The sequence below is a fragment of the Dermochelys coriacea genome, chromosome 8 (assembly GCF_009764565.3).
Source record: "Dermochelys coriacea isolate rDerCor1 chromosome 8, rDerCor1.pri.v4, whole genome shotgun sequence".
Taxonomy (NCBI): domain Eukaryota; kingdom Metazoa; phylum Chordata; order Testudines; family Dermochelyidae; genus Dermochelys; species Dermochelys coriacea.
Window position 1 is genome coordinate 53,954,836 of NC_050075.1, and position 70,771 is coordinate 54,025,606.

General features: G+C 47.4%; 3 protein-coding genes across 11 annotated transcripts in view; 2 read left to right on the forward strand and 1 right to left on the reverse strand.

Moving 5' to 3' along the window:
* Positions 1 to 28,150: 28,150 nt before the first annotated feature.
* Positions 28,151 to 40,736, reverse strand: LOC119860659. 2 transcript variants are annotated; one of them, XM_043491505.1, is made up of 2 exons: positions 40,220 to 40,736; positions 28,151 to 31,345 (listed from the first exon to the last, which is right to left on the reverse strand). In XM_043491505.1, the coding sequence occupies exon 2, from the start codon at positions 31,162 to 31,164 to the stop codon at positions 28,579 to 28,581; it is 2,586 nt and encodes an 861-aa protein (XP_043347440.1). In that variant the 5' UTR covers positions 31,165 to 31,345; positions 40,220 to 40,736; the 3' UTR covers positions 28,151 to 28,578. The 2 variants fall into 2 exon arrangements, with proteins under 2 accessions (XP_043347440.1, XP_038270590.1); XM_038414662.2 differs by having other exon boundaries at positions 28,151 to 31,360.
* Positions 40,737 to 47,207: 6,471 nt separating this feature from the next.
* LOC119860704 (zinc finger and SCAN domain-containing protein 22-like) lies at positions 47,208 to 66,799 on the forward strand. 6 transcript variants are annotated; one of them, XM_043491510.1, is made up of 6 exons: positions 47,243 to 47,444; positions 54,315 to 59,888; positions 60,264 to 60,339; positions 63,533 to 63,771; positions 64,881 to 65,044; positions 65,157 to 66,799. In XM_043491510.1, the coding sequence occupies exon 2, from the start codon at positions 54,419 to 54,421 to the stop codon at positions 55,583 to 55,585; it is 1,167 nt and encodes a 388-aa protein (XP_043347445.1). In that variant the 5' UTR covers positions 47,243 to 47,444; positions 54,315 to 54,418; the 3' UTR covers positions 55,586 to 59,888; positions 60,264 to 60,339; positions 63,533 to 63,771; positions 64,881 to 65,044; positions 65,157 to 66,799. The 6 variants fall into 6 exon arrangements, with proteins under 6 accessions (XP_043347444.1, XP_043347445.1, XP_043347441.1 ...); XM_043491508.1 differs by adding an exon at positions 48,823 to 48,914 and having other exon boundaries at positions 47,248 to 47,444; positions 64,881 to 66,799; XM_043491509.1 differs by having other exon boundaries at positions 47,208 to 47,444; positions 64,881 to 66,799.
* A 2,251-nt stretch (positions 66,800 to 69,050) lies between these two features.
* The window catches only part of LOC119860035 (zinc finger and SCAN domain-containing protein 22-like), a 6,832-nt gene continuing 5,111 nt past the window's right edge, over positions 69,051 to 70,771 (forward strand). Inside the window, exons 1-3 of one of the 3 annotated variants that reach the window (XM_043491512.1) lie at positions 69,051 to 69,188; positions 69,532 to 69,607; positions 70,228 to 70,551. The gene's annotated coding sequence lies outside the window, so the exon portion shown is untranslated. Of the gene's footprint in view, positions 69,189 to 69,531; positions 69,608 to 70,227; positions 70,552 to 70,771 lie in introns of those variants that run through there. The other 2 variants (XM_038413133.2, XM_038413135.2) reach the window with 2 other exon arrangements.

A 70,771-nucleotide genomic window follows, 5' to 3' on the forward strand; every position in this document is an offset into this window, starting at 1 on the left:
GGTTTGCCTGGGAAGCAGGGAGTGAGACCACTGGTAACATTTCCTCCTTTAACTCATGCCAAACATTAGAATTTATTTACTCTGACCTTGTACTTCTGCACTTTCCCTAGATCCCTGTGTTTGGGAACTGTAGGCAGAGTTCCCAAATACAGGTAGATGGACCAAATTTTTAACCAGTCTTTATTTATACACAGCTGTTTTGGGCATACAACTGACTCTGTGCCTACCAAAATGGGCATACTTAACTGATGTTTGCACATACAAATGCCAGTTTGCCCACACAAAATAAGCATACATCTGCTTTGGCAGATGGGTGCACAGGCAAAAATGGGCATGAAAACACAAATGCCTGGGCTAAAAATTTGCTCTATTTCTTGCTTTTTTTTTTTTTTATGGAGGTGACACTAGCAGCTCTGCAGTTAAGATTTCTTTAAGTGCACATTTAAATGCAGAGTTAAAATCCCTTTTATTTTGCACATTAATGATTAAATTTAGTTGCCACATTTTACCCAGTAATTCTTCCAAGGAAAATGGAACTTTCCATAATACTTGCTTGGTTACATTTTTACTAACATTTTATAATGATCCTCTTTTGAACTTTGTGCCTGAGAATCTCATGAGTTTTTGGCTCCCTGGTGTTTAAATCCCCCAGTCATTCCAGACTTTACTCATGTTCACACACACCCATACATTCTTGTAACCTCTCAAACCGATATAGATCACATTTCAGATCTTCTGTGTTAATGCAAAAATAATTTTCTTTTATTCATAATTTAGCTCCTCAAAGAGAAGCCAAAGAAACTGGCCAGATCTGTCAGCTCCTCCTGTCCTCTGAAGCTGTTTCCCTGCTTCATTAGCTCTCCAGCCTTCACTATGGCCTTTTCTACACATGAAAGATTGTACCACTCTGTAGTTAAGCTGTACAGCCCCCTAGTATGGGTGCAGTTATACTGGTATTCAGCAAAAAGAAAAGGAGTACTTGTGGCACCTTAGAGACTAACAAATTTATTAGAGCATAAGCTTTTGTGAGCTACAGCTCACTTCATCGGACGCATTTGGTGGAAAAAACAGAGGAGAGATTTATATACACACACACAGAGAACATGAAACAATGGGTTTATCATACACACTGTAAGGAGGTGTCTTACACCTGAATAGCTTATTCCCATATGGGAAGAGGAGCAAGCTACATTGGTATAAGACACCTTTATACTGATCTGAAGCTGTGTCCAAACTAGGCCTTGTACCTAGATAACCATTTTGATTTTTTTTAAAAGAACATGCCCCTAACAGACACAGCTATAAAAACTGCATCAGGGGCTAACTCGGTGGTTCCAGGCATCAGTCCTTAACAACCCCTTTCCCTACCTGAAAAACAGGAGGCTTTGTATAGATTTTAATGTCAGTGCTGGAGTGACAGCCCTGAAGAACTCTAACCAGAGAACAGGTACAGCACACACAACTGAAATGCAAGGTCCCATTCACCCTTCTTCCTTGGAGAAGGCTACCTCTTAGACTTAGGGTAGCGTAGTCGCCATGTCCTTTCAGGCCATGGTGCATCTGAGACTATCTAGAACTGGTACAAATAAGTGCCAACAGTGAGGTTGCTAGGAACTGAAGGGAGGCCACAAAACTCATATGTAGTCTATCCATCGTGGTATGTTTACTATCAGACCTAGGTTGGGCTGGAGCTGGCCACCTAGAGGTGAAAGGTTCTCTATGTTGCTCTTAACCAGATTTTCCTGAGCCAGTCAGTCCCCCATCTTCCCCCTTCCAATCTGTGGCTGAGGTCTGTTGGGGGCACAGCACACAAATGATCAGCTGCAGCCCTCCCATAAGAAGCTTCACACATTCTCTTCCAAATTCCATGTGATCCATGGTGTGGCTCTAGAGATTATTTTTCCCAGCGGGGCTGATGGCTTTACCCCACTGTTGCTATGAAAATCCCTGTATTAACAAATCCCCAAACTGCTTAGCGACAAAGTGGGTGGAAGAGGAAGAAGCATTGCCTCATTTGGGAGCGTGTGGGAATACCTTTGAAATGTTAATGTCTCATGTTTTTCAAAAAGCTGCCCCGCGGCAGCGGCCCAGCCAGTACATATGGGAGCACACTGCCGGTGGCTTTGTATCTGCCATAGATTTTAGTGAGGAAGGGGGAAAAAAAACTTCAGGGAAAAAAACCTATTTCCCTCCACTTCAAAGTTAAAATGGGACATGTATATTCATTCCCCTGGTCTCTCCTTTTCTACCCTGATGTATTTACTGCTGGGGGAAAATGTTGGAGGGAGAGCCCTGAGGACTGACATCCTCTGTTTACTGGATTCACGAGACAGGTACAACCCAGGCAACAGACATAGTAGCTTCCCATAACACACCCCTAAGCTGCAGGGCTCACCTCTGAGGTGTGGTTTTGGAACTGTAGGCCTCTATTCACCTTTGCGCTTTCTGCTGAAAATGCCCAGCTTGTGATGGTGACACTTGTGGACTGTGGAAACCTAAGGAGTGAGCTGAGTTCCTGAATCCATTTACATAGGGCATCAGAGAGCCAGCAGATGGTCCCAACTGCTAGTTGGTCCTGATGTGAGCTGGATTTGGACAAGCAACCTGGAGATGTGAAAGGCTCTGTATCCTCATTCTTGGTGTCCTGAGCAATCCAGTCCCTGATATGAAACCTCTCCATCATCTCTCTGTAAAATTCTGCATGGATTTAAAGGACCTATGGCTTACATAACTCTTATAGTCTGGCTACCCTGACAGTCTCTTGATGCTTTGCTGCCAGTAACCTGCATCCTAGGTGCCTCACTCATAGTTTCTACAAAGATATCACATACGACTTTGATCCTGAATTGAACCTAAGACACCTTTTTTGGTCTGTTCTGTGCAACCATAGCTAGTTCTGAAGAAGAAATACATGTTTGCTGCCACAGTTGATCAATTTTAAGACTGAAAGCATCCTGAAGCTCTTGGGAAGTCTCCTCTGCAAATTTTGTTGCTGTCAAAAAAGGCTTAACATAGCTGCTTTTTAACCTTTTAAAAAATGTATTGTGTATCACTCTGGCCCTAAAAAGAAAAGGAGTACTTGTGGCACCTTAGAGACTAACAAATGTATTTGAGCATAAGCTTTCGTGAGCTACAGCCCACTTCATCGGATGCATGCAGTGCAAAATACTGTGGGGATACTTTATGAACATGAAACAAAAGTTGCAATTCTTCAACAAAAAACCTTCAAAAACAGACTCCAACAAGAGTCTGTTTTTATTCAAGCCTAGTGTAGTGGTGTCCAGTTTGCAAATTAATTCCAATTCAGCAGTCTCTTGTTGGAATCTGTTTTTGAAGGTTTTTGTTGAAGAATTGCAACTTTTTTTCTTGTTCATAAAATCAATCCACTGTATTTTCCATTGCATGCATCCGATGAAGTGAGCTGTAGCTCACGAAAGCTTATGCTCAAATAAATTTGTTAGTCTCTAAGGTGCCACAAGTACTCCTTTTCTTTTTGCGGATACAGACTAACATGGCTGCTACTCTGAACTCTGACATTGTGTGCCAGATTTGATCTAAGGATTTCTGCTCCCAAGAGCCTTGAAAATAAGAATGTATAACAGAAGTGCCTTTGCTAAATTTGATTAAATTGGATGAAATTCCTCAATGAGAAATTGGCACAGCAGAAAACTGGAAGCTTCAGCAAAGGTGTAATCATAGCCTTAAAATAGCACTAAGAAGGCTAATGGTGCCAGGCTAGCAACTAACGTATATTACTAAATTATGTTCTTTTAACCTGTTGTACTTACGGATATTTCCCTTTTTCCCCGCAGGGATCTTATGAAGCCAAGGTGAGCAGTCTGCCAAAACAATGCCTGTATGTAGCTTAACAATAAGTTATATTCCTTACAGTAGAAATCAAAGTTTGTTAGAATGCTGATGAAGGCCAAATGCTAGAATTTGCAATAATTGGATTCCAGTCTGTAGTCTGGAATAAAACTTAAGGTGGGCAGAAGACTCCAGCTATCTGCAATCATGAGCCAGTCATACCATTCCCACCTCCAGAACCTGTCCACCATATCCAGAGCTGATGACAATAGTATGTGATCTGCCAGGCTAAGGCGGTTTGAGCACTGTCAGCAGAAAAAAACTGCTCCTCCAACTAACTGCCATCCACAAATCATCATACTACCTTGCTGTATGTCAGTTTGTTCCATACCCATTGTTTTCCCATTGTTGTCTTCATATTTACTGCCAACCCCAACATCCTGCTTATCTCCAACATCCTTAGTGCTGCTCCCATGGGGTTTGTTCTCATAGCTTACTGCTTTTTGCACTTCACTGCTCTGAAAGTTTTTGCTTACTCATCTTTCACCCTCCTCCTCTTTTCACCACTACTCTGGCTATGGTCCAGTGTACCACATAATCAGTTTAATATCTGATGCTTCCTCTCTTGGATGACTGCAGTGTGTCCTGCTATGACAGGAGGATGGACTCAATCCAACAGGTCATTTTCTATTACTGAATCTTAATCCCTTTTCTCTCAACATTATTTTCAGGACTCCTAGTAAATCTCTCTGTCGTCATTTACAAAAAATTGTTGTTTTTTTTCTGGCATCATATCTTCTTCATTTGTAACAGCATCATCATCATCATTGCCAGAACATCACTTAATGACAGGTTTCAGAGTAGCAGCCGTGTTAGTCTGTATTCGCAAAAAGAAAAGGAGTACTTGTGGCACCTTAGAGACTAACTTCCGATGAAGTGAGCTATAGCTGTAGCTCACGAAAGCTTATGCTCAAATAAATTTGTTAGTCTCTAAGGTGCCACAAGTACTCCTTTTCTTTTTGAGAACATCACCTATCACTGTCCCTGCTGAAGCATCTTCTTAATGCATATAAAAACAGATGCGCTTCTCCAGTTACTCAGCCACCATGTTCTTCATCTTCATCATAATTGTCATCACAAACTACAGAATTTTTCACCCTTCTTGATCCTTCCTCTAGTGATTCTAGGTACAGAAAGTGAACAATGTTTAGGATATCTTGATATCAAGTGGAATAGGATTAAATCCTTCTGGCACCATTACACAGGGAGGATCTATGTTTACCTCTTGATGTTTGCTTCCATCAGTGAGCATGTCTGAGATTCTTTCAGCTCCACCATCCAGACCCTGATGGAATGAAACAAATGCAATACAGACTGGGGAAAATCAGGATGCTCAAGTGAGTGTACAGGCAAGTCCAACATTTCCAAATGTTACTGTCCTTCCCTTCCTTTGATAAGATGACTTTTACTCACAGGAACTTATAACAACCAAGAGACTTGGCCAAGATTCCTGAAAGTGACTAGTGACTTCAGGAGACTCAATTTTGAAGTGCCTAGCTTTTGAGAGACCTTAAAGGGGCCTGATTTTCAGAAAGTGCTGAGCACCCACCCTCTGAGCTTAAGGTTTCTTTAAGACATCACAAGTTGGGAACCCAGATATACAGGCATCATTACTTTTGAAAATCTTCACCATTATTTATAACTGTCTACAAGTGTCTTAGGATTGTGATAGCCTCACTTGTGCTAAGAAGCACTTTACATCATAAGTAGCCCCATCAAAATTAACAGAACTGCTCGTGGAGTTAAGGGTATCCCAACCTGTCCTTTAGCGATAGCACCGAACACAAGAAGTGGGAGACTAGAAAAGGCTTTATACAATACATACCCATGCCTACCTTAACAATAAGGATCAGAAATAAAATACTAAAGAAAAATATCAACAGAAAATAATCAGTCCTAGAGTATCTCAGTACAGGTTTGTAGTTGCGGGTCATTCAGGGCTCAGCTGACTGAAGGAATGGGCAGATACTGCAGTGATGGTGCTACTGAAATGTAAATATCTATTAGAAGAAAAATCTTTTTTCTTCCATTCCTCTCACATTCCCTTGCCAGCCCCCACAAAACTGCACATGCAATTTCATTTCCAAGCACAAATCATGTACTTGAGTGCCCCGCAACCCAATCTGTGCATAAATACCACATGTGCAATTTTGCAGCTTCAAAAATCAGACTCTGCCTGAAAGTTTGGTCCTCTCTGGTCATGTTTGGATGTGACCTAAAGGCCCATACATTCCTGAATATATCAGCAGGGATTCAAAGTAGTTTCCTCAAATTTCAGAAGGCCTGAGTCTTGGTTCCACCATGACATTCCCATTAACTGACCTTCTGAAATGTGTAAGTGTCTGTCATTTGAAGTGCAATTCTATAACAGTTGAGTCTCTACATTTATTGGGTCGACATCTGCATCCCCAGCCATTAAATGGATTGTTTTTTGATGGAACAAAGTTATATCTACCTCCGTTAGATAATTTAATGGTCCTCATCATGTAGTATCTGAATATCTCTCAATCTTCTAATGCATTTGGCATCACAACACCCATCTGAGGTAGGGAAGTAATCCCATTTTACAGATGGAGACCTGAGGCAGAGAAAGGCTGTGTGACCTTGGGCAAGGTCATAGAGGAAGTCTGTGATGAAGCAGGAAATGGAAACCAAATCCTAGGCTATCACCCTAACCACTGGACCATTCTTCCTCTCCAAATCAGGCAGTGGCATCAGATTGCTGACCTAGATTCTGAAGACAAAGTTTGGGTCTTATATGGCCAGACACCCACCCCCATCCCTCTAAGTGAAGATTCTGGCTATGTCCATCCACACCGTTCACTGTTCTAACATGCAGCCTTCTTTTCTCGGATATACAAGCTACACAACACCGAGATCTGAACCCCTGAAAGAGCCTTTCTTGCAGGGTCCACCAGGACAATCTGAAAGACAGCAGCCATCCAGCAGGCATCAGGTACATTATCAGCATTACCAGCATACTGCTTGGGTAATCGCTGCTGCAGCTGCTTATTGTAGAGAAATTGGGGAGTATCTCAACAGGAGCATCTAAAGTTTTTACCAGTTACCTTCAGAAATGTGAGCACAGAGCCCTAATGAAAGAAGGTTCTTATCAGACATAAACGTGTTTTTTGAAGCTTCCTCTATTTGTCAAAGAGGCTTCCTCTGTACCTGCCATATCTGTAAGCTATTTTAAGGTTTATCTTATTTTAAATTAGGGGTGGGCAAACCTATAAAGTTTCAGAGCCAGGGCTGGGTTTAGATAGACAACATGTTGAATGATTTCCTTGAAGTCTCTTCAGTCCTAGGTCTGCAGACTTGAACTAGAAGCCTCGCTGAGATGAGATGTCTTGAACTTCAATAGTATAATGCCTTTCCCCTTCCATCTAATAGTTAAAGATTCAAGAACAAGGGCATTTTTTCTGCATTGGTGACACATGGTGAGAGCACACAGAATATCTGGGCTCAAAAGTGACCTTGGAAGCTTGCTCGTCTGGAGTATTGCAGAGGTGTTGGTCTCACTCTCAGTGGAGGACCGTTAGTTTTTAATACAAGATACAAACACATGACAGGTTGGATAAGTTCTTAACTGCTTTTCTGTGAATAGCTAATACACCCTGAATCCCCATGCGTGGATGATGAATTTGAATCTGTAAAATCAGTGCTGATTGTATGCCAGTGGAGAGTATAGCTCCGTTGCAGTCAATGGAGTTGTGTCAATTAACACCAGATGAGGATCCTGGCTTTAGGGTGAAGCATAAAAAGCACTAGCTGTGTTGTCTAACTACTACTTCTGGGGAAATTTTGTGCCACTGTGCATGCACAGAATTCATGTCCTCTGCAGATTTCTTTGCTTTCCCGCAGAAAAATTACCTTCTGACAGGGAAGCAAAGAGAAGCTGCAAGAGTGGTCATGCATCCCTCCCTAACAGTGCAGGTATATCATTTCAGGCACCCAGAGCAGTCAGTGGAGAGGTAAATCATCGCAGGGCTGGGGACGCCTCACCCGGTGGCTCCTACCCCACACCAGGATCAGCTGCTAGTTCTGGCTGAGTTGGAGGTGGGAAAGGATGGAACATTCTCTTCCTCTGCAAGGAGTGGCTTGGGCTGTGTCAGACTTACCTCCCCCGGATGCAGGAGGCTCAGCATCCTCCTTTGCTTCCTGTCCCTATCGCTCCTCAGCCGTGGGAGGAGGAGTCACTGTACAGGGAGCTGCTTCCCTATCCACCAAACCTCACTCTGTATATTCAGACACCCTCCCCCCACAGCCCTCCATACCCATACCCAAACCCCACCCCATTGAACCTCAACCCCTGCATCTGGAGCCCCCCTGCAACCAGACCCCCACCTCTGCACCCAGACCACCCTTGCATTGAGCTCCTTGCACTTGACCCCCACCCCACTGACTGCCAACTAGCTGCACCCAGACCATCCCACCCCACTGAGGGCCCCAACCATCTTCACCTGGAAGCCCCTGTAGAGTCCCATGGCCCCTGCACCTGGAACCCCCTCAATGAGCCTCTGTGCATCCAGATCTCTTTCCCCCCCACTGAGCTTCCTGCTCCCATATTGTCCCACACAGAATCCTCTCACCCCACACCTGGCTCACCCCACACCTGGCTCTCCCCACACTGAGCCCCTTCACACTTGGATGCTCCCTGGTTGAGCCTGCCTGCCCCACACCTGGTGCACCTTGTACAGAGGGGTAGGGGCCCACGGTATTTCTGGGGCAGGCCCAGGCCTTGTGCTGTGTCAGGGTCGTGTATAGCCTCACCACCGAGTCCATGTCCTGGGGGAAGGGAGGGGCTGCAGGGTGATCTCCCACCTTCATGCAGCCAGTGGTCTGAGCTTCCCACTGCCATGCTGGAGCCTCCACATTTATTTGACAAATAAAACTTGAAGAATTTTGCAGAAATTTAAAATATTGTGCACAGAATTTTTAATTTTTTGGTGCAGAATTCCCTCAGGCATAAACTATGCTCCCTACTTCCTTACACTCTTCTTGCCATCCCTTCATTCCTCTCACTCTCATTAAAATACCACTCATCTCTTTGGTCCTCTTTCCGCCCATCTACCCACCTTCCTATCCTTTGTACATCCCCCATTCAGCTCCTGCATCTCAGCACCCCATCCTTGTATCCATTCACCCTTACCTATACATTGACATGTGTCTGGCTTCTTGTCCCTAGTGGTGACTCTTAATGTGACCATTGTGGACTCAGCTCTGTCCGACTGCATTTTCTCTGCCTGCAGAGTCCTGTCACCTTCCAGTGCCTCAGTTTACCATGCTGTGTATAACCCGGTCTGTACAATAGAAGTGTGCGTTCCTTCACCAGGACTACCTGATTGAGGGGAGACAACAGTGAAGAAATACGCTAGGTGCACCCCAGCTGTCAGGCTGCAAAGAAGGAATTGCAGGTAATCTCTAACAGCAGCCATATCTTGCAATAACATCCCTAAATTTCTCCCAGCTCAGCTCCTTTGTAAATTTCACAATGCATTCAGGGTCTGGCCCCAAATCTGAGTTTTGGATTAGAAACTCAGACCCCCAAAAGGATAGCAGGGATTGAGAGCACAAACAAGAGGAGGGAGGAATTTACAGTGGTATTGCTTACACGCCAAGCGGTAATTTTACGTACTGTTTTTACTACCGCTGTAGTATAAGGTAAAGCAGAGTAAAGTCTATCTCCTCTACAAATACCAGAAGAAAATGCATAATCCTGCCTAACAAAAATTACTTGCTTTCTTAGATAAGGTGTCTGGAAGTGGAATAACAACAATTTGGCTGCTATAGGAACATGACTTGTGATATTGTACATTAGCAGGCTGTAGCAGTTGGGAGAGGATGGGAAGGGTATGATATTGAATCTGTAGAAGAAAAGAAGATGCAGATTTGGAACCAACACAGCAGAGAGCACAAATGTAGCCCAGTAATTCTTGGGCAGGTCTCTGGGGCAATTAAAAACCAGGGATAAGGAAGTGATTTTAAAGACGACCCATTTGGGATTTTGGTTCTTTATTCAGATGGATGAACAGCCAAGACAACCACATGCTATTCTGGACCTTATCTGAAGATATAAGCTAAGCATGGTAAATAAAGAAGTAGCCGGAAGGGAGCCATCCAAAATGTTCTGGTCAATAATCCATAGATGTGTGAGGTATTTTTAATAGTGATTAAAGGAGAAAGAAGCAGCACAGAGGGTTTGGGGCATGATCCAAAGCCCTGTGAAGTCAGGGAGAGTCTTTCCATTGACTTCAATGGATCAGGCACTTTGTCCTTGAATACGGAGTGTGATGTTGTCAGGGTTCCTTCCCCACTCTGAACTCTAGGGTACAGATGTGGGGATCCGCATGAAAGACCCCCTAAGCTTATTCTTACTAGCTTAGGTTAAAAATTTCCCCAAGGTACAAACTTTGCCTTGTCCTTGAACGGTATGCTGCTACCGCCAAGCGTTTTAAACAAAGAACAGGGAAAGAGCCCACTTGGAGACATCATCCCCCAAAATATCCCCCCAAGCCCTACACCCCCTTTCCTGGGGAAGGCTTGATAAGAATCCTCACCAATTTGTACAGGTGAACACAGACCCAAACCCTTGGATCTTGAGAACAATGAAAAATCAATCAGGTTCTTAAAAGAAGAATTTTAATTAAAGAAAAGGTAAAAGAATCACCTCTGTAAAATCAGGATGGAAAATACTTTACAGGGTCATCAGATTCAAAACACAGAGGATCCCCCTCTGGGCAAAACTTTAATATTGCAGAAAACAGGAATAAACCTCCCCCTTAACACAGGGAAAATTCACATAAAACAAAAGATAAACTAATCCGCCTTGCCTGGCTTACCTATACTGGTTGCAATATTGGAGACTTGGATTAGGATGGGTTGGAGAAGATGGATTTCTGTCTGGCCTCTCTCAGCCCCAAGAGAGAATAAACATGTAAACAAAGAGCACAAACAAAAGCCTTTCTGCCCCCAAGATTTGAAAGTATCTTCTTCCCTTATTGGTCCTTTGGGTCAGGTGCCAGCCAGGTTAGCTGAGCTTCTTAACCCTTTACAGGTAACAGGATGTTGCCTGTGGCCAGGAGGGATTTTATAGCACTGTATACAGAAAGGTGGTGACCCTTACCTTTATATTTATGACAGATGTATTGTGAAATGGAAGCCCCTAAAGATTTAGATTAAAATACTGCAATATTTGAAGGACCTCTTGTAGGAAGCTGGGAATTAAAAGAACAGCTGGAGAAACTGGCTTCGGATGCCCTTTTCCCTATTTATACTTAATGGGGATAACATTTAATTGCTGTGTGATTCATTATGGTTATAAACAATCGCTTCCACAAGCAGCAAACATAAGCAATGTGGGAAGGAACAGAACTGCAAGGACTATTAAAAAAAATAATAATCAGATGAAAGCTAGTGGAACAATTAAAGGAGCAAAAAAACTGAATGTCAAACTGCAGAAGAAACTTCAATAACCCCTCATGAAAACTGTTCCCACTTGAAATAGACAGAAGGTAAAAAGAATGAATAGGATAACAAAGACCAAGGATAAGAAAATTAATCTGTCAAAGGGGATGCTCGCACAATGGCAAGCTTTAGAAAATAGACATTGGTAGTTAGCAAATGCATTTGGCCAGTATTTCGGGAGGCTATGGCTGTTTGTTGTTACAGTGGAGTCGAGACCACAGCCAGGATCAGATCTCCATTTCACTCAGTGCTAAAAAAAAAACCACCACCACAGGGTGTGGAAGAGTCCCTAAAGTGCTTACAGTCAATAGGAGTCGAGCACACGCTGCCATTTTGTGCCTTTTGGAAATTTCTCCTTCCATGGACAAGTCCCCCAAAGGATGGGAGAGAGGAAGTGCTGTTCTCCTCATTTTGCAGATGGGGAACTGAGACACAGAGACTTCGGGAGTGTTTACTCTGTAATCAGGGTGCAACGGCAGCACATGTAGACGTACCCTAGCTAGCTCTACTACCGATAGCAGGGAAGCCGCAGCAGATGCATTTCAGCACAAGTACCTGGGGTTGTGCAGCCAGTGCTGCCATGGCTTCCCCACGGACAGTGCCGAAGCTAGTTCAATTTAAAGCAAAATCAAGTACCTCGACACATGCTGGGATTGCACCCTCTGCTCGCAATGCAGTGAATTGGCCAAGGTCACACAGGAAATCTGTGGCAGAGCTGAGAAATGAACTCGGTTCTCTTGAGTCCCGGTCCAGAGTCTTAGGCTTCATTTTACTAATTAATTAAGGGACAATCCTGTGTGTGTGACATCAGAACAGTTGCCGTAGCAGTGACTGTCAGATTAGAAATCCAGTGCTATAACTTCACTGTAAGAGTATCATTTTGTGCATGGGACCTTTCTGCTACAGCATTTTAGGGGTCTGGTACATTACTGCATAACTGCAGTCCTTGGTTGGTGTAACTCCATTGAGATCCACAGTGATTGCAATGGAGTTGCACCCTTGTCCACCTAATATCATCCCAGTGCCAGAGGGCAGGAGACTTCCTGGGATCTAGAAGTGAGTCTCAGCTGTCCTGCGCTGCTCAGTGTACCCGCAGCTCACAGTTGTAATAATCCGTATCTAGAAGGAGGTTGGAGTGCAGGGTCTGGCCAGGAGTTAGGGTGCGGAAGGGGGCTAAGGCCTGGGGCAGGGGGTTGGCATGTGGAGTGCTTACCTGGGGCAGTTCCTATTTGGTGTGAGAGGTGCAGGTGGGGATGTGAGTGGGGGGGGGTGCAGGAGTCAGGGTGGGCTGGGGGTTTGGGGGGGCAGGGTGTATGGGGGGTTGCGGGAGTCAAGGAGAGCAGGGGTTTGGGGGTGAGGGGGTGCAGGAGTCATGGCTGGGAGTGTGAGGGGTGTGTGGACTGGGGTCGTGGGCGTGCTCCCACCCCCTTAGCCCACCGCTGCCCAGAGCGGCTCACGGCAGGGGGCTGGGTGGGGGGGTATGTGTAGGGAGAGTGTTGGGGCCCCGCCTTTGCGCTGCACTGCTCTGCCCCCGCCTCCGCCTCCTTCCCCGAGGGTGCTGCGGCCCCACTCCTTCCCCTTCCTCCCTTCCGAAGCGCCCTGAGTGCTGGCAAACAGCTGTTCAGCAGTGGGGGAAGCGCGGGGAGGGATGGGAATGCTGCACACTTAGGGGAGGAGGGAGCTTGGCTGCCTGTGGGTGCAGAGCCTGCAGCAGGAGCCCCAAGAGCCAGCAGGACCAAGCTTCTGCCCCCGCAGCTGTCCAGCCCTGGGGCCCCCTGTCACTGGGGGGCCCTGTGCTAGGGCACTCTGTGTTTTACTGTAAATCCGCCTCTGGAATGGGGGATGGCCATTTAATACTGTCAGTGGGGGATGGAAGCTGCAGCCCCAGGAAACCTTCCTGCCTCCTGAAGCAAGGTCATTTAACTTCAGGTTATAAGTAAGGACACAGCTATTTTGGTGGCCATTACTGGGCAGATACAAGAGGCCAGAGCTCTTGTACATCTGAGAAAAGTGGAACCTTTAACCAAGGGGGTTGAAAGTCTTTGGAAACTGAATATAGGTGAGAGAAACTTCTTTGAACAATAGATTTTAGTTTAAGTTGAGTTTTAGTCTTAGAAGCTTATTTTTACTTTCGTTTGTTTGTAACCATTTCTATCCTTATTCCTTATACTGGGCATCACTTAAACCTATGGCCTGTTGTTAATAAACTTATTTTGCTTTTACCATAAACCAGCTCAGGTCTTTGATTGACGTGGAGGGTTTGTCAACCCCAGCTGAGTTGAGAAGCTAGCTGTGTACTGTCTCTTTAAAGGAGCAGCGAACTTGATAAGGTTTTATGGTTGCTGCAGAGAGAGGGTCTGAGCGCTACAGAGGACTAAGGGTGTTGGTGTTACCCTGCAAGGAGTAACCAAGCTGGTGGAAACCAGGGTGAGGTCAGCAGGCTGTAAGCAAGCTGTTGGGTATCAGGGCTCTGAACCAAAGCTGCACAGCATAGAGATGCCAAGGGTTACAGGGTAGGCAGTGACGCAACCTCTTACTGTCCAGGGTTGAACTCCAAAGCGTTACAACCACCCTAGAAGTGGAGCAACAACCAGGAATCAGGTCCTAGCTGCCTCCCAATAAGAGAAATTACATCTGCACATGTTCAACAAAAACACAGCAGATAAAAAGAAGGGAAAAGCTGCACTGTGGGTTGCCAGCCCTTGTCTAACCAAAAACCTTTCAGTAATTGGCAAACACAGTAAGAAAATATAATAAACAACATTTTGAAAGGCAAGAGGACTTACTGTGCCATATGACAGATAGAGCTAGTACCCAGTCCATGAATTTTAGTGGGAACTGAGAGAGAAAAACAGGAGGCATCATATGTAACTAAGGCATGTGATGACAGATCAGGGTCGGGGAGGCTGCAAATTTGACAGGTAAATCTCCATTATTCCAAAAAAACCAACCACCTACACCAGTCGTTCTTAAACTTTTGTACTGGTGACCCCTTTCACATAGCAAGCCTCTGGGTGCGACCCCCCCCCTTATAAATTAAAAACACATTTAAATATATTTAACACCATTGTAAATGCTGGCGGCAAAGCGGGGTTTAGGGTGGAAACTAATAGCTCGCAACCCCCGCTTGTAATAACCTCATGACCCCCTGAGGGGTCCCAACCCCCAGTTTGAGAATTCCTGACCTACGCTATGAAGTGCAGTAAGCAATTGCTGGCCTATTTGTAGTGAAAATATATAAAGTGGGGAATCTCCTTGAAAAATGCCATTTGAACTGAGACGGCCAATAGGGCTTAGAAAGAGATGAGAATGGGGTATTATGGTAATGGGCTATAAAACACTTCAAATAGACTCTTGTTTAACTTATTGGCATTTTTTAAATTGCCATTGCAATTGATAGGGGAAATGTATTTGGTTAATGGCTAGCAAAAAGAGATTCCCAGAATGAGACAAAACATACCAGCCAGTACAGCCATTGCAGGGCTGGGGGCACAGAAGCCATGCACTTTAGAAACATATGACCTCTACTGACCAGTCAGCAGGTAGGTTCTCCTTTGCAAGGGGGCCTCTCATTGGACAATTCCCTTTATCTGTAATCATGGTGTGACGTTACACCCCATAATGCTTTATAGAAATATGCTTATGAATGTAAATATGACATAACTGTAATATGTTTTATGCTACATATGCCATGTAACTTATCTTTGCAAAGGTTATGATCTAAGGAATATATTCATCCTATTTGTATGCATGTATCATGTTTGTATTTGAAGTTATGAATATTGGCTGTGTACTTATTTGATTTTAAGTAGCCTCAGTGAAGCATTTGGTCAGCTTCTTGAGAAAAGACTATTTTCATAAGTGCTCAATCAAGAAGCACTTAATCTGACAATAGACTTTGATAGACGCCAGTCTACATCTGATCTTTCCTGGGAATGTTCCTGTAGAGAACTAAGTCATGCATGAACATGTGACTTGTCCAGGTGTCTCCAGAACCCCATCTTCTAGAGGGGATTCTACACAGGGGAGGGAGGGGCTTCCAACCACAAAAGAGAAACTATATAAAGTCCTGACGGACCCCTCCATTTTGTCTTCAGCTGGCTCAAGAGGTAGCCTCTCCACCCCCAAAGGATACCTGAAAGAAACTGGAACAAAGAACAGTAACTACAGGGGTGTGAGTAATTACTGGACCCAGACTAGAAGGATGCTAGTCTGTAAAAGAAGCTTATTGGAACATCTCTGAGGGTGAGATTTCATCTGTAATCACTTTCTTACTGTATTAGGCTTAGACTTGCCTAATGTGTTTTGTTTTATTTTGCTTGATAATTCACTTTGTTTTGTCTGTTACTTGGAACCACTTAAATCCTACTTTTTGTATTTAATAAAATCACCTTTTACTTATTAATTAACTCAGAGTATGTATTAATACCTTTGGGTGGGGACAGCTGTGTGTATCTCTCTATCAGTATTATAGAGGGTGAACAATTTATGAGTCTACCCTGTATACGCTTTATACAGGGTAAAATGGATTTATTTGGAGTTTGGACCCTACTGGGAGTTGGGTATCTGAGTGTTGAAGACAGGAACACTTCTTAAGCTGTTTTTCAGTTAAACCTGCAGCTTGTGGGATGTTGTTCAGACCTGGGTCTGTGTTTGTAGCAGGCTAGTGTGTCTGGCACAATCAGGCAGGGCACTGAAGTCCCAAGCTGGCAGGGAAAACAGGCTCAGAGGTAGTCTCAGCACATCAGGTGGTAGTCCCAAGGGGGTTTCTGTGCTCCAACCCATCACAAATGGTTTGTCCATGGGCTGTCAATGGTCATAAAGGTCTTTGTCCTGCTTCTTCCTGCCTCACCTCAAAGTGTCCTTTGAGGTCACTTTAGGGCCTCCTAGGTGAATGGTTTGGATGAGAATGTTAACTATAAAATCACATAGTTTGTGTATGAAAGCTGAGCTGAAGATGTGGCAAATGAAACAATACATCCAGCGTTTAGTGGGATGGAGGAATCTTTTAGGTGGCTGGGCCAGTAAATATAGATTGTATACACAGAAGAGTCATCCAGCACGTTAATCAAGAAAAACAATGTGTTATGCAAAAATGCTTGGAGTCGTAAATGTTTTGCCATGCCAATTGATTATTGGAGTGCATCAACAGAGAAACAGAGAATGCACATCAAAATAAACTATATTCTACAGATCAAATGGTTAAAACACAAGTACTATTTGCTAGTTGGCTTTTTGTTGCCTATTCAATAGAAGGATACTAAGGCCCTTGAGAGACAGGAGAAAGAGCCGGGCACCCAGGATGATTCCAAGTTATAAATTACATGATGACTCTATATAGATGGGACATCTCTGGGGATGGAACACAAGACATCTGGATCTAAACATATGAGCAGCTACTGCTTGAGCTAAAGGGTTAAGGATCAGATTTTTAGAGATATTTAGATGTTGCTGTACTCAACATTGCAATGCCTAACTGACCTAGGAGACTGTCTCATGGACTTGCAATGAGACTTAAGCTCCTAAGTGCCTACGTCACTTTGGAAAATGAGATTTAGGCTCCTAAATCAGTTAGGTGTTGCGACGCTGGGCAGAGCACTGCTCAAATACGTTTAAAAATCTGGGCCTACAATCCCCTAGCTAGCAGCAGTAGCAGATTCTCAAGCTCCTTGTGGGGACCAGCTACTAGAGGTGGACAAAGACCCACAATGGGTTAATGTAGTGTGATAGGGTCAGGCCAGATAGCTACAGGAGAGTGATCCTATTGGGATCCGGGAAGTGGGCTGGCAAAGCCCGCACCACTGCTAAGGGATCCACCCCTGCCCTCCTAGCCTAAGAGGGGGATCCACAGGACCTGGAAACCAATTAAATATGGGGGACAACTAATAAAATAATAGGACAGGAGTGTGGTCAAAGGGTCAAATGAAGGGAACGGGACGGGAACACTGAGTAGAGAACCCCAGACAGCGCCCACTGCTCCTCAAAGGTGTCATGGGAGTCACTGGACACCGCCCAGAGAAACTCTGCCCAGATACATGAACAGATGGAGGATCGGAAATAGGCCCCACAGTCACAGGAGACTCCATTGGTCAACCTCCTCATTCTGGTTTTATAGATGGCCACTTTAGCCAGGGCCAGGAGGAGGTTGACCAGGAGCTCCCGTGACTTTGTGAGGCTATTGGAGAGTGATAGAAGGCAGATATATTGGCCTCAGATTAAACAGGTCCCTTTTCCCTGGGTAAGGTAACAGGGGCGGTTCCAGAACAATCAGGAACTTGCTGGAGCCAATTAAGGCAGGCAGGCTAATTAGGACACCTGGAGCCAATTAAGAAGCTGCTAGACTCAATTAAGGCAGGCTAATCAGGGCACCTGGTTTAAAAAGGACCTCACTTCAGTCAGTGAGGTGCATGCAAGGAGCTGAGAACAAGAGGGCATGCTGTTGGAGGACTGAGGAGTACAAATGCTATCTGGCATCAGGAAGAAGGTCTTGTGGTGAGGATAAAGAAGGTGTTGGGAGGAGGTCATGGAGAAGTAGCTCAGGGAGTTGTAGGTGTCATGCAGCTGTTACAAGAAACATGGTAGACAGCTATGATCCACAGGGCTGGAACCCAGAATAGAGGGCGGGCCCGGGTTTCCCCCAACTCCCTATTGGATACAGGAGGAATTGTCCTGGACTTTGGATCCCACCAGACGGGAAGGTCCCTGGCCTGTCCCCTGACCTACTAGGTGAATCAGCAGAGACTGCATGGATTGTTCTCCTTCCGTTTCCCCATGCTGGCCAGTGATGAGGTTAGCTGAGTGGGTGGCAGGTTTGAGCCACTAGCAAAAGTGGCCAAACTGAGGGCTGCTATGAATCTCAGAGGCGAGCAAATCCGCCAATAAGCGCAGGACCCACCAAGGCAGAGGAGGAACTTTGTCACAGTAGGCTATAATGAGGAAAATTTTTTAAAGTTGAGCTTATTCTCACTGGGGAAGAGATTTTGAAGTGATCTAATTTAATGATTACATTAAAAAGCCCTGGAGGGGTTTGAGATTAGAGCTGGTTGTGAAGATCCATGAGATTAGACCCCTTGGTCTGCAGAACCTAGGACAGCTGACATTCCCACATCACCACTGGGAAGCTGTGCAGAGCCATATCCAAGGAGCACTGTGGAGATTAGGCACTGCAAGAAGTACCGTCCAAAGGATCCAAAGTGACAGTACCCTGGGGCACTCTGATTGGCCCCTGCACACTATTTAACTTTGGAGTATGCCCCAAGAAGTTGTCTGGAAAATCACACAGACTTCTGGCCTGCTGATACCCCCTTGCTTTCTGATCACCAGTCTCTGACCTCACCCCAGCCTGACTCTGACCCTGACCCTGGCTTACTGTCTCTGATCTTGGCCTGACTCTGACCCTGACTCTTGCTCTTTGATCCTTGCTCTAGTGACTACTCCAATCCTTACTCACTGAGTATGCCTCATAGCTGTTCTTAACATGTGCACACCAGCCCAGCTGTAACTGCTAAGCCAGACTACCTATACCCTGGTCCCTTATACTGGTTGAAAAGTTTTAAACAGAAAAAGTTTTTCCACCAAAAAATGCAGTTTTGTTGAAATCAGCATGCTCCCATGAATATTTGCAGTGGTCTTGTAGCTATGTTGGTCCCAGAATATGAGAGAGATAAGGTAGGCAAGGTAATATCTTTTACTGGACCAACTTCTACAGGTGAGGGGACAAGCTTTTGGGCTTACACAGAGCTCTTCCTTGGCTCTGGAGTTTTTAAAGCGTCCCTGATATGACACCCATAGAATAGAGTGAGAACCCAAGTCAGTATTGAGTGTATCAATTTTAATTGATTCTATTTTTTTTAACGGCAATAGTCTCCCCAAGGGGAGGTGCACCGTTCCTGGAGATACTGCAATACCAGGTCGATGCGTGGAGTGGATGGAGCAAGCTCCTATTCCATCTGGAGAAAGGAACCGGAATGTTCCCATAAGGTGTTTTGATTTAGACTCAATTTTTTAATGAGAAAAAGTTTAAATGAATCATTTTGACTGGCATTTTAATCCATTTAATTTTTATTTTTATATATAAATAGAAAATATAAATATATTTTAATATAACAGTCAAAATTAAATGGGTCAAAATGAAAGACTATCAAAACAAAATGGTTCAATGGTCCTGAACCAAAATTTCCTGCAGAATGGAAAAAAAAATGTTTTTACTTATTCTGATTTGGAACAATTTTTTTTCTTGTTACTTTGGAATTTCCCACAGAATAGGAATTCCGGTTTCCTACCAGCTCTGGTGGTAGATCTGTCTGAATGAGGATATGAAGAAGAGTCAGGCAGATCTCTTCCACTCAGGGAATAATAAATACGTGGAAGAAGCTATCAAGTAAGGCCAAAGCAAGCAATGCACATCAGTCTGAGAGCTAGTGATGTCTATGGGGAGACTGAGAAGGAAATGAAGGATGCCAGTTCTCTTCCAATAGAAGTCAGTGGTAAGATGCCAATTAAATATAATAAGAGGACTAGGGCTCACAGAGAGGAGGGGCTGAAATTTAAGCATGCATTCTTATTTGGTTAAGTGGCCTTTTGTTGTGCAATGATTTCTCTGTGGTATGTTACTATAGTGATACTCTAGCAAACTGTTTGTTTTGTTTGTGTTTTTAAGGGCGTATAGTTATCTTTCATGACTGTGTTAGCATAAAACAATACTCTGTGCATCAGTGGCTTAATTCATCCTTGATCAGTAGAGAGCTCTTATCCCACACAACTACACAGGTCTCTGGGCCAAATTTAATGCTGATAAATGGATGCAAGTGCTACTGAAGTCAGTCCTAGTATTATCTGGTGCAGATTTCTCATTTGTCTAAGAAACAAGGCCAGAAAAATGAAATTCTCCTCCGGCTGGAGGGGATTTGCACCCTGAGGAAGAGCACTGCCCTGTCCCCAATCTGGTTTGCATAAAACATACCTCAGCAAATATACTTCATTTGGCGCAGTGTGCCCCAAAGTTGTGGCTGCTGAAGAAATCAAGCAGGCAGACCATAACGCAGAGTGTGTGTTTTACATACCAATGGCCAAATTCTGCTCCAGATTAAACCAATGTAACCCCTCTGAAGCTAACAGTGTTGCACCAATTGAGAATTTGTCTCATGTACTAGATCTCAGTGATCAGCAAGAAAAAAATGTACAGAAAAAGGATCTAACAATGATAAGCCTTTTGATAAAATAAAGGACTTAATACAAATAATTAATAATGGTGATGATATGAAAGGGATCAACTATCTGAAATCCCTATCCCCATTGTGAAGTGCAGAGCTTTTAGTTCTTCTAGGCTGTGCTCACACCTTACAAGAGCTGCAATGATCACCTCCTGCAATCAGGGCAGTACAGATTCAGCTGCCTCCTGGAGAAGTGTGAGTGGATAACCTTGGTGGCTGAGGGTAAAGCACTGACATGGAGACGCGTTGTAGAGCAAAGAAGGCTTCCTAACAAAAGCTCCCCACATATTGGAACTCAGGCTTCTGGAAACGTGAGTGAGGGTATGTCTACACTACGAAATTAGGTCGAATTTATAGAAGTCGGTTTTTTAGAAATTGTTTTTATATAGTCGATTGTGTGTGTCCCCACACAAAATGCTCTAAGTGTATTAACTCAACAGAGTGCTTCCACAGTACCAAGGCTAGCATCGACTTCCAAAGTGTTGCACTGTGGGTAGCTATCCCACAATTCCTGCAGTCTCCGCCACCCATTGGAATTCTGGGTTGAGATCCCAGTGCCTAATGGGGCAAAAACATTGTCGCGGGTGATTCTGGGTATATGTCGTTAGGCCCTCCCTCCGTGAAAGCAATGACAGACAATTGTTTCGCACCTTTTTTCCTGAGTTACCTGTGCAGACGCCATACCATGGCAAGCATCGAGCCCACTCAGCTCACTGTCACTGTACGTCTCCTGGGTGCTGGCAGACGCGGTTCTGCATTGCTACACAGCAACAACACATTGCCTTGTGGCAGCAGACAGTGCAATAGGCCTGATAACCATCGCCATCATGTCCGAGGTGCTCCTGGCCGCCTCAGTAAGGTCAGTCAGAAGCGCCTGGGCAGACATGGGTACAGGGAATAAAATAGGAGTGACTCGACCAGGTCATTCTCTTTAGTCCTGCCAGCAGTCCTATTGTACCGTCTTCTGGCGAGCAGGCTGGAGATGAAGATGGCTAGTAGTCCTATTGCACCATCTTTTGTCGAGCAGCCAGGAGATGTGGATGGCTTGCAGTCCTGCTGCACCATCTGCTGCCAGCCAAAGATGTAAAAGATAGATGGAGTGGATCAAAACAAGAAACACACCAGCTTTGTTTTGTATTAATTTGCTCCCCTCTCCCTCCTTCCCGCCGTGAAATCAATGGCCAACAATCATTTTGGTGAGGTCTGTCGGGGCACCTTGAAAAGTTTAATGGAGATTCAGTCCTGCCTGAAATACCAAGGGGAGGGATAGTTCATTGGGTTGAGCATTGGCCTGCTAAACCCAGGGTTTTGAGTTCAACCAAGGGGCGGGGGGTTCATCAAGGAGAAACAATGTGTTGTTGCTGTGTAGCAATGCAGAACCGCGTCTGCCAGCACCCAGGAGACGTACAGTGACAGTGAGCTGAGTGGGCTCGATGCTTGCCATGGTATGGTGTCTGCACAGGTAACTCAGGAAAAAAGGTGCGAAACAATTGTCTGTCATTGCTTTCACGGAGGGAGGGCCTGACGACATATACCCAGAATCACCCGCGACAATGTTTTTGCCCCATTAGGCACTGGGATCTCCAACCCAGAATTCCAATGGCTGGCGGAGACTGCAGGAATTGTGGGATAGCTACCCACAGTGCAACACTTTGGAAGTCGATGCTAGCCTTGGTACTGTGGAAGCACTCTGTTGAGTTAATGCACTTAATGCACTTAGAGCATTTTGTGTGAAAGTTCTGTTTGTTTCTCCTTGATGAACCCCCCGCCCCTTGGTTCACTCTACTTCCTTGTACACTAACCACCCTCCCCTCCTCCCTTCAATCACCGCTTGCAGAGGCAATAAAGTCATTGTTGCTTCACATTCATGCATTCTTTATTTTAATTCCCTGTAAGCCAACCCTGTAAGCCATGTCGTCAGTCGCCCCTACCTCCGTCAGAGCAACGGCAGACAATCGTTCCGCGCCTTTTTTCTGTGCAGACGCCATACCACGGCAAGCATGGAGCCCGCTCAGATCACTTTGGCAATTAGGAGCACATTAAACACCACACGCATTATCCAGCAGTATATGCAGCACCAGAACCTGGCAAAGCGAAACCGGGCGAGTAGGCGACGTCAGCGTGGTGACGAGAGTGATGAGGACATGGACACAGACTTCTCTCAAAGCACGGGCGCTGGCAATGTGGGCATCGTGGTGCTACTGGGGCAGGTTCATGCTGTGGAACGCTGATTCTGGGCCAGGAAACAATCACAAACTGGTGGGACCGCGTAGTGTTGCAGGTCTGGGACAATTCCCAGTGGCTGCGAAACTTTCGCATGCGTAATGGCACTTTCATGGAACTTTGTGACTTGCTTTCCCTTGCCCTGAGGCGCAAGAATATCAAGATGAGAGCAGCCCTCACAGTTGAGAAGCGAGTGCAATAGTCCTGTGGAAGCTTGCTATGGCAGACAGCTACCTGTCAGTCGAGAATCAATTTGGAGTGGGCAAATCTACTATAGGGGCTGCTGTGATGCAAGTAGCCAACACAATCGAAGATCTCAAGGGTAGTGACCCTGGGAAATGTGCAGGTCATAGTGGATGGCTTTGCTGCAATGGGATTCCCTAACTGTGGTGGGGCCATAGACAGAACCCATATCCCTACCTTGGCACCGGAGCACCAAGCCGGTGAGTACATAAACCGCAAGGGGTACTTTTCAATAGTGCTGCAAGCACTGGTGCATCACAAGGGACGTTTCACCAACATCAATGTGGGATGGCCGGGAAAGATACATGACGCTTGCATCTTCAGGAACTCTGGTCTGTTTCAAAAGCTGCAGGAAGGGACTTTATTCCCAGACCAGAAAATAACCGTTGGGGATGTTGAAATTCTTATAGTTATCCTTGGGGACCCAGCCTACCCCTTAATGCCATGGCTCTTGAAGCCATACACATGCAGCCTGGGCAGTAATCAGGAGCTGTTCAACTACAGGCTGAGCAAGTGCAGAATGGTGGTTGAATGTGCATTTGGACGTTTAAAAGCGTGCTGTTGCAGGTTACTGACTCGGTTAGACCTCAGCAAAACCAATATTCCCACTGTTATTACTGCTTGCTGTGTGCTCCACAATGTCTGTGACAGTAAGGGGGAGACGTTTATGGTGGAGTGGGAGGTTGAGGCAAATCGCCTGGCTGCTGGTTACACACAGCCAGACACCAGGGTGATTAGAAGAGCACAGGAGGGTGCGGTGCGCATCAGAGAAGCTTTGAAACCCAGTTTCATGACTGGCCAGGCTACAGTGTGAACGTTCTGTTTGTTTCTCCTTGATGAACCCCCCACCCCTTGGTTCACTCTACTTCCTTGTACGCTAACCACCCTCCTCTCCTCCCTTCAATCACTGCTTGCAGAGGCAATAAAGTCATTGTTGCTTCACATTCATGCATTCTTTATTAATTCATCACACAAATAGGGGGATAACTGCCAAGGTAGCCCGGAAGGGGTGGTGGAGGAGGGAAGCACTGGGAGGGGTGGTGGAAGAGGGAAAGACAAAGCCACACAGCACTTTAAAAGTTTAAAATTATGGAATGCCAGCCTTCTGTTGCTTGGGCAATCCTCTGGGGTGGAGCAGCTAGGTGGCCGGAGGCACCCGCACCGCATTCTTGGACGTCTGGATGAGGAGGCTATGGAACTTGGGGAGGAGGGTGGTTGGTTACACAGGGGCTGTAGTGGCGGTCTGTGCTCCTGCTGCCTTTCCTGCAGCTCAACCATACGCTGGAGCATATTTGTTTGATCCTCCAGCAGCCTCAGCATTGAATCCTGCCTCCTCTCATCATGCTGCCACCACCTTTCACCTTCAGCCTTCTCTTCAGCCCGCCACTTACTCTCTTCAGCCTGCCACCTCTCCTCACAGTCATTTTGTGCTTTCCTGCACTCTGACATTGTCTGCCTCCACGCATTCGTCTGTGCTCTGTCAGCGTGGGAGGATAGCATGAGCTCAGAGAACATTTCATCGCAAGTGCGTTTTTTCCACCTTCTAATCTTTGCTAGCCTCTGGGAAGGAGAAGGTCCTGTGATCCTTGAAACACATGCAGCTGGTGGGGAAAAAAAAAGGGACAGTGGTATTTTAAAAGACACATTTTATAGAACAATGGGTACACTCTTTCACAGTAAACCTTGCTCTTAACATTACATACATAGCAAATGTGCTTTCATTACAAGGTCGCATTTTGCCTCCCCTACCACATGTCTAACCCCTCATACCTTCCCGTGGCTAACAGCAGGGAACATTTCTGTTCAGCTACAAGCAAAGAACCCAGCAGGAACGGGCACCTCTGAATGTCCCCTTAAGAAAAGCACCCTATTTCAACCAGGTGACCATGAATGATATCACTCTCCTGAGGATAACACAGAGAGATAAAGAACGGATGTTGTTTGAACACCAGCAAACATACACTGCAAAGCTTTGTTCTGCAATGATTCCCGACTACGTGCTACTGGCCTGGCGTGGTAAAGTGGACCCAGCCTGGTAGGTAAAGTCCTACCATAGTGGACGGAATAAGGCTGCCCTCCCCAGAAACCTTTTGCAAAGGATTTGGGAGTACATCCAGGAGAGCTTTATGGAGATCTCCCTGGAGGATTTCCACTCCATCCCCAGACACGTTAACAGACTTTTCCAGTAGCTGTACTGACCGTGAATGCCAGGGCAAATTAATCATTAAATACGCTTGCTTTTAAACCATGTATACTATTTAAAAAGGTACACTCACCAGAGGTCCCTTCTCTCGTGGTGGATCCGGGAGGCAGCCTTGGGTGGGTTTGGGGGGGTACTGGCTCCAGGTCCAGGGTGAGAAACAGTTCCTGGCTGTCGGGAAAACCAGTTTCTCCGCTTGCTTGCTATGAACTATCTACAACCTCATCATCATCATCTTCCTTGTCCCCAGAACCTGCTTCCATGTTGCCTCCATCTCCATTGAAGGAGTCAAACAACATGGCTCGGGTAGTGGAGGCTGAACCCCCTAAAATGGCATGCAGCTCATCATAGAAGTAGCATGTTTTGGGCTCTGACCCAGAGCGGCCGTTTGCCTCTCTGGTTTTCTGGTAGGCTTGCCTCAGCTCCTGAAGTTTCGTGTGGCACTGCTTCGGGTTCCTGTCATGGCCTCTGTCCTTCATGCCCTGGGAGATTTTGACAAATGTTTTGGCATTTTGAAAACTGGAACGGAGTTCTGATAGCACGGATTCCTCTCCCCATACAGCGATCAGATCCCGTACCTCCCGTTCAGTCCATGCTGGAGCTCTTTTGCGATTCTGGGACTCCATCATGGTCACCTCTGCTGATGAGCTCTGCACTCACCTGCAGCTTGCCACGCTGGCCAAACAGGAAATGAAATTCAAAAGTTCGTGGGCCTTTTCCTGTCTACCTGGCCAGTGCATCTGAATTGAGAGTGCTGTCCAGAGCGGTCACAATGGAGCACTCTGGGATAGCTCCCGGAGGCCAATACCGTCTAATTGCATCCACGGTACCCCAAATTCGACCCGGCAAGGTCGATTTCAGCGCTAATCCCCTTGTCGGGGGTGGAGTAAGGAAATCGATTTTAAGAGCCCTTTATGTCGAAAAAAAGGGCTTCGTCATGTGGATGGGTACAGGATTAAATCTAGATAACGCTGCTAAATTCTACCTCAACTCCTAGTGTAGACCAGGGCTCAGAGTAACCTCACCTAGCACAAGCTCTGGGCTGCATCAACATTGCAGAGAGAAAGAGGCTTGCAGTCCTCAGGCCAGAGAACAAAAGCTGCTGCCTTGTACCACAGTGAGTTCTGTTGCTATGGAAACTGCTACTAAGTTGCTGGGTGATAGCTTCCTGCTGTTTCTGCTCCCCTTCCCTAGCCAATGAAGGCCACAGGCTGGGTCCAGCCTGAGCACATCCTTCTATGGTATTTCTAAGGTGCCCATCACCGTGATAGGTAAGATGTCATGTGTGCTATTGGTTTCCTTTCTGTGGGAGACTGGGACTGTAGAGCACAGAGTGAGGGTCGGAAGCTGGTATGAAGTCAGATCATCTGAACTGGGGAGCTGCATTTCTGCAAGGGATTCTCTTGTATTTCACTCTACCCTGAGGTTCTCACAAGGAAAGCTAGAAGGGTGGAAATGGCTGACTCAGTGTGTGGATGACACTTCCCCTTTAATATAAAGTTCTTCCCTGAAGAAAGACAATTTTAGTTAACCAGGCCCAAGGATCTAGGAACCAGGCCCTTTATCCCCCTCCTATTTTTATACAAATCTCTCTCACAGTCCCTCCTTTCTTCATCGCTAGAGCCTTAATAGTGTAGATGAGGAGGGAGAGAGAAATAAAGAGCTAGCCCCATTAATAAAGATGTACTAAGACAGGCCCTCTGCCACAAGGAGCTCCCTATAATCATTTATATCCATTAGTGCTCACAATGTGCGAGGTATGATTGCTGCAGTCTTATGAAGATGAAGGACTTGCCCCGAAGAACTCCCAATATAAGGCCTTGATCCTGCCATCAGGTCTGTGTGGGCAGATCCTTGCATCCCTGGACTTCAGAGGGGCTCCATGGGGATGTGAGTTACCACCGGCATGGCTCCAATTGATTGTAGGATCAGAGCCAACCTAAATAGTTATGACAGACAGAAGATAGGGGAAGGGAGGTTTTTTTTGTAATCTTTTCCTAGCTCCCGCCTTTTTAGCCCCTTTTAAAAAGAATAAAATCCCTTTCTGCACACGTTCAGCTGAAAGATGGGTTTTGTGGTAGAATACACACTATTGTAATCATCTTGGTATAACATATGCCTTGTAAGGTATCATCTGAAAACTCAAAATTTGCTGGTCTGAGGCCAGTATTTGGCAACATTGAAATGTAAAGTTATAAGATTCCACTGTATGGTGTTATTAACACATGTTCCAAACCCTACAGCCCTGCCCAAACCAAGGTTGGCAAAGAGGTCTATCCTGCATTTATGTAGTAAACAGAGTAATCAAGCAGCAAGAGGAAAAAAGAAAGCTCATAGGGGTGAGAAAAAAGCAGCAGGGAACATCCTTCCACATACACTCTTTGTCTCCCACTGCCCATCTGGAAATGTGTTTCAAGAGGGGGACTGAAACTATAAAAAGGAGGGACAAACAGCCCAAGGTAGCCCAGCCCGTCACATTCGCTGCACCTGAAGCAACAAAGGAAGCATTTGTTGGACTATGGGGAGAAGGGATCCTGACCTACAGGGATGGGTCAGCAAGACTGCTGAAAGCATATGGTGAGAAACTTTGCTGGAATCTAATGTATTTTGCTAAATCAGGTAATAGTAAACATCATATCTTTGTTTTTACTTGTAGCCATTTTTTGACTTTTATGCCTTGTTACTTGTACTCACTTAAAATTGATCTCTTTGTAGTTAATTAACCTGTTTTATCTAATCCAGTGTATTTTAAATTGATGTGTCTGGATAACTCCTTTTGGGACGACGAGTTGTGTGCATATTAGTCTTTAAAGGAGTAAGTGACTTAATATAACTTGTATTGTCTGGGAGAGGTTTGGGCAGTACAGGGCATACTGGGTGTGTTGGGGTCACCCTGCCATATAGAAAGAAAAACACAGTTCTCACTCTCAGAGTGGGTGCAGCAAGTCAGATACACTTTATTATCTCAAGCAATTGCACAGAGGGAGAGAGTGCACTAGGACACAGGGTTTCCCCCACCTAGGCAGGTCTCTCTAAAGATAAACAATTAGAGCAAGCATTTATACCTTTATTACAGACAATAATAAGCAACAGCTGCATATTGTTTATACATATTCCTTCATGATATCTTATTTTTCTCACCAATTTCTCTTATAGTCTACATTCTATTCTTATCTAATACAAGGTCACAACAGCCTCTTTCACAGTTCGTTTCCCACTCGCTTCGCACTATCCCCGCTTCTACAAATCTCACATTATTAAAGCTAGAGTTAGCCTGACTCCTGCTCATTTCAGAGGCCTGCATCCAAATTCCCTTTATCTACTTCCACACTCCCCCCTTTTGTGCTTCCAGCACAACTATCAATTTTAAATTTCCATTTTCATTAAATTTTGTATTTCAAACTCTTCATCAAATACTTCAACCTTAGGGGTTTTAATTGGATACAATGACAATGCATGGTTAGTATGGACATGTAAAGTATTATTATTGTTACGTCCTTTATAACAACAATAACATAACCCTAAACCAAATAACAACAATACAAGCAATAACATTCCCATAGTGATAATATGATGGGGTTGTTGCACAGTTTTAGTCACAAAACACAATACATCATACTTAGTACATAAAGTAGACACTCTATAAGCGGTATGAAAGGCATACTTTTCAACTTGATATATATTTTGAAGCATATGAAGTTGCCCTTGTAATTCAGTAATTTTCTGAATCTCTGGTAGAATTGAAAGTAAATTTTGAAATCGATCAGGTACTAGGGTGGTCCAGTTCAAGGGTATCTGAAACCTAAGGGCTGATTGTAAAATTCTATCTGCAGGCCAATAAATAATATGGTTGCCTGCAGCAGTGGTGAGATTAAAATGAATATCTTGTAACATGGTGGCCTCAACATGCACACAGCTATCATTAGCTTGGAAGAGTAGGTGTCCTGTCAGGGTAGTTCCTTGTCCTATACCCTCCCAACAAACGTTGTCATGAACGGTGACAACTTCCCCTGGCTTCAGTTTACGTACACACTGAAGCTGTGGGGGTTCTAACGGCCAGAATGTCCATTGACTCCCTATCCCTATCCAAATGTCGGGTGTTATTCTGGGAGCACTGACTAAAAATCGATTAGGCATACCAGGTAGTCTAAGTTCCCAAATGTCTCGGTGAATTACCCAGTCCCACATGCATCCTCCCCACGGACCCGGCAGGATTCGGTATGTGGGAGCCCACATCCCTCCAACAGGTCCGTATGCTTGGAAGGAACACTGCGAACGTCTGCACCTCCACCCAGAAAATCTCCAAGTGTGTCTCCATGGCCACAGATCAGATGATACGCCTGAAGTGTCTGTAAGGGCAGTAGGCCAGGCCTGATGCTCTAGATCACTCCGAATGGCCATCAGCTGGTCATTCAGGAAATCCTGGATTTCTGAGCAAGCCAGATCCCACTGCAATGCCTTCCCAGCCTCAGTGATATTCAGTACCATCTCTGTCAACAGCTTCTGGGTCATTGAACTAAGGGCGGAGATAACACGTAATTCACCAACTCCAGCCTGAACCTGGGTTAGTTGTGCTCCAGTTATAAGGCCAGTGGCTTTTTCCAATTGTCCTAATTTCTCTTCATGTTCTTGGTTTCTATAAATATTCCAAATTGCTGCTGCACTATTGGCCCCATCCCATAGGGATCCATCTAAGTCCCTTTTCTTCCTAGAAGAAACCCAGGCCCTTTGTTGTGCTAACCTAATGGCAGCCCCTCTTGAGCAATTTGGATATGTAGAGGTGATCTGAAAACTGGACAAGGGCAGTGTGAATTTTATAGTCCCTAGTGTAGTATTAATCACAGTCCATCGATATCCTACTACATCTCTTTCTGGTACAGTACTATACCACATCTGTTGGCTAAACACCTTTATATACTTCTGAGAGGCATTAGCATCAATGGCATAAGAGGGGGTATATTGCAATATGGTACAGGTTAAATTATTAGTTACTGGAATCATTTCAGTACAGGTAAAATTTCCAGTTACAGAACAAACTCTTTGGGTATATGTTTGGTTATTCACTAATTGGGTGACCAAATAACAATGAGGGCCTCTTTCATCTAACAGTTTACAGACTCCAGGAACGACCATCATATCTACTTCGCTATAGAACCCACTAATCGCAATTTCTGATTCTCGGGGTTCATCTGTAGTGATATCATATATTTCTATTTCCACTGATCCATTTGTTTTCCATTCAATTGTTCTCTCATATGAACTATTATGAACCTTAAAAAATAGGTTTTCTGAACAAAATTTCAATACGTCACTCAGATGTGAAGGTCTTGGCCAATAGGTTTCATTAGAATATACAGTATCATCTGTATTTGGGTAACTTACAGGAGTGGTGGCAAAGGTGGAGGGGATGGTGGGAGTAATGTTCGTGGCAGTAAGGCGTTTTTGGTATTCATCATCTGGAAGCCAATTAGGGAGGGCAGTGCATTCTGCTGGTATTTGCCCATAAGCACAGATTCCAGCCCCTGGAATAAACCCACCCCACCACTTCACTCCACATTCCCAAGAATACATCCCGCAACTCCCTCCCTGCCAATGTACAATGCTCCGTCTTTGCCACCAAGGCCAATTCTCAATGTCTTTTGTAGTCAGGAATCCTTGGATCTTGGTGGTTTCAGCAGAGCGGGTGTTCCTTCTTCTCTCTTGGAACAGTCGTGGTTTTGCATTATACAGGGGAGAGGTTACTAGCACATCACTCTGAAATGCTTTGATTCTTCTAGCAAAATTCAAAGGTGCAGTAGGTCTGTCAGTGGACAAGGGAGAGGTTACTAGCACTTCACCTTGTCCTTTTCTCCTGCTGTCCAGATGGAACAGCAGCATCAGGAGGAGAGATATACTGATTATCAGTCGGGGAATCATCCCGAGATGGAGGGGCCTTTTTGCACTGAGAAGCATGGGTCCAGGTAGTCAGTCCTTGGCACTTCACAGCAGTGTTGGTGGTTAGCAGGACTTGGTAAGGACCTTTCCAGCGTGGGGCCAGGGCGGTCTTTCGCTGACGGACCTTTATGTAGACCCAGTCTCCTGGTTCCAGCGAGTGGCAGGGGCGCTCAGGATCCTTGGGTAGGGCTTCTTTCACCTGTGTATAAAAGGACTTAACACATTTCATTAGTGCCTGACAATAATTAAGCATTATGTCATCCATTAAATGAATGTCCATCTGGGCAAGGGTCAGCAGGGGCGCAGCCAGTCATCGCATCGGGCGCCCGGTTAGCATCTCATGAGGGCTGAGTCCAGTCTTTCGATTGGGAGTGGCCCTCATACTCATTAATGCCAGTGGGAGGGCATCTGGCAACTTTAAGTTCGTCTCTGCACAGATCTTGGCCAGTTTATTTTTCAAAATCCCATTCTGATGTTTCACTGTCCCAGCAGACTGCGGATGGTGGGGGCAGTTGAGGTTGTGCTGAATCTGTAAGGCTGCACAATCTGTCCAGTAAAATGAGTTCCACGATCACTGTTGATACTCACAGGGATGCCAAATCATGGTACAAAATCCTTAAGCAGAAGCTTCACAACAGTCTTGGCATCTGCCTTTTTACAGGGAAAGGCCTCAACCCAATTTGAGAATACATCAAGTAAAACTCACACATATTCATAATTACAACATTTAGACATTTGAATAAAATCAATCTGAATATTTACAAAAGGTCCCCAGGGAGAGGGATGGGCTGCCTGCTTAACTTTAACAGCTTTACCAATGTTGTGTTGCTGACAAATCACACATTGTTAGCAGTAGTGCTGGTCCACAGAGGAGAAGTCCGGTGCATACCAGTCTCGTTTAACTACAGCAACCATCCCCCCTTTGCTTATGTGTGCCATTCCGTGGTATACATGAGCAAAATAGGGGAAACGCATCTTAGGCGCCACCAGGCAGCCATCTGGAGAATGCCAAAGGTGATCAGTGTGTAAAATGCATCCAGCAGCACTCCAAGAACATTTCTCGGCTTCTGGCGCTGCCTCCTGGATCTTGGCAAGATCTTCAAGGGAAGCTAACGGAGGCTGCTTGATTAAGACACAAGTATATGCAGCCTGAGGGGCAGAAAGGGCTGCAGTTTTGGCTGTAGAATCAGCCAAAGCATTTCCACGTGTAACTTCATTATGAGGGATTTGGTGAGCTGTACATTTGACAACAGCAATAGCTTTGGGCAATAAAAGGGCATCCAACAGAGCAGATACATACAAATTATTCTTAATAGGAGAACCAGTGGATGTAAGAAAACCTCTGTACTTCCAAAGCAGACCATAATCATGTACCACTCCAAAGGCATAGCGAGAATTTGTATAGATAGTAACTGCTTGATCCTGAGCCAAAATTCAGGCTCGAGTTAAGGCTATGAGCTCAGCCACCTGGGCTGAAAACACAGAAGGAAGAAAGATTTCAGAGTAGCAGCCGTGTTAGTCTGTAGTTGCAAAAAGAAAAGGAGGACTTGTGGCAGCTTAGAGACTAACAAATTTATTTGAGCGTAAGTTTTCGTGAGCTACAGCTCACTTCATTGGAGCGGGCCCCAGTCCCGGAGCGCCCTGTGCCCTTCCCAGCCCCGGAGCGTCCCTGCCTGAATGAAAGCGGTGGCACACGGCTCTCCCTTGTCTGCCTGCACTTCCAGCTGCTGCTGTTGGTGCCTATGGCAACAGCACAAGAGACACCACTGGGGCAGCTGGCTGCTGCACCTCAGGACGGGGAGGGGGAGGAGGCACACATGTGCTTGCCAGCCCTCCCCTCCCCCAGCACCCACCAAGAGGAGATGCTGAGGGGGCTTCCAGGAAACACGATCATCAGAGTGGACCTCACTCACCTGAGCAGCTGCTGGGGCTTCGGTAAGTGTTTGACCCCCTGATGTGCCCCCTCCCCTTGCAGCCACCACTCCTGCCCCATGCTGGGCAAGGGGCAGCCCTATCCTTCATCCCCAGTGAGGCTATGGTGAGGGGCAGCAGGGGGCCCCGGCACCCACCAAGAGGAGATGCTGAGGGGGCTTCCAGGAAACACGATCATCAGAGTGGACCTCACTCACCTGAGCAGCTGCTGGGGCTTCGGTGAGTGTTTGACCCCGATGTGCCCCCTCCCCCTGCAGCCACCACTCCTGCCCCATGCTGGGCAAGGGGCAGCCCTATCCTTCATCCCCAGTGAGGCTATGGTGAGGGGCAGCAGGGGGGAGGAGGGGTCTCTCGTCCGGAGCTCGCTGCTGCTGGTGGCGGGGGGGGAGGCCTCTCTGACCCTAACCTTGGGGCAGCCTGTCTGCACCCCAAGCTCCTCATCCCCGGCCTTACCCCACCCCAGAGCCTGCACCCCAACCCTGAGCCCCCTCCTGCACTGTGAACCACTCATCCCCAGCCCCACCCCAGAGCCCTCACTTGAGGGGAAAAACAACTTAAATTTGGCAGTCAGTTTGGGGTATGATTGTGTTTAGCACAATACTTGATTATTTTACACCTTTTAAAGTATATAATTGTTTGTATACAGGTTTTACGAAGTGGAAATGTTCTTAATATTTTCTCTGAATACTATGTGGGTGCCTCAGTTTCCCCTATGCATTTCTTAAGGATCTCGGTGGTGGGATAAGGGTGTGTGATTGTTGTAGAGTCCTAGAGGGCCAGTGTGATGTTGTCTGCACAGAGAATGATGGACATCCTGTCTCCTGGCAACTGATGGCCTGGGCCCTCCCCTGCAAGTGCCAACTGAAGGTGTTGGAGAACAAAGAGATCAGGTGGCCTCCTTGTCCAGAAAAGAGACAAAGGCCAGAGAAAAGGCTGGAGGGAGTGTCAGTTTGGAGCTGGCTGGGGATACTAAACTGCTCAACGTAGTTAAGACCAAAGCAAACTGTGAAGAACTTCAAAATGATCTCACAAAACTAAGTGACTGGGCAACAAAATGGCAAATGAAATTTAATGTAGATAAATGTAAAGTAATGCAAATTGGAAAAAATAACCCCAACTATACATATGATGGGGGCTAATTTAGCTACAACTAATCAGGAAAAAGATCTTGGCATCATCGTGGATAGTTCTCCAAAGACATCCACACAGTGTGCAGCAGCAGTCAAAAAAGCAAATAGGATGTTAGGAATCATTAAAAAAGGGATAGAGAATAAGACAGAGAATATCTTATTGCCCTTATATAAATCCATGGTGCACCCACTATCTTGAATACTGAGTACAGATGTAGTCTCCTTATCTCAATAAAGATATACTGGCATTAGAAAAGGTTCGGAGAAGGGCAACTAAAATGATTAGGGGTTTGGATCAGGTTCCATATGAGGAGAGATTAAAGAGGCTAGGACTTTTCAGCTTGGAAAAGAGGATACTAAGGGGGGATATGATAGAGGTATATAAAATCATGAGTGGTGTGGAGAAAGTGAATAAGGAAAAGTTATTTCCTTATTCCCATAATATAAGAACTAGGGGCCACCAAATGAAATTAATGGGCAGCAGGTTTAAAACAAATAAAAGGAAGTTCTTCACCCAGCCACAGGTTTAAACTTGTGGAACTCCTTGCTTGAGGAGGTTGTGAAGGCTAGGACTATAACAGGGTTTAAAAGAGAACTTGATAAATTCATGGAGGTTAAGTTCATTAATGGCTACTAGCCAGGATGGGTAAGGAATGGTGTCTCTAGCCTCTGTTTGTCAGAGGGAGGAGATGGATGGCAGGAGAAAGATCACTTGATCATTACCTGTTAGGTTCACTCACTCTGGGGCACCTGGCATTGGCCACTGTTGGTAGACAGGATACTGGGCTGGATGGAACTTTGGTCTGACCCAGTATGGCCATTCTTATGTCCTTATGTTCTTATGAAACAGGGAGAGGCCCAGAACTTGGGTCTGGGCTCCCCACCCCCCAAGATGGACCTGACTGAGGGGTCCTGTTTTCTGTACCTACAAGCTCTGTTTTAGACTGTGTTCCTTCTGTTTTACTGGCTGGCTGAGAGTCACGTCTGACCACAGAGTTGGGGTGCAGGGCCCTCTAGCTTCCCCAGAAGCCCCGCCTGGGCAGACTCGCTGTGGGAAGCACACGGTGTGGCAGACAGTATCACACTGATCCTCTAGGGCTCTACAACAATCACATACCACCTAGATCCTTATCCCACCACATAGATCCTTAAGAAATGCATAGGGGAAACTGAGGCACCCACACAGTATTCAGAGAAAACATTAAGAACATTCCCACTTCGTCACAACAGATATAACAAAATATAATATATTGAAGCAGGCAAGTGCTGCTTCTGACTTTCCACTTCTAATTGACCCTTGTAATCTTGTGGTGCTGGCACATTGTAGCTTCATTTTATCCTAGCACCCCACCTCTTCCCACACACCCTCTCCTTCCTGCAAACTCCCTCCCAGAGCCTGCACCCAAACTCCCTCTCAGAGCCTGCACCCCTCAAACCATACTGCACCCCCTCCCTGTGCCCCAGCCCAGAACCTGCACCCAGCACCCAAACTCCATCCCAGAGCCTGTACCCCCACCCCCTTCCCACACCCCCCCTCCTGCACCCAAACTCCCTCCCAGAGCCTGCAAACAAACTCTGTCCCAGGGCTTGCAGCCCTCACCCCCTCCTGCACCCTAACCCTCTGCCCTAATCCTGAGCCTCTCCAACACCCCAATCCCCTCATCCCCAGCCCCAGACAGAGCCCTCACCCCCTGGCACCCTAACCCTCTGCCCAGCCCTGAGCCCCCTACTGCATCATGAACCCCCCAGCCCCACCCCCCAGCCGTCACCCCAACCCTCTGCCCTAGCCCTGTGCCCCCTCCCAAGCCCCTCCTCCCCAGCCCCACCCCACAGCCCTCACCTCTGCACCTACTCCCTCCACACCCTCCTGCCCTCAAACTCCCTCCCAGAGCCTGCACCCCTCACCCCCTCCTGCACCCCCACCCCTTGCCCCAGCCCAGAGCCTACATCCAAACTCCATCCCAGAGCCTGCACCCCTCACCCCCTCCTGCACCTCAACCCCCGCTCCAGCCCGGAGCCTGCACCCAACACCCAAACTCCAACCCAGAACCTGCACTCCAGACCCCCTCCCCCACCCAGACTTCCTCCCAGAGCCCAATCTCTCACCCCTTTTGCACCCAAACTCCCTCCCAGAGACTGTACTCCTCCTGCACCCCAATCCCCTTCCCCAGCCCAGGGCCTGCACCCCAGACCTCCTCCCCCCACCCAAACTCCCTCCCAGAGCCTTAGGCAGGTAGGGGGCAGAGTTTGGGGGGGTCAGAGGGTTCTGGACACCACCAAAATTTCTACAAACCTGCCACCCCTGGATGCCTTGTGACCCTTAGCAGCTAGAGCAATCAAAAGAACCGAAGTATTAACTTTACAGGGTTCAAAGGAAGAGGATGCCAACAAAAGATCTACATATTGTATAAGCACAGATTTGCCTGGAAAGATCACATCATCCAGATACTTTTTTAAGATCTGGGAAAACAGGAATGGAGACTCAGTATACCAGGTGGGTCCAGGTATACTTACATCCTTTGTAGGTAAAGACAAACAAATATTGACTATCAGAGTGAATGGGAATGGAAAAAAAAGCTGAACAAAGATCCACAACAGTAAAGTAAGTGGCTGAAGAGGGAATACAAGAAAGGATTGTACCTGGATTTGGAACCACAGGAAAAGAGGCAAAACAACAGCGTTAACCGCACAGAGATCTTGAAAAAAGCGATAGGTGTTCTTTCCTGTCTTCTTGTCAGGAAAGATAGGTGTATTGCAAAAACTAGTAGTGGAAACAATAATACCCTGCTGTAATAAAGAATCCATTACTGGAGCTATTCCTTCCTCTGCTTCAGGATGCAGTGGGTATTGTGGTACTTTTGGCAGTGGTTTAGAAGGGTCAACAAGAATCTGCAAATGCAGGAGTCTGAGAAGAAGGCGGAACAGCAGAGGGAGGTGCTGGCCCAGCTGCAGCAAGAGTATCAGCGAGCCCAGAGCAAGGGGACAGCTAAGGCATGAGCTGGTGCTGTGGAGAGCTGAATTTAAGTTTTTCGCTGTTTGAAATAAAGATGTGATGCACAAAAAAAACCAAACAAATCCCAAGAATCTTAACTGGTTTGGCTGTTTGAATCTGTCCCACTTCATTTGCATGTCAAGACCAAAGATAAGGGGGAACTTGTGATAGCAAATAAACAAAATCAGGGCTGAGAGCTGTCTGCAATTTAGTTGGCTCTGCTCTATGAAGTGCGGCCAACACCAGATTGGTATTCTCATCAGGAATTTGTAAGAATACGCCATCTGGTGTGCAGCAGATAGTACAGCCTAATTTGCACAAAATATCCCTTCCCAGCAAATTCACAGGGGAGGAGGGGCTAAGGAAGAACTCGTGTTGGTCAGAAAGGAGCCCCAGTGAAATAGAAAAGGTTTTTGTGACAGGATGTGGAACAGGTTGGTTTGAAATGCCAATGGCATTAATAGATGACGATGACAAGGGAACAGAGGGAAATTCTAAGGATCTTAAGGCTGATCAGCTAGCTCCAGTATCCACAAGACAAGCAACAGATTGTCCTGCAACTTTACAATTTACATATGGGCCTTCTTGATTAATAGGAATTAAAGGATTCATGATGCAGTTACGTTCCCTCAGGCTGTCCTAATAAGAATTGGTGGGGGAAAGGCCGGTGCTTCAGGATTTGGGAAAGAGGGTGGAGGATTCTGAGATGATCGGTTTGGGCATTCGTTCCTCCAGCGTCCCTCTGGGCCACAAAAGTGGCATGCAGTATTCCCTGTTGAGGCAGGATATGAGGGACCTTTCCCTCTCCCCCGACCTCGTCCTCGTCCTCCGCTCATTACCCCACGGCCTCTATATTGATAAGTTTGCAACTGCAAAGCCAAAAGTTTTGTTTCAGTACTTTCCTTCTTCTGCTCTATGCAAGCTGTACAATGGTTGGCAACTGTCACCAATTCAGAAAGGGGTTTAGTCTGCCAACCAATGCAGATAGTCCTTAACTGCTGCTGGACCTTAGGCAAGAGTCCCTGAACAAAGGCAGCCCCTACTGCCTCTCTGGCATTTTCAGCTGGCTGGGCAATTCCTGAGTGTTGTTCAAATACCTTAGTCAGTCTGTCTAGATAATCAGCAGGGGGCTCTCCTTTGTTCTGTTTACAGTTGTTAATCTTTGTCCAATCTGTTTTCTTAGGGCAAACCTCCACAATGGAGTTCAAAAGACGGTCTCTAGCCTCTCTTAAATCACGTTCAATTCCAGGGTCAGCATCGGGCCAATCAGCCTGCCTGGAAAGCCGTTGTCGAACTTCGGCTGGCATAACTACTTGCAAGAGCTGATTAACGTCCGCCCATGATGGATTATAACACTGAATCACTGTCCGGAGCTCTTCTCTAAACTTTTCTGGCTCCTCTCTGACATTAGGAAATTCTTTTACCAAGTTTCTAAGATCCCCTGGTGTCCACGGGGCATGAACTATAACCAAATCTCCTCCAGCACCAGGCAATTCTCTTACGGGAGCCTGGAGCGCTGATACCTGGCTCCTAGTGTGGTAGATTCTTGGGCCAGAAGGATCAGGATCAGGTGAGCTAGTTGAGGGGCTGGTATCGGAATCACTTCTTTGCGGTGAAGAGGAAGGCCCTCCCCCAGGAGAAGAAGTAATCTGCTTAGTCGATACATGGGTTGGTGAGACTGACGTTGCTGCGGGGAGATCATTAGCAGGCACAGCCTGCGGAAGGGGAGGAGGCAATGGCGGCTGCTGTGGAACATTGCTGAAAAAATCCACAGTGTCCTCAGCAGCTTCCCCCTCATTCTCAGTCTTGACCAATTGGGGATATACAGGAACAGAGGGAATTGCTCGGGCAGGGAGGCATCCAGATGCTTTGCATTTATGTTTTAAGTCCTGCACTTGAGTTTTTAATTTTTCCTGGGAGTCCTTTAGACTCCGCACCCGAGACTCGTGGAGTCTCTTTGTCGCTTCCTCCCACCAATAGACAAATTGCTCCCACTGTTTATCAGAGGCTTTTGATGATGTAAGGGTTCCTCTGAGGTGTGTAAGTTTATCTAAATTAAAGGTACCTTCTAGTGGGAATTGTTTAGATGGATTATCACGTGTGTAAAAATTCCAGTTTTCTAAATATCTGCAGGTTTTGGGACCATAATACACATACATGTGGTATGCAGGGGTACCCTTAGGAGGTGAGGGGGAATTCTTAGACTGTCCCCCACCCATTTTCCAATCACACACACACCGGGGGAGGCGCCCTGTCTGCTCAGCAGCTCATGAGCTAAGGAATTCTCACTCTCTCTCCTCAGGCACTCACACAGGAAAGATTTATCGAGGATGTCCACGACCCTCCTACACCCCCTTCAGCAAAGAGCGTCGGCTAGCCTCAGAGAGAGGAGGCCACATACTCTAATTGCCTCCGGTGAGGTGATTAGACTAGTCAGTGGTTCAAACGGGGAGGAGAAGTGGGAGGAGAGATGGGGTCACACAATCCTAGACCCAGGCAAACCCCTCGCCGGTCATGCCATGCAGAGACAGCCGCCTTGGGTCGGATCTTTTACCGATCCACTAAGATGCAGCCACTGAGCTTGCGTTAGAGATATCCCCAGTCACGAGCTTACAGCTTCGCAGGGAGCTCTGGGCGTCTTTCGGTGGCCCTCATTCACACTAACACACACCAAGGCCTCTGTATCTTCACACCACGATGCATGTCCTGTACAATAATCTTAGTGCTTTATGTCCAGACTTAATACAACCTTTGAGGCGGTAACAACCCCTCAGCCCCGGTGCAATAACCTAATGCATTAACCTTATGCATTAACCTTATTGGGGGTGGCAAAACTAAGTCCCCAGCACCACATCAAACTAACCTTGTTGGGGACGGCAAAACAGTTCCCCAGCACCGCTCTGTATCTGATCTTGCTGCACAATCAATAAGTTTGGATGGCGTAAGCCCAAAAGGGACAGACGGCCTCACGGGCAGTCCTCCTCCGATACCCCAATAGAGATTTCAAAAGGTCTCTTACCTCTATTGTGGCGCCATGGGGTTCGAAGGGGAACGGTCCGCAGCAGCTGCCGTTGTCTCCACAGGCGTTGCCATCCTGGATGAGCCCCCAAATTGTCGGAGAAAAACACAGTTCTCACTCTCAGGTTGGGTGCAGCAAGTCAGATACACTTTATTATCTCAAGCAATTGCACAGAGGGAGAGAGTGCACTAGGACACAGGGTTTCCCCCACCTAGGCAGGTCTCTCTAAAGATAAACAATTAGAGCAAGCATTTATACCTTTATTACAGACAATAATAAGCAACAGCTGCATATTGTTTATACATATTCCTTCATGATATCTTATTTTTCTCACCAATTTCTCTTATAGTCTACATTCTATTCTTATCTAATACAAGGTCACAACAGCCTCTTTCACAGTTCGTTTCCCACTCGCTTCGCACTATCCCCGCTTCTACAAATCTCGCGTTATTAAAGCTAGAGTTAGCCTGACTCCTGCTCATTTCAGAGGCCTGCATCCAAATTCCCTTTATTTACTTCCACACTTAATATAACTTGTATTGTCTGGGAAAGGGTTGGATAGTACAGGGCATACAGGGTGCGTTGGGGTCACCCTGCCATATAACCAAGGCTGGTGAGAGCCAGAGTGTAACCCAAGTGTGACTGTCAGACTACAGTTGCACACAGACACTCAGGGAAACCTGTTTGTGAGTGGCCCAGGTATGAGCTATTTCAGAAAGGCATTATAAGGCACCCAAGGTTGCAGGGTACGGGGTGAAACAGCTGCCCATTAGTCTGGATTGTGATTTACCAGGTACAGGATTGAGATTTGAAAGCAGGCAGAAGTCTCTGTCTAATCAGGTGGCTTACTCTCTATTTTCTTCCCTTTCCATGTAAACTCACCAGCATAATTCTTCCTTGCAGATATATTTTTTCCAGTCAGTACTGTGCTTTCTTTCACCAACTCTGGAAATAGTAACTGTGATTTATTGATTGTCTTTAATAAAGATATTTTATTTTTAAATATGCCATACACAAACTTTAAAGAAAAAGTCCTAAGAATTCCCTGTTGTTCTTATTATGCCCTCAAATCTGTTGGAAAGCAATGCATCAGTTATCAGGGGGTTTGGTTTAAAGTTACCAATCCTCAGAGACGAAAGGTATAGAAACACGTTGAGAATGATGGTCAGAACTGTGCACTAACATAAAACAAATATTGGCCACAGATGAAAGAGTACCAGATTGCATCTCCACAATTTGAAGTGTAGGTTGGTTTCAGGCTCTGTCAATCAAGTCAACTGGTTTGAATTGTTAATCTTCTAGTGATTTGCTGTGGAGGATGTATGTGTTGCTTTCATACAGGTGGCACCAGAAATTATATTTTTTCTAGGATGGCTTGGAAAATGGTAATAAACATTTCATCTCTGCTGTGCAGCCATTCTTGGATGAAATGCTATGTAGACATTATGCTTGCTTGCAAAACTGAGGGGTTTCTATCAAAGTTTCAACTTGGTATTTTTGGCTGTAATAGGTTTGGCCTCAGACTCTGTTCCCATAATATAGGGTGCTGTCAAAAAATTTCATTAGTAGTTTTATTGGTGTATTTTATTTACTCATTGGTTTCTTTTATGGTATAAAAGGCCTGAAAGCATATTTTTTCTACTAATGTTTTTACAGAAAGCCTGAAGTTCCAAGATGGAACTCAGATATGTATAAGTCAACCTGTTCTATTTCTGCATTTTCAAAATAATGTTTTTTTAAATTTATTTAGGTTGTTTAAAGCTTTTTGGGGGGACAATCATTATTCTTTCTTTTTCAAGGTTGACCCATAGAATCCATATGTTGCAGTACGTTTGTAGCAGGTGTAGGTTCCTTTGCAGACTATTTTGTGTGGGTGATAATATGACAGCTCACTTGCATAGTTCAGGCATCATACATCTGAGTTGGTTTAATATAGAGTCCTGGGTTTGAAGAGTTCTCTAATAGATTTGATAGTGCACTGATGTATATGCTGTGAAGAGTAGGGCTGAACTTGCATTTATTTTATTCCTCTGTGTCTTGTAGGGCTCAGGGATGGTTGGTTGCATTGTACATAGATTTAGTTTGTTTCCCATCAGTTCTGTTCAGAGACTTTAAAGGTAAGTCCAGAGTGCCCTTTTGAGTCAAATACTTGTAAAGGTTATGGAACAGACATATCTTCCCCTTTCAGGGGCATTTATGTAGTAGGGTAGGGAATTATGTTTTTCAACTTGTTTAACTGTATTTAGAGTAAAAGGTTGGTGGTTTATTTTTCGCGGGGAATCCAATTTGGCTTTTACATTCTTTGTTGTTCCTGGTCAAGTATTTTGTTGTTCTTTATCAAGGATTCCACAGACTAGTCTGCTCCTGATCTTGCTAATATAGATGCATCTGTGATTGTCTTGATATCAGGCTCCTTCACAGTGACTGGGACTGTGCAAGGGGGCAGGGTTGTATCTCTGCTTCTGTCCGTCACTCTGGGACTGTGCAGAAGGGAGGATGGTCTCTGGCTCTGTCAGTAACAATAGGGTTGGGCAGAGAGGTGGGATAGAACTGAGCTGGCCCTGTCAATCACAGCAGGGCTGTGCACAAGGGTGAGGGAGGCAGTCTCTGGCTTTGTCAGTCACAGTGGGGTTGTGCAGTGGGGGGGGGACTGGTCACTGGGGCTGTGTACAGGCGTGGGGTCTTGGGGGCCAGTCTCTTGCTCTGTCAATCACATGGGGGCTGTGAAGTGGGAGGAGGGGGGATGGTATTTGGCTCTGTCAGTTGCAGAGGGGCAGGTGGGGGGGGACTGGTCTCTGGCTGTGTCAGTCACATCCGTGCTGGGCAGAGGGACGCGGGAGGTGTGGTCTCTGGCGCTCTGTCAGTCACACCTGGACTGTGCAGAGGGGTGCGAGGTGGGTGGTTTCTGGCTGTCAGTCACAGCAGGGCTATGGACGGGTGGTGGTTTCTGGCTCTGTCAGTCAGAGAGGGCTGTGAAGAGTGGCGGGGGGGGAGGCTGGTCTCTGGCTGTCAGTCATGGCGGGGGGGGAGGCTGGTCTCTGGCTGTGTCCGTCAGAGGAGGCTGTGCAGTTGGGTGGGGGGGGCTGATCTCTGGCTGTCAGTCACAGCTGGGCGCCGTTGTCTCTAGCTCTGCCAGTTCGAGGGGGCTGGGCAGCATGGGGGGCCGGTCTCTGGCTTTGTCAATCAGACGGGGGCGGTCTTCGGCTCTGTCAGTCAGACGGGGCGGGGCAGCGCGGGGGGGCGGGCTCTGGCTTTGTCAATCAGACGGGGGCGGTCTCCGGCTCTGTCAGTCAGACGGGGCGGCGCAGCGCGGGGGGGCGGGCTCTGGCTTTGTCAATCAGACGGGGCGGTCTCCGGCTCTGTCAGTCAGACGGGGCGGCGCAGCGCGGGGGGGGCGGGCTCTGGCTTTGTCAATCAGACGGGGCGGTCTCCGGCTCTGTCAGTCAGACGGGGCGGGGCTGCGCGGGGGGGCCGGTCTCTGGCTTTGTCAATCAGACGGGGGCGGTCTCCGGCTCTGTCAGTCAGACGGGGCGGGGCAGCGCGGGGGGGGCGAGCTCTGGCTTTGTCAATCAGACGGGGGCGGTCTCCGGCTCTGTCAGTCAGACGGGGCGGCGCAGCGCGGGGGGGCGGGCTCTGGCTTTGTCAATCAGACGGGGGCGGTCTCCGGCTCTGTCAGTCAGACGGGGCGGGGCAGCGCGGGGGGGCGGGCTCTGGCTTTGTCAATCAGACGGGGGCGGTCTCCGGCTCTGTCAGTCAGACGGGGCGGCGCAGCGCGGGGGGGCGGGCTCTGGCTTTGTCAATCAGACGGGGGCGGTCTCCGGCTCTGTCAGTCAGACGGGGCGGCGCAGCGCGGGGGGGGCGGGCTCTGGCTTTGTCAATCAGACGGGGGCGGTCTCCGGCTCTGTCAGTCAGACGGGGCGGGGCAGCGCGGGGGGCGGGCTCTGGCTTTGTCAATCAGACGGGGGCGGTCTCCGGCTCTGTCAGTCAGACGGGGCGGGGCAGCGCGGGGGGGCCGGTCTCTGGCTTTGTCAATCAGACGGGGGCGGTGTCCGGCTCTGTCAGTCAGACGGGGCGGCGCAGCGCGGGGGGGCGGGCTCTGGCTTTGTCAATCAGACGGGGGCGGTCTCCGGCTCTGTCAGTCAGACGGGGCGGCGCAGCGCGGGGGGGCGGGCTCTGGCTTTGTCAATCAGACGGGGGCGGTCTCCGGCTCTGTCAGTCAGACGGGGCGGCGCAGCGCGGGGGGCCGGTCTCTGGCTTTGTCAATCAGACGGGGGCGGTCTCCGGCTCTGTCAGTCAGACGGGGCGGGGCAGCGCGGGGGGGCGGGCTCTGGCTTTGTCAATCAGACGGGGGCGGTCTCCGGCTCTGTCAGTCAGACGGGGCGGGGCAGCGCGGGGGGCCGGTCTCTGGCTTTGTCAATCAGACGGGGGCGGTCTCCGGCTCTGTCAGTCAGACGGGGCGGGGCAGCGCGGGGGGGCGAGCTCTGGCTTTGTCAATCAGACGGGGGCGGTCTCCGGCTCTGTCAGTCAGACGGGGCGGCGCAGCGCGGGGGGGCGGGCTCTGGCTTTGTCAATCAGACGGGGGCGGTCTCTGGCTCTGTCAGTCAGACGGGGCGGGGCAGCGCGGGGGCCGGTCTCTGGCTTTGTCAATCAGACGGGGGCGGTCTCCGGCTCTGTCAGTCAGACGGGGCGGCGCAGCGCGGGGGGGCGGGCTCTGGCTTTGTCAATCAGACGGGGGCGGTCTCCGGCTCTGTCAGTCAGACGGGGCGGCGCAGCGCGGGGGGGCGGGCTCTGGCTTTGTCAATCAGACGGGGGCGGTCTCCGGCTCTGTCAGTCCGCCGGGGCGGCGCAGCGCGGGGGGGGCGGGCTCTGGCTTTGTCAATCAGACGGGGGCGGTCTCCGGCTCTGTCAGTCAGACGGGGCGGGGCAGCGCGGGGGGCCGGTCTCTGGCTTTGTCAATCAGACGGGGGCGGTCTCCGGCTCTGTCAGTCAGACGGGGCGGGGCAGCGCGGGGGGCGGGCTCTGGCTTTGTCAATCAGACGGGGGCGGTCTCCGGCTCTGTCAGTCAGACGGGGCGGGGCAGCGCGGGGGGGCCGGTCTCTGGCTTTGTCAATCAGACGGGGGCGGTGTCCGGCTCTGTCAGTCAGACGGGGCGGCGCAGCGCGGGGGGGGCGGGCTCTGGCTTTGTCAATCAGACGGGGCGGTCTCCGGCTCTGTCAGTCAGACGGGGCGGCGCAGCGCGGGGGGGCGGGCTCTGGCTTTGTCAATCAGACGGGGGCGGTCTCCGGCTCTGTCAGTCAGACGGGGCGGGGCAGCGCGGGGGGCCGGTCTCTGGCTTTGTCAATCAGACGGGGGCGGTCTCCGGCTCTGTCAGTCAGACGGGGCGGGGCAGCGCGGGGGGCGGGCTCTGGCTTTGTCAATCAGACGGGGGCGGTCTCCGGCTCTGTCAGTCAGACGGGGCGGGGCAGCGCGGGGGGCCGGTCTCTGGCTTTGTCAATCAGACGGGGGCGGTCTCCGGCTCTGTCAGTCAGACGGGGCGGCGCAGCGCGGGGGGGCGGGCTCTGGCTTTGTCAATCAGACGGGGGCGGTCTCCGGCTCTGTCAGTCAGACGGGGCGGCGCAGCGCGGGGGGGGCGGGCTCTGGCTTTGTCAATCAGACGGGGGCGGTCTCCGGCTCTGTCAGTCAGACGGGGCGGGGCCGCGCGGGGGGCGGGCTCTGGCTTTGTCAATCAGACGGGGCGGTCTCCGGCTCTGTCAGTCAGACGGGGCGGGGCAGCGCGGGGGGCCGGTCTCTGGCTTTGTCAATCAGACGGGGGCGGTGTCCGGCTCTGTCAGTCAGACGGGGCGGCGCAGCGCGGGGGGGCGGGGCTCTGGCTTTGTCAATCAGACGGGGCGGTCTCCGGCTCTGTCAGTCAGACGGGGCGGCGCAGCGCGGGGGGGCGGGCTCTGGCTTTGTCAATCAGACGGGGGCGGTCTCCGGCTCTGTCAGTCAGACGGGGCGGGGCAGCGCGGGGGGGCCGGTCTCTGGCTTTGTCAATCAGACGGGGGCGGTCTCCGGCTCTGTCAGTCAGACGGGGCGGGGCAGCGCGGGGGGGCGGGCTCTGGCTTTGTCAATCAGACGGGGGCGGTCTCCGGCTCTGTCAGTCAGACGGGGCGGGGCAGCGCGGGGGGCCGGTCTCTGGCTTTGTCAATCAGACGGGGGCGGTGTCCGGCTCTGTCAGTCAGACGGGGCGGCGCAGCGCGGGGGGGCGGGCTCTGGCTTTGTCAATCAGACGGGGGCGGTCTCCGGCTCTGTCAGTCAGACGGGGCGGCGCAGCGCGGGGGGGGCGGGCTCTGGCTTTGTCAATCAGACGGGGGCGGTCTCCGGCTCTGTCAGTCAGACGGGGCGGGGCAGCGCGGGGGGCGGGCTCTGGCTTTGTCAATCAGACGGGGGCGGTCTCCGGCTCTGTCAGTCAGACGGGGCGGCGCAGCGCGGGGGGCCGGTCTCTGGCTTTGTCAATCAGACGGGGGCGGTGTCCGGCTCTGTCAGTCAGACGGGGCGGCGCAGCGCGGGGGGGCGGGCTCTGGCTTTGTCAATCAGACGGGGGCGGTCTCCGGCTCTGTCAGTCAGACGGGGCGGGGCAGCGCGGGGGGCGGGCTCTGGCTTTGTCAATCAGACGGGGGCGGTCTCCGGCTCTGTCAGTCAGACGGGGCGGGGCAGCGCGGGGGGCCGGTCTCTGGCTTTGTCAATCAGACGGGGGCGGTGTCCGGCTCTGTCAGTCAGACGGGGCGGCGCAGCGCGGGGGGGCGGGCTCTGGCTTTGTCAATCAGACGGGGGCGGTCTCCGGCTCTGTCAGTCAGACGGGGCGGGTCAGCGTGGGGGGGCGGGCTCTGGCTTTGTCAATCAGACGGGGGCGGTCTCCGGCTCTGTCAGTCAGACGGGGCGGGGCAGCGCGGGGGGGGCGGGCTCTGGCTTTGTCAATCAGACGGGGGCGGTCTCCGGCTCTGTCAGTCAGACGGGGCGGCGCAGCGCGGGGGGCGGGCTCTGGCTCTGTCAGTCACACGGTGGGGGGTTGTTTTCCTCCTTCCTGCGGGCGGTCCGGCAGACAATGGCCTCCGCCGGCCGGGCCGGGCTGTAAGCGGCGCCCGGGGGAGGCTGTCGGGACGAGGCAGGCTGGGTCTGCCGGCCGGAGCTCGGCTGCAGAGCGGGGGCCTCCCCCGTGTGAGCGGTTCCAGTCCTGGGAGCGCCGGTAACTAGCCGCGGTTCCTCCCGCCCAGCCTGGGTGCCCCCCTCCCCTGCTCGCGGCGGGGGGCTGCTGCCTGGCCCGGTGCCTTCCCCCCCGGCCACGGCCGGGCTGCTGCCCCCTCCCCACCGGGCACCAGCTGGCAGCTCTGAGGCTGCCCCGGCGGGCTGGGGAACAGGCCAGGGTGCCCCATTCCCTCCCCGGCCTGGCCCTGCCGAGCCACTAGGCCCAGGAGGGAAGGCGCAGCCCGCGGGAGGCTGGTCCTGCTAGCAAGGGTGGGGGGAGATGTGTGTGCCATGCTAGTGTGGGAAAGGGGGTACAGGAGTGGACCTTGTTCTGCAGGAAGGGCCTGGCTGTAGCAGTGTGGGGAGGGGTTGTAGACCATGGGCAGAGTAGGTGGTGCACAGTGACAGTATACACTGGAGTGCGGGAACAAATTTGTATAGTGAGGGGGCTGAGAGCCATTGAACCAAACTGTAAATGCTCCATATAATGGAAACCACTTCAAGCCAACGGGTGCAGTAGCACCCCTCGTTCTAGCACCTGTGAGGATACAGGCATTGCTGTGCCGGTGGCTGGGAGGATTGCATAGAAAGGCTAGCCAAGGGTAATGTCAGCAAAGAAGAGAGGAATGAGGCAGACACAGTCTAAAAGATGAATGTTTTCAGCAGGTATATCAAAAGCACTGCTAGAATAGGAAAAAAGATGTCCGAGAGTCCTGAAGAGCTCTGCCTGTCACTGAGGAATAAATTCATTAATGTATGTTAGTTTCACCATTGAAACTCCCTGTAGATAAAGGAAAAGAGGGGCCAGGGAAACTGGTACAACAGGGAGGTGAAGGATGGGAAATTGAGAGGTAAACCCTGGTCTGGAGGGGGAGAAAATAAGTGGTAGTTGGGCAAAGCCCAAGTGAGTTGGGACAGCTCTCAAGTGACTAGTATTTTGGGAGCTTCATTTTGCCTTCTAAAACATAGACTTGGTTTTCTGTCTGGGAGAAATAGGTACTTGGACTCAGAGAAATCTTAATCAGTTGGAGCGGAACTTGGACAAAACTCAGCAAGAGGCAATGGAGAGACAGCAGGGAATAAAGGGAGAAGTAGAGGGAATGTAGGAGGAGAGGGGTGTGGGAAGAGCATGTTACATAAGCAAAGTGAAGCTGAGGTATATGTAGGATGTCTGTTAGGTACAAGAGGATTGCCATACTAGGTCAGGTCTGTGGTCTGTGTAGTTGGGTATCCTGTCTCTGACAGTGGCCAGCACCAGATTCTTCAAAGAAAGGGCAAAAAACCACAGTAGGTAGGTGTGGGATAATCTGTCCCTGTGATGAACTCATCCTAATCTGTAATAGAGATTGGGCTAGATTGGCAATTTGGGTTTATTTTAGGGCTTGTCTACACTTAGAACACTTCAGCTGCGCTGCTTCAGCACTTCAGTATAAACACTACCTACCCCAATGGGAAGGATTCTTCTTTCAGAGTAGGTAATCCACTTCCCTGAGCTGTGGTAGCTAGGGCCACGAAAGAAGTATTCTGGGGGTTAGGTCAGTATAGCTATGCTTCTCAGGGGTGTGGATTTCTCACACCCCTAAGATGTAGCTATACCTATGTAAATTCCTAGGGTAAACCAGGCCTTAGTGTTCATTCTAGTGGGACACTGGAATTTCTAAATGGAATAGTGGGGAAGCAGTGTCTGAAAAAGGGGAGGGAAGCTGCAGAGGCAACAAGACAAGTTTGGGGACACATTGGGGAGGAGTTCCCTACAAACTGATCTTTGATGTGCTTTAAATGAGAGCACAATCCTTACAGGAAGCCTGTCTGGTTTGGGGAAATTACTTATGTCCAATTGTGCAGAAAACCCATGTCCACTGCAAGTGAAGCTGTTAAAAGTTCCTCCCTGGAATCTAGACATTCCATAGGGAAGAATTAGAGAAATCCCACTTGTGTTTTGATATACACATAATTAGATGATATTTTTCTGGAATCAGTAGATGATGATTATGATACAAAAAAATATAGATCAAAAATATTTGGTAGTCCTTCAGTGTATACAAGGTTCTCAGTCTGTCTTAGTTTTTAAGGTTAGATTTGTGCATGTTTGTGTTTCTTAAATCAAACATGTTAAATATGTACTAAATCAGGAGGAAAAACTTCTTCCCCACCACTCTCTTTAAATAAATTTAAAAAAAAAAAAAGTGTCAGGGACTGCAGAAATTATTGAAATTGCACTTTCCTTGTCTACTATATGTTAAGGAAGTCTGCAAAGCAATAGACCCACCTCTCTTGACTTAACAGTCTTGGACGCAGCTTATAAATTGAGCTGTCAGAGTGGATATTGGCAAAACGAGTTAGGAACCATTTGCTTGTGGAAGTAACTGACAATTTAAACTTGCACATGTTAAGAAAAAAAAACACGTTTGAGAAATCGGAGTACTCGCATCATCACCTGGTCAAAGTGTTCCAGCAATTCTTTCCTAATTCTCTTCCTCTTCATCCCTCCCCCGCACAACTTCCTGCTATTTATTGCTCAGCCATAGATTTTGTTTTGTCTTTGGTTATAGTTATAAAACCTTTTCTCAACTTGTTCATTTTTTATAAAATCTCTTCTCTCTGTGGGACCAGTGGTCTGGAAGATCCTGGAAGAGTTTCACAATAATGCAAGTTATGATGACAGGCTGGAGATGGCTAAAGAGATCACAATGCTTTTTTGCCCCTGGTAATTTTGAGAGTGAACAGCACGAGCTTCTTCGGCAACTTTTGTCCCATCCCCATCCTCAGCTGCTCCTTGCTATGGGGCTGACTACGATCTCTCTACGGTGGCTGGAGCTTGTAGTTTACATTCTATAATTAGTATCAGGAAAGAAATACTTGGTAGCAAAGCTTCCTGGTGATACTCGTAAAAATTAAATGTCTCTAGCAATGTGGCATGCGGTGTTAGTGTAGTCTGGGTCGGTCCCAGGATATGAGAGAGATGAGGTGGGTGAGGTAATTGGCTTAACATCTGGTGTAAATCCTCTAGTGCACTAACTGTCCCAATAACAACTGTGTGGGTGAAATGAGAATCACTATGCTGTCAAACTCGCACAGAAAACTGATTTAAAAAAAAAACATCGCCTGTGGGCGAACGTTTCTCATAAAACAATCATTCCATATCTGATCTCTGTCCTCCTCCTTAAAGGAATTCTGCACAACACCTTCAAAAGATGAGCCTGGGAGCTTAAATTTGTAACTTTGCTAATCACTAAAAATCACGGACTTCATAAACATACTGAATTTAAATAAATCTGTTAGTCTTTAAGGTGCCACCGGACTCCTTATTGTTTTTGTGGATACAGACTAACACAACTACCCCCTGATACTTGATACATAGCTCATTACAAAAATTTGTAACCCATTAATCCTCTTTTGTCCTATAAGTGCAAAGGTGTTAACTGCCCACTTCACCTTAAATGGTCTCTTGAAACATGTGTGAACTCCTTATGCTTAACAATCTGTTCCATCTCCTATTTAGCTGTCACTCTCTGAACACTTTTTCCAGACCTAAAGAAGAGCTCTCTGTAAGTTCAAAAGCTTGTCTCTTTGACCAAAAGAAGTTGGTCCAATAAAAGATATTACCTCGCTCACCTTAAAAAGAAAAGGAGTACTTGTGGCACCTTAGAGACTAACAAATTTATTTGAGCATAAGCTTTTGCATGAATCTGATGAAGTGAGCTGTAGCTCACGAACGCTTATGCTTAAATAAATTTATTAGTCTCTAAGGTGCCACAAGTACTCCTGTTCTTTTTGCGGATACAGACTAATACAGCTGCTACTCTGAAACCTCGCTCACCTTGTGTCTCTAGTAACATACTTAACATGAATCTTCTTCTCCTGTTTGCTGAAAGAAGCTTGTCTTCCTCTGGGAGTTCTGGTCCTGGGAATTAAAGATTAGATCTTTAGCCCCGGGGTTCTCAGTAAAAATTTTGGTGGCCTCAGAGTGCAGCCGCCAACTCTTGCTGGTGATCACTGACAATTTTTCCTAAAGTACTTAATTAACTTTAGGAAAAATGAATAAATATGCACATATACACGTCCAAATCATTGTCATTTATTTATGTAGTAGGAGGGTGGTAGGAAGTAGAGCTCCCCATTCAGTGCACCTGGACTTTGCTCCTATTTTCGTGCTCAGAGCCTTTCATGGAGAGGGAGCCCTCATCCTGCTGGGGAACTGCCAAGCCACTGAGCTGCTGGGGTAGCTACAGCAACTGTAAACAGTGAGTGTGGACTCAGGAAGGGGAAGCCCTGCCCTGTTTCTCTGTCCCTGCCTCCCACGGCCATTCAGCAGGAGCTCCCGGGGAAGGTGGGTCAGGAATTCACCAGTTACCTGTGCAGTCCCAGGCTCCCTGTGCCCCAGGCAGGAACAGGGGAGAGCCCTGGTGACCAAACGCTGTAGCCACCTCCACTGAGAAGAGCTGACGCCATGCACGCCAGCACCACATGTCTCCAGATGTGCATCCTGGAGCCTCCGAAGAGGTGGCGCCGGCACAAACACCAAGACTGTGCATTGCTGCCCTGATAATGCCAGGAGCAACATCTGAGTGCTGCAGGGAGGGGCTGCTGCTTTGCACACACACCCCCCCCCCGCCCCCAAATCTCTGCCCATACTTTGGAGGCTGTCATGGCCACACAAAAATCTCCTGGTGGCCATGTTTGAGAAATGCTGCTGTAGCCTAATTCAGGACAGTAACCAGGCTGGGGTCAGTTGCCCGCCCCTCCCCCCCAGATTTCTGCCTTCCATTTAGCAGAGTTTGAAAACCGTCACCTCCTGCCAGGAGCCAGTGGATGGGAAGCTGGTGGAAGCCTATCAGACCATTGGCTCTCTGCTGTGGGAGCCGAGGTGCGGGCTGGCTGGCTGCCTGGTAGCCCTCTCTGCCCTACTCCCTGAGCCAGGCCACCTCTCCACAGCTAGGTGCTCCCCAGGCAGGATGGGTGGCACAGCTCCAAGTAAACCCCTGACACACTCCTCTCCCTGAAGGAGCCCGGCGCCAGCCAGCAATGGCCCCTGGAGCCAATCCCTGCTTGCGGAGCCAGCTGTCATGAGATGCTCAGCCAGGCACTTGCTCAGCAGCAACAGACCCAGGAGTGCCAGGGCAGCGGACAGTGACTGCCTCCAGGAACATCTCATGGCGGCCAGCTCCAGGGGCATCACCGGCCAGCGCCAGGCTCCTTTGGGGGAGAAACGAGCGTGAATGATGCACAGGTTGGACTGCTGCCCCGCCTGCCTGGGGAGTGCCCAGCTGTGCAGAGGTGGCCCAGCTTGGGAAACAAGGGAGGGAGGGCAGTCAGCGGGCAGTCAGCTGGCACCCTGACCCCCACAGCGCAGAGAGCCAGGGGCCTGAGCGGGCCAGCAGCTTCCACCAGCTTCCAATTCACCGGCTCCTGGCAAGAGGCAATGGTTTTCAAAATGTGGGATGGGCATCCTGGGAGGCATGCTCCACAGTTTGAAAATCTCTGTGCTAAATGGGAGGCAGAAATCTGGGGGGGCATGTGACCCCCCGTACATGTTGCCTTTAGGGGGTGCAAATAAGCTTGCTTGCTCTGAGCACTAAAATCCCTTGTTATGGCTCTGGCCTTGTGAGGTTGAATATCTCAAGCTGGCTCCTGATGAAAGGGACCCATTTGTTAATTGCTTAGATGCTGGGGCTCTCTGATATGAAAATTTTAAAATATTCTGAAAAGAAATAGGCCAGGTGGGCAGAAGAAGGTTCATGGTCAATAGGGATTGCAGCTCTCGATTGAATGTAGTTTAAAATATTTCATAAATTATACAGTACTACCCCCAGTCTGACTTGCACCAGCTAGCAATGAGAGATGATATCTTGTGGGGGAACTTTCAAAGAAAATGGAAAACTTGGACATGGTTTTGGATTTGCCTGAGATTTAAAAAAAAAGTGTTCAAATCTTACAGAGAATAAAATAATAATAAAAGAAAATGTACCTGCTGCTCCTACTGTGTACCCTGACACACACGTCACACACAGACTGTGGATAATGATGATGGTCAACTGGTTCAGTACCTAGTTTCGGATTTTGGCAGTCTGGGTTCAAGTCCCTGATCCATCACAGACTTCTTTTGTGAACTTGGGCAAGTCACTTAGCCTCTCTGTGCCTCAGTTGTCAATCTGTACAATGGTGGTGATGGCACTTCCCTCCCTCACAGGGTATGGTGAGGATGAATGTTAGAGTTAGACACTGTGCTCAGACACTGATGTAATATTAATGAGGACCATGTATGCACTACAGCTAGAAAAGTGCTTTACTTAGCTTAATTGTCAGAAAAGTGGGGAGATCGTGTAGCAATATATCTGGGCCTGCAGAGTTCAGATCTAGCATGTTTTATGAAAATGTAATACGGGTATGGAGAATGGAAACGGAAGTGCTCAAAGAGAGGTGGGACTAACTTCTAAATAACTGTTAGAAAAGAAAAAAAAATTAGAAGGTGCAAAATATCACATCACCAAGTATTTGAGGTAGTTGCATATGGGTCATCCAGGTATAAGAGAGAATGAGATTTTATCATAAAACAAAGGAGAAATTGTTGCCTTACATGTGGCTACTTAAATATTTCAATTAAAAGAATTTTCCATATGCCAGTGTAGTAAAATAGCAGGGTATCCTCTGAATGCATCCGATGAAGTGAGCTGTAGCTCATGAAAGCTTATGCTCAAATAAATTTTAGTCTCTAAGGTGCCACAAGTACTCCTTTTCTTTTTAGACAGGCAAATGTCTCAGTATCCTTTGTTCACTTTTCCTGACATCAACTTCAGCAAGTCAGGTAATGAAATATTTTTTTTTCCTCTCTTTGCCCCGCTCCCCCTTCCCCCTCTCTCTCCTTCCCCAGGAGGCCGCATTTGGAGCGGAAGATGAAAAGGTCTGATCATGAGAGAACATATCTACATGTCTCCATGATTACTCATCAGTAAGCACCTTCTATGACACCACAGGATGGATGTGGAAGTTGACTGGGAGTCTGATAATGACACTTGTGACACCGGTGAGGAGCATTCAGATGACTCCAGCCATATCTCTGAACGGATGGGTCGCAAAGCCAGCCTCCAGCTGGAGGTAGAGGAAGATTACTCACCACCATCTAGTCCTGCTTGCAGCCTTGCTGGACCTTCAGTTAGACAGGAACTCCCTGTAGAATTGCAGTGTGAAGAGGAAGAAACCCACGAAAACTACTACCAGAAGCGTGATTCAACCACCGCTGCAGTATTTGTCACCTCCAGTACCAATTTTGACTTGCAATGTGAAGATGAGGATCTGGAGCTTTACTCCTCTGAGCACTCTGAGGAACCTCAGGGAGGTCTAAGTGAGGATGATGAAAACATCATTCTTATTGATGCCTTTGGTGAGGAGGACCTGGAGCCTATCTCTGGAGAATCTTTACCTTATAGGTGCAAGAAGTGTGGTGTTTCTTTCCAGGATTTGGGTGAGTTACAGGAACACAAACAGATCCACCTGACAGAGCATTCATACCGATGCCCCATCTGTGGCAAAGAGTTCTTCCGTGCTGCGAACTTGCGAATGCACAAGCTCATTCATTCTAGTGACAGACCACACAAGTGTCCGGAGTGTGACAAGGGGTTCATCCGCACAGCTGATGTCTGGAGGCACCTACGCAATGTCCACAAGATTGAACGTTCAAAAATTTTGGGAAATGGTATGGTTAGGAACCCATGGTCTTCAGTGCACCAGAACCAAAATGGTGGCGGAGATACCTATCAGCAGTGTTCAGATGACCAAAAGCCTGGAGGAGAACAGCCTAAACCTTACGTTTGTCCGACATGTGGCAAAGGTTTCCATAAACCTAATTTGCTGTCGAAACACAAGGTGATCCACCGACAGGACAAACCATATCAATGTCAAGAATGTGGAAAGTCCTTTATCCAGCTGCTCAGGTTGAAAAGGCATCAACAAACTCACTCTGGAGAGCGCCCTTTCTACTGTGAGGAGTGTGGTGGAACCTTCACGCGGCTGGCATCACTACAGCGTCATCAGCGAATCCATACTGGAGAAAAACCCTACTCTTGTTCTTACTGTGCTCAAGACTTCACGGAGTCAGGCTCCTTGAGGAGACATGAGCGCACTCACCAAGTGAAGACGTCTTAGAGTCAATAGTACCTCACCTGCTGTAGTGGTGGTTTTGTTTCCCTTCTTACCTGAGTGAAACCTCTCCATGCTTCTTAAGAAATCTCTATACTCTATGCACATAGGTCATTCCACAGCTACCTTCCCCAAATATTGCCAATATGACTCTAATAAGGAAGCAGAGCCTCAGGAGGAACTCCATGATCTCAACAAATAAAGACATAAGTGAAGAGGAAAAAGCTGCTGTGCCACTGAAGAATGAGGTTAGAGAAGCTGTAGGACAAATGTGGAGAGTGAAGCCCCTTGGAGGTGCTGGACATTGTCATAAGTAGCTGGATTTCTTTTGGGGTGTGTCAGATTGAGTTTTTCCCAAAGATTGATGTGTTAAATAGAGCTTTGGTGCAGTCCTGACCCTGAACTGATGGGTACTGCTGTCTAGAAAGTGACTGCTCTCCAGCAGTGGATTTGGAGATCTGTCATTGCAGGCCATTACCAGGACTGCACAGTTCTTAGTCAGCTGTAGCCCATCCGCACCTCTGTGCATTCTTTCATGGTTTTTAGTGAAGTACCTTTATTTGAAAGAGAAGGATCATGTCAGTTGCAAAATAATAATATCCAGGACTTTAATAAACTGGAAACTTAATTAACAATTGCGCACACACTTGCTTATGTATATACTGATCCTTCATAATGTGCTTACGTAACCCATGTCACCTGTATGTATATTGGTGCATGGAGAGAGGGTTGGATGGCTCGCTGTGATGAAAACATATGGGAACAGTGGGTTATCTCTGTGGATCTGTGCCATTTGTGTCTAGGTGGAGAGGTTTTACCTTGCCCAGCTATTGTGTTACAGTAACAAATGTTTTAGAATTTAAAATCACAAAAATGCTAATTTAAAAAAAAAATAAGGAAAATAGTGTTGTTTTTTACACTGTTTAGTACTTGGATTAAAGGTTCCTGATTCTAGCTCTGACTCTAGAAGATCCAATATGGTAAATAGCATCTGTCCTTATCACAAATTCTGGGGCATTTTTAAGGCAATTTAATTTTCTTTTTTGAACAGGCTAATTAAAAATCCTCAATTTTGCGCTACTGAACCCTTAAAATAGCATGCCTTTGAATTTTTAAAACATTCTTTTTTAAAAATGTGATGACTTCTGGCTTTTTCCCCCACCTTGTTTTTTGAGAAGGGTCTTTTGGGTTGGCCTAAGAGGAACACCTCTCCTTCTGCATGCTCTTTCATTGTTATATGTGTACACCTATTTGCTGACTGTTCACTTTTCATTTTGGCTCTGCTTCTGCTGTTACTGCTAAATACCCGGTTTTTTCAAAGGTCTGAGAATGTTGTTCACAAAAACTGCATACGGTCAGGTTCACTAAATGTTGTCAAATGCACAGATAAATAAACAAAAAAAAAGTGAACCATCTCTTTTCAGTCGTAGTAATTTTCGGGGTTTCTTGTAACTATAGTAAGAACGATTACATACAACAGTTTTGTAATTTCAAGTTGATAGTGTCTCCTCAATCACTCAGCTAACCACTGATACCATTATGTAAGGCCTTTTTATATAACATAATAGTAGGTAGGGACTTGAGTGAGGGAGCTTCCAAATTTGGAAGCATGCCAACTGCTCCTGTAGCTGTCTGTATAATGGGAATTGTGGGAGCATGGTGATAAGGCAGGTGGCCTTCAAGAAGTTTCCTGCTGCATTACCCATGGTTGTAGGAGCTCTTCTAGAGTGGGATTGATCTGAATGATGAAGTGAAAACACCCTCACTACTCTTTTGTTCACAAACCCTCCTTCATTTAGTCTGTTGCACATCTGGTTACAAAACACTTACTTAAGATGAACACTTTAGCTCTAAACTTCCTTATAAGCTTATATTACACGCACTGGTATTCTCATATTCCTTAAATGCATTGTTTTAGAATTGACTCAAGCTCACGCCTAGTGGCTTTGTTCTACTTGCCATGAATGGTTGTGGATGTAGATGGAGCCAGACATGAAAAATTATTTTCTACTGTCCTCTTGCTCCAGCTGATATACCTACCATCCTTTGCAATACTTGCTCTGCCCCTTAGGCTAGGTTGAAACATGAATCTTAGACCTAGCTGCAGTATCCAGGGATGGTATTTTTTTAAATTTAAGACCATTCTTTATATACAAGTTATGTGTCTGTGTTGCTACATTGAGGCATCTGTGTATATCCACTTGGTTCCCTTAGCTTTGCAGAGGTGTCACATGAAATAATGCCTCCTAACTTTTTGAAAGCCTGGTTGCCATGGGGAGTTCTCAGCATTCTGTTTGCATTTTTACAGAATGGAAATACAAATGTTTACGGCCATCAGAAAATATTCCCCTGCAACAGTTAATGGCCCTGCAAGGAGGAGACTATGCAGTCAGACCTAAATCCTTGAATTGATTTCTGATCCTGTCTTTAGCACAAGGCTGACAGAAGGAAAATGTTTGCATCAACTTTGTTCACAGTATCTAGACTGCTTGGGGGAAATAAGGGTGTGGAAAATCAGTTTGTGACCTATTTCTTCCACTTACTAGAGTAATCTTCTGATGAGAAAGTAGGCACTAGAGTTGAATACAGACATCCGAATGTGACTTTTCCTAACCAAAATCGTACAACCTGAACTGTTTTGACTCGATAGCTAAAACAGTCCAAGCACTCACTTATTTTGTCAATAAATATTGTGCAGCATGCTGAGGGGAGGGAGAGAAGCGCTGAGGTTGAAGCAAGAAATTCATCTTTACGTGAAAGCTCAGAACTTCTGCTCTTGATCTAAATGGATAGCAACTGTATTAATGTGCCATGGATGAAAATATATAAGCTCTTCAAAAAGATCAGTTTTCATAAAGTGGAAAGGGGCAGAAACACCATGGCTTTGGTTGAAGTGGAATTATTAAATCTGGATAAAGAAGAACTGTGAGGTTTTGGTAGGTTTCCCTACAAATGGTCATCCACCAGTGATGGAAAGGCCACCTGTTTCTGTTATGAGAAGAGAAATCACCATCTGTGTATTTATCATGCTGATGGAAGGACACACATGATTCTTCAGGGAAACCTGTAACTATGGTACTCCCCAATATTAATTTCCATTTGGACAAAATGGTGAAAGTTCTAGCTCTGTAGTGTGGCAACCTTTGTGGTGAAATTTACAAATGGACAGAAACCTGTCCTGTTATAGCCGTCTGTTATAGTAATCGTCACAATTGGGAATGGCTATACTGGGTCAGACCAAAGGTCTGTCTAGGAATTAGTGTTTATACGTACCAACCTCTCATTAACATGCATTAAGAAAGGCATAGAATATAGTTTCCTCAGTGTATTGAGGCCTTGATTCAAGAAAGTAGTACATGCTTGACTATGCATGAGTGAGAGTCTTATTGACTTCAGTGGGATCTTAGCTAGAGAGGGCAGGCATCACCAAAGGGAAGAGGGATAAAACGGGCCAGTGACCTTTCCTCTGCTCCCCAGAGGTTAAGGAGAGGGAGACTACACAGCCAAATTTTGAAGTAACATTCATACTGGGCAAACACTATCCCTGACTACATTTTTTTCAATCTGAGGGTGGGGGGGAGGAGGTAGATAGTGTGTGGCTGTGACCTAGGACAGCAGCTTGTGATTGGGAGAGCAGGAAAAGAAAGTTTGGCGTCATGGTGCCCGTTGGTGTAAAACTAAGAAGAACACTGATCAAGGATCTAGAACAATATTTTCCCAGGCCGGGGGGCTTGTCTGTGAAGCACTAACTCGCAGGAAGCTCTTGTTTAGCCCAGGGCCGGCTCTAGGCAGCAGCCAAGTAAAGCTGGTGCCGGGACGGCAAGTCAGAAGGGGTGGCACTTCGGCTGTTCTGGGGGTGGCACTGGCACTCCTTCCTCGGCGGCCCTTCGGTTTATTTTTCTTTGGCGGCCCTGAGTTCAGCCAGGCAGCGGATGCAGTCGAGAAGACAGCGACGTGGAAAGAGACGAGAGGCTGGCAGAGGGCGAGGGCCGCAGGTTGGAAGCGATGCCCACGGCTGATGCGAGCACTGGGAGGGCTAAAGCTAATGAACAAGTGAAAACACCGGACGCCAGATCTGTCTATCCAGCAGCGACAGGGGCACCCCCTCTGTGCATACCTCCCCCTGCCTCGGGGCTCCCTCCCGCTCTGTTAACCGCCTGCCTCTCCGCCCGCCCGGCCGGGGGCGCTATCCCCACGCCCAGCCCCCAGAGCTGCCTGAAGCCTGGGCGTCAGCAGTCGGGCAACCGGCTTCGGTACGGACAATGCGCATGCGCTGCTGCAGTTACGCGCTTGCGCGCTAGGGCGGAGGGTGAGTTTGTGTGGATGGCGGTCTCGCCGCGCCATGGGGGGCTCCCCCCCCGCCCCGCGCTCCCGCCTGGGCCGGGCCCCGCGGCAGCCCCGGGCTGAGGCGCGGGGCCGCAGCCGGCCGGGTGAGCGCGAGGACACGCCCGGGAGGCGGCCGGGTCGGTGCGAGGATCGCTGCGGGCCGAGCCGCGGGGCGGGGCAGCGAATGGCCGGGGATCGTTCCGCCGGGGCCGGGAGCAGCCGGGGGGCAGCGCTCCGCGGGGGACCAGCCGCCAGAGGGAGCGTGTTGGGCCGGGCGGGGCTGTGCGGGTCACGGTGCTGCAGGGAGCGGGGGGACCGGCCCCGCAAGGCTCCTTCCCGGTCGGTGTGTGTGTCTTAGGTCGGGGGATGTAGCCCGCCCCGTCCCTGGAGCCGCTGCCTGCTAACGGGACTGCAGGGAGCTGTGGTGGAGGCAGGTGTGTCTGGTGGGCGGGCCTGGCTCGGTGGGAACTTTCTTCTCTGTGTCTTGGCATGGCATCTTTCTCCCTGGATTTCTCCTCCTTCTCCTGCTGTCTTTTCTCCACCTTCCTTCAGCATCTCCCGTCACAGTCTTCTCTGGTCTCTTCCCCCTCCTATTGGCTTTTTTTCCCCTCCCGTGTTCCGCTTCCATATACTTGTAGTGTCCGATGTTGGAACTACTACTCGTGGTGTAGCGGGGTGATCCCTACTACTGAGATTATGGTTGGGATTAGTTTACTCTGTAATATATGCTTGTAGTGCATCCAGTATGATGTGTCTAGTATTAGTATTTAAAGCAATTCACTGCTGGGACATGGCATCAGATTCTTTCAAGGGGAGTAAGTGATACACATTACTGAGTTAGGATAGTTTGTGCAGTGCACATCCTGAAACAATTTACTGCTTCAGGTTTTATCCTGTGATGTATGTGGGTATGATGACAGAAGATGGGATGATAACATACATGGTAGAATGAGAAAATGGGTAGGCAATAAAAAGAATGAAATATAATCATAGAAATGTAGGACTGGAAGGGATCCCACTATGTCATCTAGTCCAGTCCTTGTGCTGAGGCAGGACTAAGTATTATCTGGACCTTCACTTACATGTGTTTGTCCAACTTGTTCTTAAAAACTTCCAGTGACAGAGATTCCAGAACATCCCTAGGTAATTTGTTCCAGTGCTTAACTACCCTAGCAAGACATTTTTCTTAATGTCTAAACTCAGTCTCCCTTGCTGCACTTTAATCCCATTCCTTGTCCTGTCGTGAGCGGATAAGGAGAACAGTTTATCACTCTTTCTTTTTTTTTTTTTTAATAACCTTTTACATTCTTCGAGGCTGTTATATTTCCCCCCCTCAGTCTTCTCTTCTCCAGATTAAACAAACCCAGTTTTTTAAATCTTTTCTTGGAGGTCATGTTTTCTAGCCCTTTAATCATTTTTATTGCTGTTTTCTGGACTTTCTCCAGTTTGTCCACATCTTTCCTGAAGTGTGGTGCTCAGAACTGGACACAATGCTCGTGCTGAGGCCTTATCAGTGCTGAGCAGAGCAGAAGAATTACTTTTCATGTCTTGCTTACAACACTCTTGCTAATACTTCCCAGAATGATTTTTGTCTTTTTTGCAACAATATTTTTGTTAATTCGTATTTAATTTGTGATCCACTATAATCACCAGATCGTGGTGGGGTGTGGGTTTTTTTGTTTGTTTGTTTTTTTTGGCAGTAATTCCTCCTAGGAAGCCGTATCCCATTTTGTTTTTGTGCAATTGATCGGTGGGTGATGGCTGGAGGTTAGTAGGCACACGTTGGGGTTCAAGTGCAGGGCCAATTTAACACCAAATGCATACAAATAATGATGTGTAATGGTGGAGCTGGGGAATCACCTGAAATAGGGGGACAAAGATGGAACAGAAAAGGAAGGTGATAGGGCAACCCAGGGGCAAAATTCATATTATGTGCAAGAGAATGAGTAGATGATGGGTATTATGGGAAAGGTCAGCGAATTGGGAGGCTGTTGATTTTGTAGTTATCTGTTGGAAAGTATAGTGTCAACCAAGACTGCCCCCCTCTATGTGCATCTGGAGTGCATATTTGAGCTCATATTGTAGTTAGAGGGATTTGTTGCAGTACTGTACAGGTAGAATTATTAGGGCATAACTTTTTTTCTTTTTTTCTCTGCTGGAATAAATATATATTCTGTATACTGAGAGAGAGTGCATGTGTTTTGGTTCATTATTTTTGTGATCATTCTGGATAAAGACCTTGGGTGAAATCCTGGCCCCGCTTAAATTACTCCCTTGTTTCCCAGGCTATGACTAATGAAGAGTTGAAGAGATTTAATATTTCATTAGAAAGATAGTAACAAAGGTCAGTTTGTTTAGTGAATAAAACAAATCTTTCTTAAGACTTGTGTAAGTTAAGGCATTCAACTTAAATACATTACTAAGTTATCTTGAGATATGAAAAACACCAAGTGAAATTAATGAGACTGGCCTGGGCTTGATATTTGTGTGTAAGATCACAATCACGTGAAGCCAGAGAAACCAAAATGATTTTGAATGGAACCTGAACAAAGTTAATCAAGAGGAACTGGAGAGAGAGTTGGGGAATAAAGGAAGGAGAAAACGAGAGGAGAGCAAAGGAAAAGAGGAATGTGAAAAGAGCTAGTTTCACAGGCCAAGGGCAGCTGGGATAATAGTGTAGATGCACTTGCTGGGCTAGACTGGCAATTTGAGTGGAGCTCAGTCTTAAATCTGGGTGACTAAAAGTGTTAATGCGGTGGGAGGGAAATGTTAGGAAAATAAAAGAAACTGCAGAGGGAGTGGGATAGGTGCTGGAATTTGCCGGGGGAGGTCTGGAAAATGTCCTTCAAAACCACACTTTGGTGTGGCATAAAGTGAGTGCATTCCTTACAAGAAGCTTATATGGATCAGGGAGATTGATTTTGACCAGTTCAGACAGGCCGTACCCACTGCCAGTGAAAATTATTTGTAAAGGGAGTTTCTTCAGAGAGTATTAAGCTATTCCATTTGGGCCAGTGCTAAAGGATTCTCAGCTGTGTTTATGATGCACATAGGTTTAGTTGCGAACTTTCTTTTATAGCTTGGCAACGGTGAAAAATTTATCTTGGTTACTGGATTAATCTTGGCTCACTCTCTGAGATTTAGGACTTAGTTTAGCCCTTTGGAAATAAAATCCCAATTAACCAGTGCAGTACGGATTATTTCTCAAGATGCTGTTATCAGCCCGTCAACATTAAAAAGATAGCAGGAATTAATCTAAATTCTGTCACACTACTTGATTCTTGAAAAATGGTGCCAGTGTTAGTACTTTTTACTGCTGTTGTGGAAAGGGTGATCAAAGTTGTCTGACACTGCACCGTCAAACAATATTGTCTTGAAAGGAAAATATTGATAAAATAACCCTAAATTTTTGATCAAAAAGATGAGAATTGTAGAAACTCCTCAACCTAAGAACTGGATTTGTTCCTTATGACTGTCCCCTCCTCGCTCTGCTAGCTTTCTTTGAAAAAATTTTTCTTGCTATTTGCAGCTTGGCCGTCTACTGTAATTGTACCTGACTCTGGGGATAGTTCAGAATCCTTTCCTTGCCTTACTTATTTCTCCAAAATGTTTTCTCTGTGGCATCAGCTGGAGGTTACCCAAGAGTGTGGAAGATCCTGGAGAGCTTCACAATAACGCAAGTTATGATGGCAGGCTGGAGGTGGCTAAAGAAATCACAATGCTTTCTTGTTCTTGGTGATTTGAGAGTGAACAATATGAGCTTCTGCAGTTTCTCTCAGCCCTCACCCCACACATGGCTGCTTACTGCTATATAGTTGGCTATTTGGTGTGCCTGATGTTGCTGGTGTTTGCTGCATGATTATGTGGTCATTGTCAGAAAGACAGTGTCTGGTGTTCACTCATGCAAAATTAAATATCTCTAGCAATGCAAAGAGATCACTTAATATGAAATGTCTGACAAAACCAAGTGTGGTGGGAGTTAAGTCTAAGACCTTCACTTGAATGAGTTTGAATATCTTAATACAGCCCATGTTTAAAGGAAGAAAGATGTTCATTGTTCGCTCAACATGGGCTAGGGCTGTTTGATGTGGACACTTCAGATGGCTAGAAAAGAAATAGGCCAAATAATGTAAAAGAATCAAAGTGGCTGGTAGGGATTTAAATATTGAATGAATACAATTTAAAATATTTAATAAATTATACTAGATCCTAGTATGACTTGCATTGGCTAGGAGTGAGAAATGATGATGTGTTCTAGAAAAGCTGAAAGAAAATTAGAGTATAGACATGTTTTGGAATTGCCCAAGAACAACAACAACAAAAATAAAAATGTTCTTGCAGCTTCTGTTATATTATCCTGGCAGGCTGCTTGTCACTATGGAACATTTATTATGAAAAGGTCAGATGGATTTCATTTAGTTTTTTGTGGGGTAAAGATTGTCAGGAACAAAGTTTGTCAGGAGGAATAGATCTGAGATCTATCAAGCCGCATCTTATGACAACATATATTGTGGAGAAGAGTAAAATAGATGTAGAAGAGTTCAAAGAAGTGTGGGAATAGTTTCTAAATCATATTGCAGAACAAGGGAAAACTCAAAACCACATCTCAGATCACCAAATATTTGAAGTGAATGGATCCATGTTATCAAGTTCTAAAAAAAAAAAATTGTAGATATTCTTAAAAAAAAAAAACTTAAGACTAGATAAGCCAGAGGTTGTTACATTAATTATTCAAATTTGCCAAAAAGATCCAATTAAAATAGAGGATTTAACTTTATGGAGATATAGAAATGTTCCATTAGATAATCATAATAAACTACCCGGTGTCCCCTACAGTGAAACTAATGTACAAAGTCTCAGTGGTAGTCTGTTCACCAGAAAAAGATCTCTGTTGTGATCGTTAGCTTTACTGAATGTGAATGTTGGCAAAGTGGCTAATGAAATCATCTCCTGTTTTTTTTTTTTTTTTTTTTAGGGAGGGCTGAGATTGGAGTTGAGAATGAGATGAGCCAATCATGAAGGACTATAAGAACATGGTATACTTGCATCCACAATAAGCCATATATAAGCCCCATGTACGACACCACAGGATGGAGGTGAAGGTGGTCTGGGAGTCCGATAACGACACTTATGACACAGGTGAGGAGCATTCAGATGACTCCAGTCATTCCTCTGAGCGGGTGGGTCGCAAATCTAGCCTCCAGCTGGAGTTAGACTTAGACTATTCTCAACCATGCAGTCCTGGTTGTAGCCCTGCTGGACCTTCAGGTAGGCAAGAACTCCCTGTAGAATTGCAGTGTGAAGACGAGGAAACCTATGTGACCTACTACCTGAAGCAAGGTGAGATTACAGCTGGAGTCTTTGTCACCTCCAACACCAACTTTGACCTGCAATGTGAAGATGAGGATCTGGCGTTCTACTCCTCTGAGGTATCTGGGAGGGTTAAGTGAGGAGGATGAAAAAATCATTCTTGTTGATCCTTTTGATGAGGAGGACCTGGAGCCCATCTCTGGAGAAACTTTGCCTTATAGGTGCAAGAAGCGTGGTGTCTCTTTCCAGGATCTGGGTGAATTACAAGAACACAACCAGGTCCTCCTGACAGAGAATTCATACGTATGCCCCATCTGTGGCAAAGAGTTCGCAACATTGAAGAACTTGCGTATGCACAAGCTCATTCATTCTAGTGACAGACCACACAAGTGTTCTGAGTGTGACAAGGGTTTCATCCGCACAGCTGATGTCTGGAGGCACCTACGCAATGTGCACAAGATTGAGCGCTCCAAGGTAGTTTTGGGAAATGGTATGGTTAGGAACCGAGGGTCAACATTGCACCAAAACAAGCATGGCAGTGGGGACGCTGACCAGCAGTGTTCAGAAAATAAAAAGCCCATGGGAGAAGAGTCTAAACCTTACATCTGCCCATTTGACATGTGGCAAAGGTTTCTGTAAACCCAATCTGCTGTCCAGACACAAGGTGATCCCACATTCTTGACATTTATGTGGTTTGTCCTGTCGGTGGAAGTCCTTTGTTGAGCGGCTCAAGTTGAAAAGGCACCAGCAGATTCACTCTGGAGAGCGCCCTTTCTACTGTGAGGAATGTGGAAGGACTTTTACACAGCTGGTGACACTACAGTGCCATCAGCGGACCCATACTGGAGAAAAACCCTATTCTTGTGCTTACTGTGGTCGTCGCTTCACAGTGTCTGCCACTCTAAGGAAGCATGAGCACACACATAAAATGGACAAATTGTAGTATTTAGTGCTCCATGGTTGTTGTCACTGTAGTTTCCTGTTACCTGAACAAGACCTGCTCAAGACTGCTAGAGAAACTACCCCAACCTACACACACATGTCAGTCCACAGCCCCCTTCTCCAACGATGGCCAGCATGACTCTAATAAGAAAACATTGCCTCATGAGGAACTCCACGATGTCCACAAGTGTTGACTGGCCCTGCACCTATCCTCTGGAGTTACAAGAGGAAAAAGCTCCATTTCCATTAAATAATGAGGTCAGTGAAGTCAAAGGAGGTATATGTATATGTATATGTGGAAGTGAAGTTCCTGGAAGGTATAGGGCATTGTCATAACTAGCTGGACTTTTCTGTGGGTGCATCGAGTTGAGCTTTTTTTCCAGGACTGATGGGTTAAATGGAGCCCTTCTGCAGTCCCGGACTCTGAACTGATTGTGACTGCTTTCCAGCACTTGATCTGGAGATACGTCATTTTTTTTGCCTTTGCTAGGACTGTCCATTTAATCAGAGCTGGCCCATCCATACCTTCTCTCTGTTTATTTTGTCATGTTTTCTAATGAAGTATCTTTATTTTGAAGAGAAGAATTGTGTGGTTTGTAAAAATCCAGGACTTTATTAAACCGGATAATTAATTCAGTTGCATCCTTTGTGCATGCACTTGCCTGTGGATTTATTGATCTTTGATGTGCTTACATAACCCATATCCTATATATTTATATTGATAAATGGAGGGAGTGTTGTATGGCTCACTGTGATAGTGCATATGAATATGGTGCGTTGCCTGTATGGATCTGTGCCACTTGTGGCTAGGTGGAGAGCCTTTCCCCTTCCTAGCCACTGCATTACAGTAAGAAGTATCAGAAAATTTAAAATCAGAAAATCCTAATAAAAATAAGGAGAATACTCCTGATTTTTACACTATTAATATTTAGATTTAAGGTTCCTCACTCTAGAAGATGCAATATGCTAAGCAGTATCTGTCTTTATTAGAAATTCTAGGGCACTTTTAAAGGGATGGTGGCAACTTAATTTTCTTTTCTAAACTGACTAACCCCCTTGCCAAATTTTCAGCTACTGAACCCTTAAAATAGCATGCCTTTTAAAGTTTTTTAACACCTTTTAAATGTGGTTTCTGGTTTGCTATGTGTTTGGAGGGGGAGGGGGCTGTCCCAGAATGGTCTTTTGGGTTGGCCTAAGAGGAACAACTCTCCTCCTGTATCCTTTTACTTCACTTGTTTGCTGATTGTTCTCTTTTTTTCATTTCAGCTCTGCTTCTGCTGTTACTGCTAACCAACCATTTTTTTTTTCCAAAGCTCTGAGAATGTTGTTCACAAAAACAGTGAAACTGACTCTCTCTACATTGGGCATTTGACAACACTTTGTATAAACTAAACAAGTGTGAACAATCATTTTTCAAGTTCTATAAATCTTGGGAGTTACTTGTAACTACAGTAAGTACAAAATTGTTAGCTGTAATCATTATTTCAAGTTGACAGTGTTCCATAAATCACTCAGCTAAGCAGTTAGTATCATTATCTAGGGTCTATTAGATATCTTAAAAGTAGGTAGGGATGTTAATGAGAGCATGTAATTGAGAGATGTCCCTTTTAAGCCACTCCTGTGCCTCCTCTGCTTGCAGCATTGTATATGCCAACTGCTCTTGTAGCTGGCTGTATTATGAGGGATTGTGGGAGCCGGGTGGCTTCCAAGGTGGTGTCTGCTATTTTACCCATGGTTGTAGGAACTCTTTGCAGTGAGTGGTGGGCATCCAAACCAATGGTGGAAAGGCCACTTGTTTCTGCTATGAAAAGGAAAATCAACATTTGTGTTCATTTATCATGCTGGTGGAAGGACACACATGATTCTTGAGGAAAACATATAACAACTTCCCAATATTTGGACAAATGGTTAAAGTTCTAGTTCTGTAGTATGGTGACATTTCTGGTAAAATTTACTAATGGATAGTTATAGTCATCCTTGCAATTACAGTGTATATACATCCACCTCGCGAATATGCATTAAGAAAGGCGCAGTTTAATCAGTTCATTGAGGTCTAGATTCAAGAAAGCAGCTTAGTACATGCTTGACTTGAAGCATGGGCGGGAGTCCCATGGGCTTCACTGGGACTTAAAAAGAAAAGGAGGACTTGTGACACCTTAGAGACGAACAAATTTATTTGAGCATAAGCTTTGGTGAGCTACAGCTCGCTTCAGCGGATGCATTCCTGGGACTTAAGTATATGCTAAAGTGCCCCTTTTAAAGAGGGATGCAGGGGCTAGTGACCTTTCCTCTGCTTCCCAGGGGTTAAAGAGGGGGTGGCTACACAACCGAAATTTGAAGTAACGTTGTGGGCAAATACTATCCCTGCCTGTACATTTGGGGGGGGGGGGGAGTGCGTGGCGTGACCTAGGATAGCGGCTGGAGAGGGGTGGTAGAGCAGGGAAAGGAAGTTTGGAATCAAGGTACCAGTTGGTGTAAAACCAAGAAGAACGTTGAGCCAAGCCTATTTTCCCAGGCGGGGGCTTGTCTGTGAAGCGCTCAGGGGCAGGCGGCTCTGGCTGAGGCAGCCAGCGGCTGCTGCCGTCACGCAGAGGGGGCTGGGGCAAGAGACGAGAGGCTGGCAGCCGGAGGGGGCCCGTGGGGGAAGTGATGCCCGCAGCTGATGCGAGCACCGGGAAGGCTAAACAAAAACAAACAAACAAACAAAAAATAACGCGTCCAAAAGCCCAGCCCCACGTCGGGCCCCCGCCTTCTCCCGAGCCCGCCGGCACCTCCGCTCTCTGCGCGCGCACAGGCGGCACCGCCGTGCGCGGGGAGCCCCGCGGGGGCTGTGGGACTTCGGGCGGTAACGGCCTTTGGGGCGGCCGATGCGCAGGCGCCCCTGCAGTTCGGCGCTTGCGCAGTGGGGCGGAGGGTTGCGGACCCCCGGCGCGGCGTGAGGCGCTCGCCCCGCTCCGTTCTCCCGCTTGGGCCGGTCCCGTTAGAGCTCCGGGCGGCAGCCTCGGGCTGAGGCGCGGGGCCGCCCCGCATAGTGAGCCCCGGGGCCAGAGCCCCCGGCCGGCTGCGCCCGCTGCCCCGGGCCGGGTGAGCGCAGGGCGGGCTCCGCCCCGCGGGGGGAGGGGCCGGGGCAGGACACGCCCGGGAGGCGGCCGGGTCGGTGCGAGGATCGCTGCGGGCCGAGCCGCGGGGCGGGGCAGCGAATGGCCGGGGATCGTTCCGCCGGGGCCGGGAGCAGCCGGGGGGCAGCGCTCCGCGGGGGACCAGCCGCCAGAGGGAGCGTGTTGGGCCGGGCGGGGCTGTGCGGGTCACGGTGCTGCAGGGAGCGGGGGGACCGGCCCCGCAAGGCTCCTTCCCGGTCGGTGTGTGTGTCTTAGGTCGGGGGATGTAGCCCGCCCCGTCCCTGGAGCCGCTGCCTGCTAACGGGACTGCAGGGAGCTGTGGTGGAGGCAGGTGTGTCTGGTGGGCGGGCCTGGCTCGGTGGGAACTTTCTTCTCTGTGTCTTGGCATGGCATCTTTCTCCCTGGATTTCTCCTCCTTCTCCTGCTGTCTTTTCTCCACCTTCCTTCAGCATCTCCCGTCACAGTCTTCTCTGGTCTCTTCCCCCTCCTATTGGCTTTTTTTCCCCTCCCGTGTTCCGCTTCCATATACTTGTAGTGTCCGATGTTGGAACTACTACTCGTGGTGTAGCGGGGGTGGTTGTACTACTGAGATTAAGGTTGAGGTGGAAAATTAAAAGGAACAGTCAGAAGAGTGAAGTGCTTGCAAGTCGCATGGAAACTTTTTCAAAACACCATTATAGAGCTTCAAACTATGTGTGTACATCAAATAAAAGAAAACAATAAGAGCTGAAAAAAAATGCCACCATAGCTTAACAGCAGTAAAAGATGCAGTTAGACACAAACAGATGTTTAAAAATTGGAAGTCAAATGCTACTGAGGAAACTAGAAAGGAGCATTAACTCTGGCAAGTTAAGTGTAAAAGTATAATTAGGCAGGCCAGTAAATAATTTGAAGAGCAACTAGGAAAAGACACAAAAACTAACAGTACCATTTTTTTTTTAAGTACAGCAGAAGTAGGAAGCCTGCCAAACAATCGGTGAGACCACTGGACAATTTTGGGGCTTAAGGAACACTCAAGGAAGATAAGGCCATTGTGGACAAGCTACATGAATTCTTTGCATTGGTCTTCACTGCAGAGAATGTGAGGGAGATTCCTACACTTGAGCTATTCTTTTTAGGTGACAAATCTGAGGAACTGTCCTGGCTTGACGTGTCAATACAGGAGGTTTTGGAACAAATTGATAAACAGTAATAAGTCCTCAAGACCAGATGGTATTCACCAAAGAGTTCTGAAGAAACTCAAATATGAAATAGTAGAACTACTGCAGAAATGTGGTATGTAATATATTGCTTAAATTAGCCTGTGTAACAGATGACTAGTGGATAGCTAATGTAATGCCAATTTTTAAAAAAGGCTCCACAAGTGATCCTGGCAATTGCAGGCCAGTAAGACTAACTTCTGTACAAAGCGGATTAGTTGAAACTATAGTAAATAACAGAATTATTAGACACATAAAGGAACATGATATGTTTGGGAGCAAAGAATCAAGACTGC

Excerpts from the sequence above, each read along its gene's own strand:
- LOC119860659 (XM_043491505.1), bottom strand. The coding sequence starts at position 31,164 with ATGCTTCTCAGTGCAAAAAGGCCCCTCCATCTCGGGATGATTCCCCGA.
- LOC119860704 (XM_043491509.1), top strand. The coding sequence starts at position 54,419 with ATGGATGTGGAAGTTGACTGGGAGTCTGATAATGACACTTGTGACACC.